The following is a 71,446-nucleotide window of genomic DNA, read 5'->3' as shown; positions in this document are numbered from 1 at the left end:
TCACCTCCTTGTTTTGCATACAAACTCCCCCCGAAGTAGCCGTTAACGGGCGAAGTTGCAGCATACACAAAAATGGCTGTGCTCAGCATGGAGCCTCTCCTGCAGAGAAAGAAAAAAATAAATAACAAAATCAGCCATGGTGAACTGGGCGAAGGCCGCTTCTTCACCACTCTGAACACGCTCTTACTCTGTGTACAGGTCCTCCACCATGGCGACGATGATGACGATGAGGGAGACGGAGAAGATCTGGCAGCCGGAGCCGATGAGCGAGGAGAAGATGAGCGGGTGGCTGGACGGTCGGAAGACGTCCCCGTGCACCTGCTTCCACCCGTATTCGTCCCCCAGGTCTCGGTCCTGTTGGGAGGAAGCCCACAGTTTGATCCACAAAACGCCACCGACGCATCGCTCCAGGTCAAACGCCGGCTTTACTTCATTCAGAACAGACGGGAGGGTGAAAAATTCTGCAGTCTGTGTCATTTGTGAGATTCTGCACTCTGGAGGTTCCATCATAGTAAAAACATCTAACTAGCTTTAAAGAAGTAGACTTTTTTTGTTCTTGCACAATATACACTTAATTAGAACATTTGATTATTGAATATTGTAGAATGGGCAGAATTTAATACGTTTTACTTCTTCCTACCCCCTTTTCAAACATGGTTAATTAAATATAGCCTCCTTGAATATAGACCATTTATTTTGTGTAAATGCATTTTCATAAAATACGTATTTAATTATAGATTAGTATAGAAATATTTTATTTCTTTTGTATCTATCTATATTGTTTATATGTTTGACAATGAATTATATAAATACAGTCTCAAAAAAAAAATTATGTTGATCACAAATCCTTTTTTTATATATATTTATTTATTTGAAAGGTGAGATTACAGGTTGCAGACTCACAGAAGTTAGTCAGAATCCGATTTGCACATGCCAGAAGGAAAACTTAACATACTTTCTAAAGTCTAGAGTGCAGCTGGGAAACTGCGCTTCGCTTTGATTTGGAAGGTTCCAGCTTTTTTTTTTATGTTTGTGAGAGCGGATGTGTTCACCAGTGTTTGGATTCGCTGTAATGCTTCATAAAATCAGAGATCACAGAGCAAGTTTGAAGAGCATCTTAAAACGGAAATGTGGGAAAACCCCAGGGGGGCGGGAAAAAAAAAATTAATATATATATATAGTTGGGAAGCACAGTCATACGGGATGACCCAGATCTTTCATATATTTCTGCAGATAGCAGATATTCAAGTACAAACTTACCATGTCATCCATTTCCTCCTCTTTGCTGTATCTGGCGTAATCCTTCCTGAGCGTCCTCATGAGGATCATGGACACCAGGCCCACCAGGAAGATGACCATCATGAAGGAGTTGAAGATGGAGAACCAGTGAATCTAAAACCAACAATGAGGAAATAGACACCTCTTCAGATAGCGACACTGTAAACACTATGGCAGTGACACACTGGAGGTTAACCCTTTCCCAACACGGGACATTTTGGAGCTGGATCAAATGTTTTACTGACACCGGAGACTCCATTGTAAAAGTCTCTGAGGACGTCCGGCCATAGTGGAGAAAAATCAGTTTTCATTAACAGACTGTCAAACGCCAAAAATCTCAGGAGAAAGAGTGCGGCTGGCTTCCTGCCATAACAGCGGGACGAGTTGGAGCGTCAGCACAGAGTTCTTGATTCGGTTAACGCCGTCACGTTGGGCACAGAGGAAGACTTGTTCCTTCTGAAGAGAGCCGGAGTGCCGCGGCAGCAAGCAACTCATTGTCGTACATGACGACGAGGCGATGAACTCACCCTGTGCTGAAAGAAGGACGGGTCCAGGTACTTGTCAAACCTGTCCTCAAACTTCACGTCTGACTTCTTCCACTTGACCTGCGACGAGAAAGGATCACTTGCACTTGCACCGTCGTTAAAATCGCGCAGGTTGTCAGAAGGAAGTGGCGGATCGATACTCACAGAGTAAGACATTGAGATTCTCGTGTTCGGCACCAGTCTGACTTTCCCTTCGCTGGTGAGATTCACGTCGACGATTCTGTTGCCGTTGAAGCCGATCTCCAGCTTCTTGTACGTCCACAGGTAATGATCCTCGCCGTTCTCGTCGGCCTCGCCAACGATCCCTTCAACACGAGAGCAAGGACGTGCACTTCAGAGGATAAAAGAACTTCACCCGGAGTCAAAGTTCATCCCTGGCGCTTCAGGAAATTGCAAAAGACAGTTACTCAGGAATCCTTCGGATTCAAAACCCTTCCAAACACTCATCCTATAATCTGTGTTTTTGGTTTGGAGAGGTCTGTGGTCGACACCGTCCCAACATGTTGCAGCATCAAACCCCACACTCAAGGTCTGAGGCTTTTACTTATCGAACAAACAGTCTGATGAAACTACAGAGACTCTCTGGAACGTTTATGCCCTCAAGCTTTGCAGCCAGATTGTGTTGACAGCCATCGTCTTCAAAACCCATTCAACTCGGAAGATTGCAAAGTAACAAGTTTTAAATTTAGAAAGTGTTTAACTGTGTCATAGTCTCCGATTCGGTTTCATGTTTTCAGTGCTTTCCGGTAAAAGATTAATAATCCAAGTCTGTTGGTCACAGAATCCCGAATGGAAGCAAACTCCAGTGATTCTAAAACTGCCGGCTGGCCTCCAAAGATACACCAGCACGGCAGCCGTCTATATATAAATCCACTCTTATTTCCCACGTGGTTACACATATTGTGACAATAAAATTACGGGAAAAATATGGTTCACACAAGGGCTCAATACGCTTCCCCGCCACAGGGAGCGTCTCTGCGTCGATTCAGCAACGGTTACGGCAAATTCAAAGATGAGCCTCTAAATAACTTCCCCATGTTAGAACACGATAACTAAATAATGTGAATCTCTCAGGGACCCTGAAATGGATGAAGCGGGCGGGCGGATAGAGATACGACGCACACGCCAGGGTTGAACCGCACGCGATCACAGGGAGCAGGGCTACCGTGAAGGAAATTAATGTTAGAACACTTCTCTCTTCTGCTTGGGTCAAGATTTGAAGAACAAACTCAGTAGCTGAGAAGAAGTGGAACCTCAATAGTGATAAATGACTTTACGCCAGCTACTTTCAAGAACACGGGACTATCAGTAATCTGAATGAATTCCAATCCGGCTCAACCGCCTTAACATGTACCTGATAAGACTGGAACCGTTTGACTGAATTTCTGAGCAAACCGGGGAAACTGATCGTGGTCTGATCACAGTCCACATAAAAGGCACAATGGGTTACTTCCCACAGTGCTGCTCACCATGTGCATCAGAGTATGAATATACGACATAAGTCTGACTCAACTGCCAACACGTGACGTCTCCGTGCATTTTCATTCATGCTCTGCACGGCAGCAGATTCATGGACATACTGGCAAATCAGATGGAGCTCTACTACACTGGATCGACGACACATTGCACCACACCTGGTGCCGACAGGCCGGACTTCTGAAAAATGACTGAAATGCATTTAACTCATGCTGTACCATCCTATTATCCACTCGCGGAGCTTTGTGTCTTTCGTGCAACGTCACCATGCAGCAGTTCAAAACACTTTTTTTTTTTGAAAGAAAACAACCAATTATTCTAAATGACTGCATGTTTGTGAAACAAGTGATAATTATAGTGTCAAATCGGTTTTATTAATCAACCTGGTCAGTCGGTGGTTGTTGACACTGGTGAGACTTCGCAATTCGATTTAACATTGGTGGCAGCCACACACAAACCACTAGCTTTGCTTGAGCTGATGAGTTAGTGCAGTGGTTTTTAAAACCTGGAGGGTTTTGTTTTTTGTTTTTTTTTGTTTTATTTGAGTGGAGCCACAGTGGTGCAGTGGTTACCTCTATATCAACTGACTGCCTTGAGGACACAGTGTCTTAGAATCTTAGAATGCAATATATGATCCTGAGGAATATCTAAATGATCACGGGCACTCCACCTACAACTGATGACATTATCTTACACAGGGATGTTTGAGCAGCTGTGGGAGTGGCACCACTGTGCAAACTGGTAAGTCAGATCACTCTTAAGAATCATTAATGATCCTGAGCCACGACTATCCTTCTCACTGAACATTCAACTTGGAGCAGGAAATGAAAGTCGTACAACGACTGGCTCAACAGTGCAGAAATTAAAACTGGCATGTACATTTTAGAAAGATATGCAAATCAGAAACTTGTTGGGTGCATTTTATCCTCATACAAAACATTTAGTCAGCACTTTACTGTGCAATATGATGACTCTCGGTCAACTTGTAATAGCGGATTAACCAGCACATGGTTGAATTCAATAGACCCGGGACAAAATCTGCTCGACTGAGGTGTACACCGCCGTGCCTTTTACTGTGCCGGCTGACACGCAGTACAGGATATTGATACAAGGCAGGTCAATCGTGGATCCACAGGCTAACTTTTTCAAACACTCAGATAAGACAGCTGGGACAACCTTCGTGATCAGCATAATGGCTGCTAGTATACTTTCTAACGGAGGCAAACCTGAAGACAATGCAGGATGGAAAAATAAATACTACGGTAATGCCACAAGGATCGCACGGCTGCAGAGCAACAGGTTGTTTTTAATAGACAAATGGCTTCACTTACCCCAGATGGGCAGGTCATCTATGTACATTTGGTACCAGTAGTGGTTCTTGATGGCATACACAAAGGCGTCCCTCTTGGCTTTGTCCAAATCAATTTCACAGTATGTCGTCTGCAGGACCTCCTCTGCACGGATCAAAAGCACAGTTTCATTAGAAAGGGAGGAAAAGAAAGAAAAGAAAAAAATAAATAATTATCAGACCTCGGCATTCCGAGTTGCACGACAAGTTAGTACACTACTGTTCATGTTGCTTTGCACAAGTTGAACAGGAGTCAATACAATACCTTTGAACTTTATGTCTAAGCCGCTGAATTCCAGCTCCACTCCCTGCAGAGCTTCTCCGAGGGTTTCATGGTAGTGACTGATGGTCTTCTTGGAGCCCGCGCAGAAGGGCAACGAGAAATACTTGTACGTCTCCTGTCGATTGTGGTAAGGCCCCACCGTGTTCATCCATAAAACCACCTCCTCCTTGTCCGTGTACTGCAGGAAAGAAAGAAACAAACAAAAAAATAAATCAATTATATTGTTCTGAATTCCACGCACTAGCTTGGCAAGTCTGACTGGTTTTATATCGACAGGCTCGGATGAAATGCCGAATCTGGACTGTTGAGCTCTGGGGCACTCTGGAGACATGTCTCCAGTCAACACAGGTCCAGCAGGGGTTCACGTTGACATTAATAGGACTGTTAGGTCGGATTCAAATTGAAATTGCAGTCAAATCCATGCACACAAACGTGTCCCACCAATCACAGGGAATGTGTGGAACCCGACGAAGTCTAATTTGGCCCATCAACGTTTAGTGAAATTAACATTAAGCACCTTCACTCTTCTCATAGTCACAAAGATTATTGCGTTTCGGCAAAACATCCATAACTGCCTATCAGACTGATACAGGAGTTTATAACATAGTGATAGCTACCAGTGCACCTATTGCACGAAAACCCCGGTGCAAAATACTTATTTACCCCAGGAAAACATTAGATGATCACTGTATCCGTGTGGCAAGAGGAGGAAGTTGATGCAGCCATCCTGGATTACGTGGAGGCAGCAGTGTAATTCACCTTATTACTATGCTAACCAACTGTAACCAGAGGGCCACGGAGTGACATTCAAACACACCCGGTGCCCCGGAAAGCTTAAAACCCGTGTTTCCCGAGACTATTTCCCACAGAATGCGTCTGTCGGGAGGCTCTGGAGGCAGCTTGCGGAACTCTCCTGCTGCCAGCTGGCCGCTAACTTGAGAGCAGTTTCCGCCGTGCTAACGAGCTAGCAGCAGCGTTAGCCGTAAGCACTTAGGCCGATAAAGTGGGGACAACTTCGCGGACAAATCCTTCGCGTATCGGTCTGATAACTCGCCGCGTGTCGCCCGCAGAGCCCCGGCGGGCCGAGCCGCCAGCCCCCCCTGTCACGTCCCCCCGACGGGGCTTTCTGGCGTGCGGCGAGCCGCCGCGGCTCCAGTTAGCAGCAGGTTAAGACTGAGCACAAACGTCCATTATTTTTCAAGGCTCCCCCTTTTTTCTCTCGCTCTCTCTCTCTCTCCCCTCAATCGGCCTCTTCCAAACGCAGCCTCACCGTGTGGTCGTGTTCGTCTGCGTCGGCAGGTGAGAAAGAGCTCACTACGGCGAGGAGCGCCACCGCCGCCACCTTCCACCGAGAGGATCCCATGGTTTTCGGAGAAAGTGAAGCAGAGAGACTGGGGCAGTTAGCTTCGGAAGGCTATCCCACCTTCTTCCTGGTTGTATGACAGAGGCAATTTTAGGGATGCTCTCGTTACGCACACGGCGTCGAAACGCTCCGCGAGCGCTCATCGTACGCGCGTCGGATTGGCCGAGGCGCGCCACGTGACCGCGGAGCTCCAGTCGGCGCCGAGTGCGACGTGCGAGGCGGTGAGCTCTGGAACGGCGTCGGCGCGGCGTCCGCAACCTTCGGCCACGTCATCCGAGTTGCCAGGACCTGAAGCTCCGGGTCCCGGAACCGCAGCAGGAAGCAGCAGAATCCCCGGCAGGCTGGCTGTGGGCGTCACGGGAGACCCTCCACCGGGCGCAGTGGCCTCTCAATGGCCCTAAAGCTGCAGGACAATAACACACTTTCATACAGCCGCATGTGTATGAAGTGCGCACTACTTTTGGAGCGTTTCCTCGTGTTGAGACAAGTTGTTAAACTATGTCAAGCTGCGATCAAGCCGTCTATTTTTCCGCCTTACTGAATAGATAGTAGAGAATAGAATCTGTACTGTCATCGTAAAAAGTACAACGAAATTAAAAGAAAAGTTCCAACCCGTCTGTTCATCTTCAAATCAATCAATAAACGCACAAATAAAATCGGTTAAAATATTAAAAACAATACGCATGAAAGCCAATAAAAACTGAGATTTGAACTTCTATTTAATTATGTGTGTTCTATTCTGTGTGGAGCATAAACATTCCCTCTATCTATCTATCTATCCATCCACATTATGTATATCATACATATTCCTCAACAATTTCTTACTGTGACAAAGTAAAACGTCTCTTCTAAATTAGTTTTTGCCGCCACAAAACTAAAAAAAGCCATGTTGTTATCTTGGGCCCTGCTTTTAACCTAACCCCAAATATTTGTAGGTGATTTTGTTACAGCTATCGGTATTTTTACTCTTAAAAAGTTGTTTGATATTATATGCCGGGCATTTCTTTCTGAGAATTCTTTGCTTATGTGACATCCAAATTCATGCAAGTCCCTGTACTTTGGTCAGTATGAAAACAAGATCCCCCAGGGCACCGGTGTGTACAGCCCCCGACTTTAAACTTGAGTTTTTATTGCAATTTTTTCAACTCTTTTTGACATTACTATATGTTTCTGTGGCCTTATATATGTCCAGGTTTATAGTTTCATATCAATCTGGAGCCTGTTGCTCACAGAGCCGGCACCTTGTTAGCCAGATCAGCACTGCACAGGCGTCTGTGTGTTTGCATGTAGCCCCTGTGCAGAACCTTTCTTACAAAAAAACATGTATTTGGGGTAAATTGATGACTCTCATTTGTCCTGTGATAAAAAAAAAAGGTGACATGTCCGGGGAAACTGGTCCAATGTCAGCTGGGACCAGCTCCGGGCCCTCGCAACTCAAAGTTTAATAAATTGACATTAGAACATAAATGTGTAAAGTAGTAGTGAGTGAGTTGCATCATTGTAACTGATTTAGTTTGTACTTTCAGATCTGGCGTTTGAGTTTATTCCACTGGTTCCAAAAGTTAAATTACTTTTTATTGATCCGCTTAAAGAAATTATTCCTCTGCATTTAATCTATCCTGTTCACAGTCCAATCCATTCCATCTTTATTCATAAGGCACTTTTGAAAAATTGCTGGGAGCCAAAGTGCTGTACACAAAAGAAATAACACAATAAAAAAACAAACATAAAAGACAAGTAAATAAAGAAAAGTGGTTACCTTATCTACACAGATAAGAGAAGTGATTGAACAGTGAACTCAACAAGATGTTTGGTCCCACTGAAGGGTTGTAAGTTATGAAGCATACATTTTCTTTCTCTAATCTCTGACATTTAGTGAGATATTAGGTCCTTTGAACATTTCAAGGGACATGCGTTTGTTGGATGAGCATCAGCGTTGAGGATGCGGGTTGCACTCACGAAAAAAAAAAAAAAAAAAGGCCAAATCTTTGCTGAGGCCAAACAGCTTTTGTCTTCTGTCGACGTAAGACATAGTGACGATTCCTCAATTTTTCAATTTAACAAAGAAGAGTGTAGGAAGAGTGTTGAAAAACAAACATACAAGGCCCACACTCTTGAGATAAATCTCAAAACAAGACTCAAATAATGGCAAAGGAACACTGTTTAGTATTTGCAAAGATCTGGCCAATTCTTCACGGGCACCATTCACATACTCAGCTCCGCTGCTCATCCCATAAATGTATGTTCTTCACAAAAAGAGTCATGACATAATCATTACCTCCAGTGATGTAGGTTTTAATACGAAGCAGAAAATATATGGTACCATTAAAGTGAAATGCTCAAGTGCATGTAACTTTGGTTAGTAGATCTAAAACATATTCATAATAATGAAAGGACACGTTTCACAATTTCACTCTAATTTTACTTGGAAAAAAGATGGTTTGAGTTCATCCACGGGCCTTCAGCCATCTTAGGCCAATGAGTGCTGAGGCAATAGTCCTGACAGGAAGCAGCAGGAGACATTGCATCACTCCAATTCATCTTCTCTTCATTGGCTCCCTGTTAAATCTATAAAATAATTTCAAATCCTTCTCCATCATATCTTAAAGAGCAGTGAGTCCCATTTCACTCCAGAAGAACACTTAGTTCTCAGAGTGCTGTTTTACTGGAGGTTCCGAGGTTTTTTAAAAGTAGAATGGGGGAGCTGAGCTTTCAGCTTTCAGGCTCCTCTCATGTGGAACCACCTCCCACTTTCAGTGAAAGAAGCTGACACTGTTTCTACTTTAAAGGTTAAACTTAACACTTTTCTATTCAACAGAGCTTATAGGGGAGTTTCACACCACTCTGGATCATTTTCTCGGAACGCTGCTATAGATTAAACCTGCCGGAGGACCTACACTGAGGTTCTTTGCTATTACATTTCACTAACATTTGTCTTTCTCCTGGAGTTCACGCTCTCTGCCTCCCTGCAGGATGTCTGACAGGAGAAGTGGCAGACCGTGGTCTGATCCTCAGTCCCCATGCTCACCCCCCACCTGAACCAGGGTTCGAATCTCATCCACCTGCTCATGTGGACATTGTTGGGTTTCTCTCCACAAAAGTGACTTGAAATGACGGTGTTGTGTTTGATGCTTCACAAATATAATTGGATAGTTACAAGTACACAATTATGCTGATTATTGCGATGAAAGTTACAAAACAACAGGAGTTTATTTCTCGGCATTCCTCCTGTATCACCAGGAAATGTCCCATCGGCCTCAAGCCTGGGAACAGAAGAACTGGCTGACTGATCAGTATTAAACAGCAAATGACAGTATCACTAGAGGACATCCTCTGTGATACTGTCGTATCATAATTACATTTCCTGTCTTGATTAACAATGATAAAAAACAAAATATGAAAGAGTTGTGACAGGTTAAAGCAGATATTTATCATCTCTGAAAAGTGGTCTTGAAATGAAAACAAAAACACATCAAGTACATTCAAGTTCCGATATACGAGGTTCATTTAAGGAAATCACGTGTGTTTCATTCAATCAAATGAAATGGGTGCTCTCAGGCCGAATGACGACGAGGTCGCTCCGCTTCATTCATCCCTCCAGCGACTGCACAAACTTCCTGTAGAGGAGACGTGCACAATATCGCAATGAAACGCATCCTTCAGCAAACACAGGTCTGGCTGGCTGGCACAAAATACTATCTAGTGTATTATGACTGAAATCTGCTCTCACATTATGATGTCGGGCAGATGGGGGTCTCTGTATAAGCCGTTGTGTAGATATCCCAGAGAGCCGTCAAATGTCACCAGCTTCACTCGCTCTGCATTCTGAGCACTTGCTGCGACTTCATGCATCTGGGAAAGAAATGCAAAGAAACTTTAATAATCCCTGAAAGGAAAAGGCTCCAAGCAGAGGTGCTCAGTTATATCTCTAAATATGTGTATATATATATATATATATATATATATATATATATATATATATAAACAAGGCCTCGGTTACATTAAGAGAATGCTTCGTATTCTCTGAAATTGGGTTTTTGAGCTGCTAAACAATTCAGTAGTTGATAGTTTGTATTTCAGGGGTTTGCACTACAAAAGAAAAATAATGCACTGCTATAGGCCCAGTGCATGGCAAAATGTGTAGAAGCAACTTAAAAAAAACAAACATGTGAAGTAAGTTAGGAACCGTGAGATTTATTGCAAGTGAGACCGAGCCACCATTATGGTAACACAGGGTCTGTTTCTATTCTTTTTTTATTAAAGTGAACTGTGCACAAACAAGGAACCACCAAAAGATAAAGTGCACAGTAATAACGATCTCATTTTAGTTCATCGATTCAGAACCCTGTGTGTTTATTAACTAAACACTCCCTGTCCAGTACAAACCTGTGCCACTTGAGAGTTTCGCTTTAAAGATAACAAACGCCATTGAAAAAAAATAATTGAAAAAAATAAACCCCAGTAACTTTCTCTTTGAAAACACTGCAGTTGTTTTGCTAACACTTTAACTGGAGAGTTTTATTGTGGAGCAAAAAAGGAATTTATGAAAATTACAGAAGGGCTATTCGATAGGAATGGCAGGCATAAAGTGCTGCAGATTTCAAATGGGCCATTTTTCAGCGGATCAAAAAGTAAAATACACATAGTTGCTTCCATGTGGTACAGCTGGTTCCTTCTCCACGCCAACATCCCATTATGGAACGCGATACAAACACCCCCGCACACGTACACTATAGATATTCACACAACCGCATTCCGAAGCCTCACAATTGAATAAGATCATTTTCTCTGTAACAATACCTGCTGGGCAAATGGAATGGGAACCAGGTGATCGTCTTCTGCATGAAGGAAAAGTATTGGACTTCTCATTTTTTTCAAACTGGAAGACAATGAAACATAATGTCATCACACATAACTCGTAAGATGAACAAGTCAGTGTTCGATAGGATGCTTTTGGTAATACGTGACAGTTGTGACTAACTTACTTTTCTTCTGTAGGAAAAACAGCCTTATTTTCTGCCCATGGCTCCTGGAAAATGGATCCGATGCCTGGATATTTCCAGTAAAACTAAAGGAAAAAAGATCAACTGGTTTCATTCAGGTGTGACGGAAGTAGGAGCAGGCACATAAACTAAAGTCAAAATAAATTGGTTTGATGGGTTTACCCAAGCAAAAGGGTGAACAGGAATGTCCTGTCGGGCGGCGTTGAAGGCCCCCTCCAGGATGACGCCGTCAAAAACCAGACCTACGGAGAAAGGTTACCCGTTTCCGTTCTGACATTCTGAATCATAACATGATTGTAATGTTTGCCTGATATCCCTGGAATGAGAACCGACCTTGCGACACCAGTTTGGTTGCAGTGTTCGTTGCCACTCTGAAAGGAGATACAAAGCAACGTCTCAGGTTCAACCAGTTCCTTTCACTCATTCTAAAATGAGCCGGTTTTTTTTAGTAGCTCCGGGCATTCAAACATTTCTGTCCTAGATTATTCACGTCAATCATAACTCTGTGATCGCCTGCATTTTTCATTGCTTCCCGTTTGGAGCAAACTGTATTCTGAAAGCTTTCTATCAGAAGTTACAGCAACTTCTGCAGCAGTTCGACTCTCTTGCGAGTCTCGACTGTCCACGATCTTGTCCTCGGACAACTTTTGAAAGATACTGGCCGCTGCAGACAGGAAACACCCTGAAGAGTTGCAGTGTTGGAGATGCTCTGATCCAGTCATCAAGACTCACTGAAGTAGTCAAGCTTGTCCATTTCTCTGCTTGTCACACACGTTAACTTTGAGGACAAGTATCCCTGACAGGTGCCATGATAATCAGTGTTCTGTTACTTCTTACATAATGTAATGTGTGTGTTTAACTCACAACAGATTCCTTGGTTGAAAATCTTAATAAAAAAATAAAAAATCCTCTTGACAGCAATTTAACATTAAAAACATGCTGCTAGGAATTGGTTTTCTTTATGGGGAGGTGCATGTTCTCCCTGGGCGGGGATGTTTTGTTTTTTTCTTTTTTCCAGGTACTCTGGTTTCCACAAACAGTCTTAAAACATACAGGTTAATTTGGAACTATAAATTGTCTGTGATAGCGATAATTCTAATTGTCTGTGTTTGCTCTGTGATGGACTATTGTCCAGGGTGTACCCTGCACTCGCTCATAGTTATTTGTGATTGATTCCAGCGCCTCGCGACCCCACCCAGGACTAAACGGTTATAGAGAAGATGGATGCCTGGATGGACAGCTCTCCCTCCCTCATGACCACCCGAGTTCAAAATTGTGGCATAGAAGATTAATATGTAGAGAAATATTTCTGCAGCCTATGTAAAATGTGTCATGGAGGTGGTTGTGTTGCAGAGTACAGCTTCAAAATTGAGTACTTTTAACATTAATATCCAAAACAGCTGATGTAACAGTGACGTGAGTCACGCCGTTCTCACTGACCCTGTGCCAAGAGAGTGTCCCCAGATGACGACGAGGCTGCTCCCGCTGCGTGCTTTGACCCAGTTGTACACGTAAAGGGCATCAGTAGTCAGGCCGTCTTCAGTGGGCTCTCCTGTGGAGTCTCCAAAACCTGCCCAGAGAGATCCTCCCATCAGATCAGCCGCTCCAGCTCACTGTCAGCACCGCAGCTCACTGCCACAAGGTGGCAGCCACTCAGAGGAGAACAACAACAAAAAAAAACCCTCCTCTTAAGGACGCTGACCTGAGCCTGAACTGTTGTCTTTGTGACTGCCTTACAACAAACAAGTGATCAAGCACAACTACATTAGTCTGCTGTGATCGCATGGCTGCCAGTGGCATGAAATCAATGTGAGGAGGTTGTGCATTACAATCAATATAGAGGCCAAGAAGCATAGAGAGGAAAAAAAATGTTGAAAAGAGGAGTCATAAATCTTCATTTGCACCAACCTCTGTAGTCGGGCACCAGCACGTGGTAGCCGAGTTCACTCAATATCTGTTGACACATGACGCTTATTTGTCATCAGAACAGCGAGCGAGACTTTCATATCACACCTCAAGAAGATTAATATGTTAGTGCTTGTCATAACTCACTTTAGCCACTCCCACCCGGTGAGGGGCTGACCTGCAGGAAAGATTAACCAACACACACGTCAATAAATTGGTGTTTAGCCAAGAAGGAAGGAATATATCCATCTGGAAGGAACTTTAACTTTTTTTTACAGAAGCAGGAGGCGCTGATAATACAAATGCATTATTTATCATACCTTGTGCCTGTGTTCCCATGAAGATATATGAAAACTGGACCTCCAGCTCCGAGAGAGTTCTGGTACCAAGCCAGGTCCTTCCCTTGTGCTTCTTTCCACTGGCTGGCGGGGACCGTGTGCCTTGGATCGGTTGAAAACAAACTGCGTCTTTTATCCAGAACTTTTTTCTCTCCACCCAAAATAAAACGACGGCTCACACTCACCACACGCCGAGGGAAATCCCTTCCTCTGATGTTAAGTACATGTTGATGGTGTGATTAAGGGAGAACTCGGCAGGTCGGCTGAGGTCAGCAAAGAACGGCACCCTGACTGCGGCACAAGAAAGGGAAGAGGAGACGGTGGGTCTCTTTTATGTCCGCCTGGTTTACAGGTCCTCCAAAGAAAAGACTGAATGCTCACTTACGTCTGTGAGTGTAAACAAAGTGTTGGATTAATTCTGGCAAAACGCTCACAGAGAAAGGAAGCACAATGAAGATAATAAGGAGGGCCAATAAGCCCCTTTTCAGCCACTGGGACGACCTGGAAAAAAAAAAAGCAAAGAGCGAGATGTGAAAACAAAGTGACCACTGGCCAACTGATCATTATTTCACATTTTGTTTGTCAATAAAGGGAACAGACTTATAACTGTGGACATTTAAAAACCCGCCTGGTCTCAGAGCAACTCTGGTATAAGTTGGATTATAACTTTTTTTACGTTATTGTAGACTGAAAAGCCGCGGCAGATTAAATATTTATCACTTACATAGTACACGGAAGCCATTCCTTCACAAGTCAGTATTTATTATAGCTAAACCAAGACGCTCGCATTCAGAAAGTCATCAAAAGCTAAGCAAAAAAAAGAGAGAGAACTGATCAAACTGCAACAAGCAGAAAATAAATGTTAAATGAAAGGGATTCATTGATAAAGCAGACTGGAGGCACACAGTGACTCGACTGGGTGCTGCAGCCGATCCCAGATGAGTACGACTGAACACTTGCAGATGGCAAGGGCAGAAGGGCAACGCCATTGGACTGCGGAAAGAAACCAGAGTAATTAGGAGGAGATTTATATGCAACGCAGAGGGGGGGGGGGCTCGACTCCCTACTTGTCAATACATGGGACAGATAGCAAACCTGCAGCTACACAGCAGTGTCTCTTGCAGAAATCCTTAAAGTGCAATTGAAACTCCAAAAGCACAGCGCATGTACTCTATGTGCATACAAATGTCAGCTTTGGTACACAGTGAGGAGACGGAATCCAGAGGGAGCTCATAGGGGATGAACTGGCTACATAGCAGACGAGAAAGCCAACAAGTACAACAACCCCCCATAACATGCTAAGTAGTCCACTGTCGTCCCAAATGATCCACCATTGATTCAGCCGTACGCGATGGATTTTTGCTGTTGCATTTGGAGACTAACATTAACTGGCACGTTCTTCAATATTGCACAAATAAATGCTCTGTAGTGCACAGACATGCACCAAAAGTTTAAATGTTTATTCAGCCACCTTGTTTAATCTCAAGTACCTTTATTAACAGTAAAAAATAAATAAATAAATAAACATTTCCATTCCACCATTCCTATTCAGTCCCTTTACATCCAACGTCCACTACATTGCAGGAGTGTGATGACTCAGCAGATGTGAGTAGCATCGAGTGAGTGGAGCTAGAGAAGGGGGTGTGGGGAAGCGCGAAGGACTTTGTTCAGTGCTGTAAAAAGAACCATTTGCCACAGTGTGGAGGCGAAGCCAGAAAGGAAAAAAAAAAAAATCCCCCCAAAATCTCCCTTCAGAGAAGCACTGAAGGGTCTCTGAGCCCGGTGCTTCAGATGTACAAGGGAAACAAACGTACAGCGTGTTCAGAAATACTGGCATGGAGCGAGCTGCTCCATACGCGGCGCACCAGTGTGTGGCTGCAGCTTGAATGTGGGAGAAAAGAAGTGTACGATGTAATCAAGCCGGCCGGCTGTCGTTGCAGTCTGTCTCGACTCCCTGAAGTCAAAGGCAGAAAAGAGGACGCTATTCAGACTGTTGCCAATTAATGGACAATACATCGCCGCCTCGTCCATTAACACTCCAATCAGCCACAAGAGCACTTTTACTGCAACACTGATCTCCCTGTGCTGCCCGGGGGAAACTTCTTGCAGGTTATTTATTCCGCAAGCCGTCAGACTGTCGAGAGTTAACTCCTTCACTCGACTATTCACTTTCACATTTTTTGTCAGGAAACATCCAAAAACCTCATCCCACATTTTCAATGCGAATCCAACACTGTACAGAGGAGGCGTCTTCTGCTTGTGCTCAGCCACTTTAACGACGTCACGTGACCGTGACAACAAAATCCCAAAGTGGAAGCTGCTTTTTCCTTGGATGGGTAGACAGATGGATGAGTTTTTTGTTGTTGTTGTTGTTGTTGTTGCACAGCAGGAATTCCTGAATTTGACCAGGTTTGCATGTTCTCCCTGTTCATGAATGCAAATCATCTGGATACTCCGGTTTCCGCCTCATCCCTCGGAAGACAAAGCACGTTACAGTAATCAGTGACTCTGAATTAGCTGTACTCAACACGACTGATAAAACTTGCAAGAGAGGCATATCTGAAGCGTCTTGTCATTTTGACTGACGGCTCTGAGGAAATTCAGTCAGAATGTTTCGGTACAGAGTATGCGGAGAGAAATGTGTTCAAAGTAAAAGCATGAAGACTGGATTCAATCAACAAATTCACTTTGGACATTCAGTTTAAAGTGTGAAGGAAGTTCAGACTAAAAAATAAAAATGATGAATCTGATAGCATATGACAGTGACTTAAACTTATGGACAAAAAGAGGCCAAAATATAATGGGCCATAACAGTGACTGAACATAGCGAAATCTAAAGTTTTCAAGATTTTCATGTGTATTTACAAATCAGAAACTGTTTTAACAAAGAAATATTGCCGGACTGCAGGTGAACTGAACAAAGGGACTCAAACGTTGTGTGTTGCACACAAGAACAAAACTGGAAGAATAATATTAGAATGTTTATCTGGGCCTGATCACAGATAAGAATACCGCAACTTCATATGTAAGTGGGAAAAAAGAGAAATGGATATAGTTATGTGATACAGTAAATGCGATGCACATTGGAAGGAATTTACTTTATCACACCAAAGAATAAAAAAAGATTTTCTGCTATGAGCTCCCTTTAGCGTGCATCTAGGAAATGTAACTCCAGAAAACAAAGATGGATATCTGATCAGAGAGGACTCCGGACTGGGAGGAGCTGACTGGACGTTATCACATTAAGGTGAGACTCACTCTTGCTCTAAAACGAGACGTCAAACCGGATTGGGAAACTTGACAAAAGAACATCTTAAAAAGTAATTCCAGTGACATAAGTTTCTCTGTGTTTGAGCTGTTTAAATGAAAGAACAACAAATATTTGGTGCCTGTCATATCATTATTTTCTAAAGTGGACTGTTTATTTAAGCATAAAACTGCCACAGCAGATGGTAAAAGCAATTTTTCGAAATACTTCGGCAGACCCAACATGCTTTTAAATGCCCACTTCCACCCATTCACACACAAATACCAATAATGACGGCTGCCATGCAATGTGGGGTTGCATGGGATCCATTTCCACATCTGGACAGAGTGAAATGGGTCGGCTGGACCTCCAACCTCTGGATTGGAGAATGACCCACTCTGCAGATTGAGCCACAGCAATTTCCACTGCATGGACATTATCACACTGTAATGTCAGAACTCGTTGTGCTTGTATATGCCGGGTGGTACATTTAATTATTATCACCATGGCCATGATGTAGCATGAAAAAAAAAATCAGCTCGCTAATCTGTTAAAAGACAACGAGCCTGGTAATTGTGTTTGTTGCCGGTTGCATATACTGTTTTCAGTCCCACCATTATACATAGTTACACATTGACCTAAAAAGACAGCCTCCTAATTAAGACTAACCCTTTGACGAACCTTGCAGAGGCAACCTTTGGAGTTTGGTACTCTAATCTGGCCGTTATTCCAGATTAGACATTAACAGAGCAGAGGTTTAAATTGTCTGATAAAATAAATTCTGACACCAATAATGTTTGACAATCTTCCCAAATGAGACCAACCTATATGACTTTTGAAGCTTAATTCTAATCGCCCAAAGGTACCTGAAAAGTTGAACTTCTCCACTGCAGAGATTTGCATGTGTTGAGTTGTATTAAAACAACCAACGCTTGTATGATCTGATAAATGAGCTGGAGAGGTTTTCTTTTTGTAGCTGGAAGAGGTTGATGAGCACAAAACAACCAGCAAACAATGATCTAATTTTTGCAGTATGAAAAAAAAGACAACTTTTCAAAATCACATCGTAATACCACCGGGTACAGCGAAACAGTTTGATGCCCGATGGCAAAAATGACAAGCATCGCCACAAGCAGAGGAACATCTAAATAAGTGCTTTGAATTATAGGACGAGGCTTCAAAATGCTGTGGGGAAAAAAAAAAAAAAACAGGAGGGAAAAAAAACAAACCAGGCAGCTAAACTCACCGCAGAGCAACATAATTGCTAAAATGCTGCTGTTCAGCACAAGTTAGTCTCCGATAATTACCCTCAGGTGTCATCGGTTCCCCCGACATTTTCTGTCCATCACAGTGAATCCATCATTACTCTGTTGATACAGCCATGTGCTGCTTTCCAGGTTAGACAGCCCCAGGCACAATTCAATTTCAGGTCGAGGGGAGCTGGCAACGCTGGGCGAAGGGCAGATACACCATGAGCAGGTCGGCGAGACGGAGAAGCGCAAAGCGCCACGTGATTTAGAATCCCCCCCCCCACCGGACCTCGCAGCCTGGTAGTTTTTTTTTGGGATTGTTAGTGTGACTACCTGCAGAAAAATTCCATGTACAAAGAGACAGGCGAGCTGCACAAAGAAAGCCAGGCAGGGAGCGTTTGCCATCAGGCAAGAAGATAAACACGCCACTGTGTCACCTGCGGTTCACTAGGTCAGTATAAATATTAGGGATGCACCGATACGTCGACACCGAGGTTGTGCAGAGATGGTTTATGGCAAAACATCACCTTCACATCTCATCTGTGCCTGGCGTATATGAATCATCGCTTTATGGCATTCAATAAGTATTTGTATCGGTATTCAGCATATGCAAAAAAGCTAAAGGTTAGTACTCGTACTTGCACTCAACCTTTAAAAAAAGTAATATCGGTGCATCCCTAATGAATATCCTTTCCCGGCTTCATGAGTTTGCCAGTAAGGTGAAGGAGCCAATATAAGCAACATTCACTACATTACCGATGAACAGAAAACAGTGGCTTGGTATTCAACTCATGAGGTGGTTGTAGCTGCATGGCTCGCAACTTACTGGTGTTCATACACCATAGTTATTGAAAGGCTTCGGGGGAGTCCAAATCATGAGCCGTGATACAGCGAGCCAATATAAATCCACCCTGAGCCAAATGACCGTGCACAGTCCCATTAGTGAATCAGGTCGACTGCCAATCAATTCCCACTATGTCAATATATTATTGTCCAATCGATGTTGTAAGTGATCCTACTTTCAAAGATGAGCGTCTATCCTGCCTGCACCTTGGAGAAAAAACAACAAAAACAACAACTTTAAAGCTCATTTCAATCAGAGACGACTTCGGTTTGCAAATAAATTGGTTACGAACTAAAAAGTAGCTTAACGTAAACACAATAATGTTTTATTATTCGTAGATTCTTTTCTTTTTTTTTGTTTATAGAATAAATGTATTTTCAGCTTTAATCAGTAAAAGAGATTGAAGTGGATCGACTGCCGGGTCAAAGTAAACGTGAGATGAGAAGTTAAAGTGACCCCGACCTAAAGGACTGATTTTGCCATCATTTATCAGGCACACTGTTCTTTCACATGTTGAATCGAAGGTCCTAACTGCCAATAAAGACAGAGGTGGTTGGTGGAAAATGAGTCATACTGGAGACCCCTGTCACTACAAATCATAGTGGAGTCACTTCACTGGCTATTATTCTCAAAAAGTAACTCGTTTCTTTGAATCATTCCTTTTTCCTCAGCGTGTTCTTGTGCACACGGTTGTACCACATAGTGTTACTGTGACACATTAGAGCTGTCAGCGCCGTGTGACTCAGTCTACTGACTGATTCACTCATTAAATCCTGCTCAAGTTATATCACTTGGTTGGGAGTCAAATCATAGTGCCCGCATGACAATGAATATGTTTGAGTTAATAAGCAGTTAAAACTATTATGGTCAGATATTCCACTGCACACACTACTATGAGGATCTTCAGCAGTCGAGATCTTCACAAAATATTAGAAGACCATTACTGGAAGTAACTGAACTGAAGGAGAATAAACAAACTGCAATGAGCAGCAATTTATCGTCTCATTAATTGCAGATAATGCAAACAATAGGGATATGCTCACGCATACTAATGTAACGTCACTGTCATGAGTGAAGCCTTCTTAGTTTTCTTTGACTCATTAAAGTCACAATCTACTTGGCATGGTGACAAATGAACCAGTTGTTGTTGCATGTCTTACCACACATGTGGTGTGTTCTGAGGTGGCTCCATGAAGCTTTCACTAAGTTATAGCGAAAGAAACATTTGACCTGATTTCCATCTTATATATGAACGCAAAGTCATTGTCAAAAGGACTTTAAAAAAAGGCCCAACTAAAATGACTAAAAAGGGGAAAACGTACTAAAACCACAATGAATTGGGAGAAATAAACTCTGCTATGCTATAGGTTAAAAAACTAAAAGTTAAATGGGGATTTAAAAATAAATACAGTTTAAAAACAGATAAAATGTCACAGTTGTTTCAAACAGCAAAAAAGAAGGTTGAAACATCTAAAACCAACAGCTTAAAATCTAATGAAATGTCCTAAATTGTAATAGAAACTTCATAAATGAAACATGAGACAGAGTTTATAGTCATACACCAAAACTATGCATGGAACGTTATAAGGTGCTTTCACCTCATTTTGAAAGGTTAAATGTGTTTTTTGCGGCTCCGGGTAAATTTTATTTGGTTTAAAGTGGCAAAATTGGCTCCTTTAATAATAACGGTTGCAGACCTCCGGGGTGATAATGGGTCCTCTGCTCCTTCAAGACTTCTCATTGGCTGCTGCACTATTGCGCAACACTGAATGGTGCGTTCACGGACACTCAAAAACAACTTGCAGGAAATTAGACAGGAAGTGAATTTGATCACACAGAACTTTAAGCATGATTGTTAAAACTTTTGCTCCGAACCAGCCTCTATTGACATGAAGAAGAAGAAGGAGTGAGTAAAAGCTTGAAGGACTGGGTGGAATTTACTCACGTTCCCTTCCTCTGGCTCTGGACTTTCCTCTGGGCATTGTTGGTGGAGGGTGGCTGACCCTGCTTGGGGGCTCTCCTCTTCATCATGTATACATATAACTCGGCACCACACTGATTCTGTCTCTGTGTCCAGTCCACACACACTGTCACGCACAGCTTCTTACCTACTTTATTCAAAAGTGGGTGTAAACACATACGGCGAATGCTCTTAAGGCAGAACCACCAACTCCCAGTTTAAACACAGCCAGCCAAAGTCCACAAACCCCGGTTTCCTCCTTAAATACATCCCGCCACACTGTCACAGCTTTTCCTCAAGTGAACTGGAATGTGGGATTTATTCTTCACAGGAAGAAAACGTGTTGTGTTCTACTTCAACCATTGAAATTAATTACAAGCAAAAGTTCATCTTCCGAAAAGCATTTCTATTCAGACAGGCATTTTAACCTGTAGCTGCTCAATATTACTTTTTTTTTTGTATATGCATGCTTTTCTCACTTGTATTTTTACTGATCGTATCGCTGTTTTGTTTTTCTGTTATTAAAGCTGTAAAGCATCTTGTGACTCATGTCTGTGAAAGGTGCTATAATCTATTGCTATTCTATAATGCTATTCTATAATGCTATTCTATAATGCTATTCTATTCTATTCTATTCTCATTTGGTTCAAATTACCAATATAAAATCTCTCCAAATCAAGCAGATTTCTAAGACATGCAGTAAAGTATATAAAAACTAAACATTTTATTGATGAAATGCTATGCTGCTGACTAGTGTCCCCTCCATATTGTGTTTTTCACCAAAATCACATCCGCTTTGACTGGTCTTTTTTTTTGTGTGTGTGTTCTTTTTTGTTGCTCGAGCAGTTTGCGAAATAGTGAACAAATCACACTACTGAATTTCTCACATGTTTTGATGTGCATTTTCTGTATGTGCTCCCGGTTTTACTAAAATTCCATCTGCTTTTAATGGCAAATTGTTCTCAGTTTTTTGCAGTTGTTTTCTGAATCTTTAATAGAGTCATAATACACTATTCCTGAATTGTCTGCATGTTTTGATATGCTTGTTGTGCATGTAGCCCCAAAAGTGCAGGAATAGTTATCCACCAGAGAAAAAAGACAAAAAACATTTAAATGGGCGCCCAGGATGGCAATCTTTGCCCTTTGGCTGTTAAAGAGGCAGGCACACTGAATTAAACTATAGTAATTTGTTTTGTGTACAAAAATAAGTATAAAGCAGGAATTTTCTCTGATCAAAAATAAAAAGTCATAGGCTACATAGTCATAGTTTGATGTTAATTGAAATAGTGGGCATATGCTGAGGACAAGACACGATGCTTTCAAAAGTCTTCATACCCTTGGACTTTTTTACATATTGTCACATTGCAACCACAAATGTAAATGCATATTATGTGACGGACTAACATGACGTACTGCATAATAGTGAAGTGGAAGGAAAATGATAAACGTTTTTTATTTTTTCATAAATAAAAAACTGAAAAGTGTATGTAGTGAATGGAGTGAGTAAGATCAAAGCGTATTTATGTGTTTGAATGGCCCAAAGTCCAGAACCTAATCCAACTGATAATCTCTGGCATGACTTGAAAACAGTGGTTCACTAAACGAATCAGCTCTTAAGGGAAATTCCATTTTCCTGCATTGACCCATCGGTTGTCAGCGACATTATGGTGCTCTGGGGAATTGGGGGGGGGGGTCGAGGGTCTTGCTCAGGGACACACAGTAGTGACCCGTCAGCTGTGAGGATCAAACCTGGGAACCTCCCAAGTCCACCTCTCCTAACCTCGAGGCCCCCACTGGCCACTGACGGTTTTTATTGAAAATAAATAAATAAATTTAAGACTGAGTATCGTTTTCCTTCCACTTCACAATTACGTGGCACATTGCGTTGGTTACATAAGATCCCAATAAAATACATTTGTGGTTGTAATGTGACGACATGTGGACGTGTTTCACTGACTGGAAGCCAACAGTGATTTCATGCAACCTGCTGCACTCAACTATCCATTGACAGTTCGACTAGTGTCTCTTGAATGTTTGAAAAAAATATGGAGCGTGCAGCAGCATAGCAGATACATGAATGCTAAAGGTACCCTACTATGCAGTTTTTCAACAATTTGACATTGGTGTCAGAAGTCCAACAACATTGTATTCGCAGTCTATTTCCCCAAATCCAGCACTGGTCCTGAATTTCATCCAATCTAAAAGTCCATCTAGTGACTCTTACTGAGAACAGGCTGTTTCTGTGTCTGTACCTTTAAATGCTAATGTCCTGTGTCTGTTTCTCCACTTCTGGAGCCTGGAACACAGGCTATGGCGACACATGTGCCTGCGAGAAAACCATCTTTAAGTGAATTTGGCCTAACACGGGACCATGAACCATACCGCAACACGACTATAGCTTGCTGGTCAAAAACGATTCTGCATCTCTGGGGGTGTTATACAGTAAGTTCATATAACTGTTCAACAAATACAGACCCAAAGCCATTTGACTTTACAGTTAGTTAATCTAAGCATTGTGTTTGGTCAGCATTTTATTTTAAAAACAGAGTTTTGACACTTGTGGTTTGCAAAAATGTCCACAGAGGAAAATCAATAACCACAAATATTTGAGGCCTGTTAAAGTTAAACAAGCATCAAATGTTTTTTTTTTGTTGTTGTTTTTTTCTCCTGTCTCCAGCTCTTCTGTCCAACGGGCAACATAAGTTATTCATTGTTTGGCTGTGAAAACCTTCAGAAAACATTGTTGTCAGATGAAGATAAGTCACTTTATGTTTATCCACAGCCCCCACCCCCCCTAAAAAAAACCCTGATTGGTTTAATGAACACCCAGAAGTACGTGTCACAAACTGACTACTTGTTCACTTATAAACCAGACAGGCAGCCTGCAGAAGAGGCTCATGGTGACTCGTGACGTACGTTCTTGAACACCAGGTGTTTATTTCACGCTGCAAGAAAAAGTATTATGATTGATAGCAGAAGCAGGGAGTTGATCCAGAAGGAATTTGTACGGGAAAGCAGTGAGAAGTGTCCCCTTCAAAATACAGTTTACATTTCTGTGATGGGTGAACTTTGAGCCAGACTTTCAACCGTGAAGTTTCCAGAAATGTTCTGAAGCACAGTCTGGATAGAATTCACATCATCGGGTGTTTTTCCAGTTGTAAACGACTTGAAACGTAGTCGTGTGATTGATTGACGGGCCTCTGAAGAAAGACAACGGGGAAACGGCGTTCAAATCGTCTTCGAAGAATCGAAGACTCATTCAACCTATAAAATTCAGTTGAAATGGAAGAAAGATCTTTGATTATAGCTTCAGAGAATGAATGGGCCATTTATGTGTTCCGTCCACCTCCACTTCTTCAGGTCGATTGAAAGACATTCATTGAAAGAATAGTGCAACAACAGTCTACAACAACAACGACATCTCTGGGTAAATACATTTTAAAGGAGTAACTATTAACCAGTAACCAGATTACCTTTTAAAGGCAACTGTGGCAACACTGGTCCCACTATGAAGGTGTTCTATGAGTCTGTGGTGCCGGAGCGCTATCCTTTGTGTCGGGAAGGTCAAACACATTTTAGTTCAGGGCCCACATGCAGCCCAATTTCATCTTGAGCAGCCGAAGTAAAATAGTGCCATAGTAACCTTTGAAGATAAACTTTGAAGTACTTCTTTGTTGTGGCGCAAAGTTTGAGATGAAAATGTCAATGTCGTCACAAAGAAAAAGACTAAAAATCACTAACAAAAGTGAGTACGATCTCAACATAAAGCCAATTCTGAGAAAACTTTCTGGTGCGAAATACAATGAAATGCCAGAAAAACCAAACTTCTACATCTGTTGCGTCCCAAAATAAAAGCATGCGCTGGGGTCCCTGAGCAAAGACCCTCGGCCTCCCCAGCGCTCCTGGACACCCTTGTAAATGAGATTATTAACCTTTGAGGCCAGTTTGATAGCAACGAGGTGGTCGGCGTTCATGGCAGCGTCACCGATTCCTCAGCTCGGGTCTCGGCGGTTTGTTGGGTCCAGAACTGTCCTTTCAAGGCCCTTTTATAGCTTTTTTTTATGTTAATTTAATTCTCTATTTCTCTACCAGTCATTGCTGAGTCCATATGTTAATATTTAATATTACTTATTTAATGTTTATTCTGTCTTATTGATATTTTAACTTCTATTCTATTTCATCTTTGTGGATCAACACTACAAAGATGTTCCCTGTGGGATGAATAATAAAGTATTTCTATTCTATCCTATTTAATTTGGCTTTATTGGCAGGAGATCATGCAGATAATACAGAAAGTGTGTGGGACTTGATTGTTCCTTCCCTATGATTTATTTTGGGCAACATTCCAAAGCAAAACAAATACCTGTTAGTGATATTACTTGCGGGCAGAAAGAAGGCTGTGACAGGAAAGTCGCTGCAACCTGATTCCCCAACAAACACTAGAATAATCACAATGTGGAGACAGTCTCACACATTTTGGATAAATATGCAAAAATGGGTCGTGAATGACAGTAGGAGAGAAATGTTGAATTTCAAAATCTTACCTTTTTCCTTTACTGTAATGGTCAATTAATGTGGCGATGAGAAATAGTTGGGGTTTTTTGCCCGTATGTTGTGGATTTATTATGTTTTTCTGACAATAATAATAATAATGACAATAGGAATGTGAAAAAACATACTCAAAACGTACTGAAATACTACCCACACTAATTTGTTGTGAAATGGATTCATTTTAATTCCCACTATAAACAAATCATAACATTTGGGGGATGACGACATCCAACTGTTTGTTAAAATGCAGTTTTTAGTACGTTTGTAAATGGGCCATATTTCAAGATGAGTTGACCGCAGTGTTACAGTTAAATATCTGCTATTTACCATTTCCATTAAAAACAGAAGAAGAAGAGAAACACGATCTTGTCTTTGCTTGTTGTTTAAAAGGAGCAAAAATAGGTTTACTTTTGATTTTCGGGAAATAAATCTGTTATCTGTTAAGTCTATTCACTTATTCATTATTTCAGAATAAAATCACGTGGTTCCATTTTAATTACTGACATTGCAATCACAGTTTGCATACACACTTTTATTTGTGACACACAGATTCAGCTTTGCTATTAAAACCAAACAGCACCAAAATGTTTCTACATCACGGCAGTATCTCAGCTGTATAAAGCCGTGGTTGTAAAGTTTGAGGATAAACAATCCATCCATGTATCTTCTATTCCGATTCACTCAATTTTGGGTGAATCGGAATAGAAGATACGTGGATGTTTACTATTGCAACAACACATCATCAGTAGGGTAAAACTAACTTGTCTCACGACGGTCTAAGTTGGAGAAAACTGAATGACGGCATTATTTTTCTTCACTGAATCCTTGTTTACGTGAAAACATTTCAATTTTGTGCTTTTGTTTCAGAAATATTTTGCGTTTTTTTGCAAAAACGCTTTGAAAGTGGCGTTGTCTTCATGATGGCCCACTAGGAGGTGCTGTTAGCTTTTGTAATGAAACCAAACAGATATGCTTATAGAGAACAACGCGCTATAAACATTGACGATGGGATAACGTGGACATTCGTATGGACAGACGACCAAGTCGGATTTCTATTTACGGTGACTCTCAACTCTAAAACGACCCAATCCCAGTGAATTTTGTGATTTCAGTTCAAATCTTTTTAAAACGGGCCCTAAACTTCATCAATTACACCTCAAACACATTTTTCCAATGGAGAGAAAACAGGTGAAAATCCAGACATGCACATGGAGAACCCGCAAACTCCACACAGAAAAGCCTCTCAAGCCACTTTCAACCCGTGAGCCAAGACTGAACACTTAAATAAAGCTGGACACTGTCATTTTGTCAGTGGTAAATCTTTAATCCACAGAATAAAGTCCTGATAATTGACTTCAAGAAGAGAATCTTCACAATTTGGTCAAGCTCTTTACATTTCATTAAAAGAGAATTTACAGGAATTATGAGTGAATCTTGACGATACATTCATGTGGATCCAGTGTGAATATTATATAACATCATTATACCAAACATGGTTTTTAAAGTAAGCGCTTGTCTTTCACATTTTTCCAGGGTTATACCATTAGACATGTTTCAGCCTGCAGATGGCCTCACTGAGCATTTTGACATTGATGTGACTGACATCCATATTAATCATGATGGATTTTTTTACATTTTTTTATTATTATTTTAACTAATCTGCTGACATCTGATAATTATGGAGAATAATTTAAAAACATATGCAGCAATACCATTTGATAATTTTTGTGTGAAAGCATGTTGCTCTGTAACGTCTCATATCTAGACCTATCGCTCTCAGGCCAGACACACTTTCTCTCATCCTGACAAGCAGTCATCCTCTCAAGCCTTAGATATACAAGCCACTGAGCACCCAGTGCGTTTTTTCCATTACGGAGCGATATGATGTATGTCTTCACATTTCTGCAAATGACCTTCTGTGGGAATATCCGACGACATTTCGAATCAAATAACAGCTCAATTCTTGGATAATATTTAAAGAGCGTGACGGGGTCGTCATGAAGCAGCGTAGAAATGGTCACTTAGGGATGAAAGGTGATGGCAGAATAAATACGAGAGGATGTTCCAGGTGGCTCCTTTAAGCGCAGCGCGGTTCAGGCCGGACGGGGCAGCCGACGGAGAGGAGGCCGGACGCCGCGGGCGGAGAGCCTTCGGGGGGCTCGTGGGTCAGGTACACACCGAAAGTCACCTAAAAAAAAAAAAAAAAAACGATGGCTGGAATTATACTGCTCACGCACACGGACACACACTCACGCACACTGACCTTCCCCTTGCGGTGGGCCGTCAGGGAGATCAGCGGCTCTTTTGTTTTGGTCCCCGTCTCCTGGTCGACTCCAACCATATGGCACCGCCCGCACTGACCTGCAACCTTCGGATCGAATCCCACATCGAGCGCGTGACTCCTTGAAAATCGCTCTCTCCACACATCTGTAGATTTCATCATTTCATCCGGAGGCGCCTGCTCACCACGAATCGGGTGCTGCCAATAATCAAGTGTGACCAATTATCCTCCTCGAATGGTTCTTCTCCAGCGACGACTAAATTGGCTCGGAAGCGGCTAATGACGTTCTGTGTGTCAAGGAGCTGATCACCCTCCCGATTGTCCCGCCTGAGAGAGAGAGAGAGACACGAATGTGGAAATTGCATGTTATTTTGCCGCCCGGCGTAAATGGTTCACTGTAATGTAAATGCCACGCGCGTGGAAAGTGGCCCAATCATTTCGCCCGGCGCACTCTGAATACCGTGTGGTGTGCTCAAACCTGCAGCTCATTAGTGTGTGAATGAGCGCCACGCTGGCAGAGTTGATCATGAGATACTGAGCCTCGTTCACCAGGGAGAGGGACGTGGAGGCGGCAGCTAGGGAGGAAAGACGCTATTATTATTATTGCCCCGGTGAAGTTTTGTACCAAATCGGCAAAACATTTTGATTTGCAGGTTGAGCAGACAGCAACCTGAAGAAGAAGGAGAAAAAAAAAAGAGTGGAAACTTATCACAATGTGCAGTTACAGTTTGATGATTATGAGCCGGGGGGAGGAATCTATAGAATCCTTTTCTCATGACTGATGGAACTGTTCCAAGAATGAAAGATTCATCAGATAATTACAAGCAAATACATTTACATCATTTGATGCTCAGTATTTACAAACTTTGACTCAAGCCAAGCTTTTGTCTCTCTTGTTGCTTGAAACGGATAAAGACCCACTAGATCGTTCTCTTAGAACGATTCCACGACTAAACACAGATGTAAAGCTCACGTTGAAGTCCGAGCCCACTGACTGGAACGTATTCCTTTCTCTATTTTACCACCTGATCAAACAGGGTTCATCAAAGCACGTCAATTCATTTAATAACGTTCAGCAAAAGTTCAACCTCTCGTGTTCTTCCAAACACACCCGAGTCAGAGGGCCTTGTCTCTTCGGATGCTGATAAAGCATTTAATAGAATCAAATGGACTTGGAATATTTTGATCTATGTCGAGGGACGCAGGAGGGCTGCCTAATCCTGTTTACTCCTTTTTACTATTTGCTGTCGGCAGCAGCGAGGGAGAACGAAGGAAGATTCTCTATGTGCGGACGAGCGACTACAGTGACCTGCGACCTGACTGTGCTGGATGGTTTTAATAAGTTTTACCCTGACAAGGTCTATAGTCCAAACACAAACCTAAGAAAAGAGCCAAAACATCCTAAAATAAAAAATAAAACATCTTAAAACGCAGAAAAAGAAGGGTAAAACATCTAAAATCAGATACAAAAACAGATGGGAATGTAATGAAACGTTTACCCAGTGAAACGTCAAAAAAACCCACTTTATGTTCATACATCAAAACTATGTTTGAAACTTAAAGAGCTGTGCTTTTGGAGTTTAAACGGGTTTTGTAGCTCGAGTTAAACTTGATTTGGTGAAAAGTGGCAAAAAGTGATCCTGGGTTAAAACAAATCGACTTAAGTATGGTCACTGCAACGAACAGCAGCACTGGCGTGTCAACTGATAAAATTCCTACGTATAAAATCCAAACACGTAAACACACAAAAGATTGAAAACGCACCTTGATTCCTCCCCACTGAGCTGTGATCACGAGTTGTGATTTTTTTTTATTACGGCACACAGCCGTCCAGCTTATTTATGTGCAACGCTGCCAACGGAGGCCCAGCACAGCTCCAGGTCTTAAAGATGGGACTCGAGAGGGTTCCTCTGGTTGTTGCAAGCAGAACTACTCAGCCGGTAAAAAGCATTTGCCTAAAAGTTTCCCGTGGAGCGTCTCAACACCTCCGAGAATACTCCCGGTGAAGTCATCGGGAAGGCATCTCTCGCTCCGAATTTTGGAGACAATCATTCAACAGGGAAAACCTGGATTCAAGCCGATGAAAGCCGTGTAGCGTTCGGCAGGCGGGGAGGATTACAGGAGACGTATCTGTTGCAATACGGGAGCGAAAAGATGTAAGAAATGTTTGAAAGGTTTGTGGAGCTTAACCCACAATGTGGACGCAAAGCTGCCGGGATCATTCAGAAAACTGAAAATAAATAAATAAATACATACATTTTTGATTCATTATTTAAGAAATGGTCCGATTCTGAACAGAAGACGTCCTAATTTGATATGTCTAGTTTTGCACGCCATGCCTGCTAGAATAAAGTTCAGTATTCTTATTTGTCTTCCTGTGATCCTCCCTGGCTGTGAAATACCAGCGACTTTCAGATTCCTAACAACCAGTTTTGTAACAGCAGCTTCACATTAAATATCTGTTGCTCAAGCAACAATTTACACCGTTTTATTCGAACTGATGCAGTGTCTATCAGTATTACAGTGTTTCATGAATTTCCTAAAACACCTGTTATATTTCAATTCTTAATACCGGTATTTATTTTATGTATCCAATTGTTGTTTTTTTCAAGTAAATCTTATTTCTGTGTGGACCATAGACACATTTTAAATTTACAACGCACACAAAAAACGGATTTTTTCACACAACGAACAATGTGTGACTATGGGTTGTTATGCACTACTTAAAAGATGAGATTGAATAGAAACGTCTTACAATGGTGCTGACATCCTTCCCTATTTTCAGTTCCTTGGTTATTTCCCAGTGTATTGTTTTGGATTACATTTAAAAAAAAAAAAAAAAACTTTTCTTAAGATGAGTTTTCTTCCCAAAAATGAAAAGAAAAGAAATAATACCTTGACCTCCTGATTTCCTCCAGCTGAGATCTCTGAAACCACTATGGTAATATGTAAGATTTCAGTTGAAACACGAGTAGGAATTGGAGATTCAAAATGCCGTTTGCATTTATGGGTCAGGCTTGTTCTCAATTTATCAGGCTGAATCATCTGTTGCTACTTCATCTAATACAAATAAAATAGGAAAGATCATTTCTGATTGCCTGTGCATCAGAACATGCATGATTCTCACACCGAGGGCCATCATACCTGTGCATAGATACACATTTGATCCATTCTCAGTTTGGTTCAGGATTGAATAAAACACATTTTGAGTTGCAAGTTTCCTTCTTGGAGACACGGTCGCATCAAAAATGATTTTATTTATGCTGCCACGAATCAAAGAAGCCTTTGAATTAATTGTTGGATCTCTATTATGCAAAACGATATATGCAGGATTTGTTTTTCTCTTAACTACCGGTCTATTTATAAGAAAATCAGTCAGAAAATCCAACTTGATTAAGCATGCCTGCGAAGTTTCTGGCCCTGGTCACACAAGTACAATCTGAAAACTTCCAACTTCCTGCAGTTTGACTTCACTGGTGCAGTAGATATGCATATTTATACATTTTAGAATATTTAATTACACTTTCCAGAAAACTGCAATCTTGCAATCCCAATAACTATAGCAAACCTCTGCAGAATCTCCAGAGGCACACAATTTGTGAAATTTAAATGACTTGAACATAGTGTGGAACATTGTGTTGATCCTGTTATAAAGAGGAGTAGCAGTCGATTCTAATCAATAAAGTAAATGGTAGAATATTGTGGTGGAACATGTTGCAGAGATGTGGTCTCAATCAAAGTATTAATTATATTCATTAATTAGAGAAGTCAGTTGAATTCAGCTGTATGTAACGTCTAGGGCACATTTCTCCCATAAAGTGCAAACTCATGTAAAAATAGCTCAGAAATTAGATTTTCATGTTAAATTAATAAACGTATTGCTTTTTAAAATGCAGATCAAAAGATTTTCGTAATCCTTGTGACTGTGGCCGTATTTTAAAAGGGGTGAAGTGGATTACTTGGTTTATAGAGTAGGAATAAAATGACTCATATGAATACTTCTTTTCTTCTTTCTTATTTCAGAGCCAGACAAGTCACAGCCAGAAATTTGAAGCTGATAAAGGAGAAGAAAAACATTTGCAGAAGACGTTATCTTTATATAACAAAGTAATTTTATTATTATTTTTTTTTTAGAACTTTGGAACCAATTCCTCTTTTTGTTCCCCGAAAAGAATATGAAAGTCCTTTAAAATAAAAGGAATTAATTAATTGGAACTGAGAGATTTGGAATTACTGTAAGTTTTTTTGGGACATTTGAATGATCAGTAAGTAGATTTAACCTTTGGATTATAGACATCTTGCCTTTATTTTACCATTTTAACAATATTGTCTTTTCGAGGATGCACAATTCACTGACGTGAAGAAAGTCTGTCACCTCCCTCACTTGTTTGCTTCATGTTTTATTTAATTTTTTTAGCAAATGTGTGTTCATACAAGCGAATCAGAACTTTCCCCTTCGTGATGTCATGCAGGGATATAACCACTCCCCCTGGTGGTGGATACTCACTTTGGCTCTCTCACAAGTAGATAATAAAAATGTACAAAGACTACTGACATCCTGAATAAAATCAGCATAATATGAAAAACCGGAGCATTTACCCACACAGTTAGCAGGAGCTAGCGTTAGCTTATTGGTAGCAACTGTTACAACACATACGGCCAAACTAAATAACATAATCCTCTACTTCTCAATCAGATTCTGGTTCTAACTAGAGTGTTTCTGTGAGTCGTAGTGACAAATCCACCATTAATATTAGTGCATGGTACCAGTGTTTCAGATGAACTGGTTTCCCTGTTAAATGGTGACTGACTTCCTTCAGTGCCCATCGCTGCTGCGAGAAACGGCAGATCACAAAATCAGACTCACAAAAGGTACGGCGCTTGGGAACTTCATTACAAAAGCTGTTAAACGGTGTTCGTCAGGACGGATACGGATTTCTGTCGGGTTCTTAACATCTGTTATTAGTAGCAACAAGGGATGCTAAAAGATCACCATGAAACAAGGAAACCATTTAATCTGAAACACCGGAAAGCTCTTCTCCCGAGATGGGCCTGGAGTTTATGGAAACATTTTGAGACAGTGTGTTACAGTTTTAAAATCGGTAACTAAAGTGTGATTTACTTCAGCTGTGGCAGCCCACTGCCGTCTCTAAATGAGCCGTGAAAATCTCTGTTCTCCCGATACCAACATAGACAACTTAGCGAGCGACAGTGCAGATCATTCCTCCCTCACATGCGCGCTCATGACCACGCCGTGAATTATTCATCCTTCACAACTCCGACCCAGAGCTGTTGTGAGTTACAGTACGACAGAAGGATGGCTGGCGGTCACAGGCTCAAACCTTTAGCTATCAATAATGTAGTACCTACTAACAGTGGAATATTGGTTATTTGAAATGAGATAACGTCAATACTGCAATGACTTTCCAATAGGAACCCTTTGAACCGATATTGTTTGTTAATGCGACACTGTGACGTTGCATTAAACGTTTTAAAATGTGATAACTGGAGCCAATAATGGAAAAATACATAAATAGGAAGATATTCCTTGGAAATTAAAGATTTATTTCCCTTTTTTGTGCAGTTTGTGTTTGAAAAATGTGTATAATGGAGGAGATAATTGCCATATTAATTCATATAGGGTACAAACTATTCAGCAATCCCTAATGACTATTTTATAACATTATTGGCTTTATTACTTTTCAATAGCCACAATTATTACATTATTGATTGCGGCAGGGATTTTATCGTATAAGACTGGTGATGAAGTCCGACATCAACCGGAATGTGTTATTTAGCTTGAAACCTTTAAAGTGTCCCTGAAATAATTCTATTAAAATACACCAGTATTTAGCATTATTTTCCCCCTTTCGAATGATATATGACACACCAATGACAATCACACCACTATCTTGCTCTTGAGCGCCGAACGTCTAAATATGCCTTTAAATCTCCCGCCCTGTGAATCTGACCTAGTTTTCCCAACTTGCCGTAGTTTTGCGCTGTGACGTATGAGGGGTTATTTACTTCCGCCCACAACAGCTGATCGTAGCGTCTTGTTTACATGTGCTCTGCATTATCGCGTTATTTAGCAGTTTTTTAGAGCCATGCCTAAGCGTTGTGTTGCGGCTGGGTGTTCCCAAATGCCCAGTCCGTCTGTAAGTGTCCATAAATTCCCAAAAGATCAAACTTTGAGGAGATTATGGACAAAACAAGTGCAGCGCACTCGCTCCAACTGGACACCAACAGAGGCCTCCTATCTCTGCAGTCAACATTTCACAGATGACTGTTACGAAACAGCACCCGCAATCCGAGAGTCACTTGGTTTTGCTGTGAAGAGGAAACGTATCCTGAAACCTGGTTCTGTCCCCACCATTTTTAAACGGCTTTTTAACGGATTTTTAAACCCAACCTTCAGTAAGTCTTTTTAAAACCTGCTAAAACTTAAGACAAATAGACCAATAAACTTTGCAAAACACCCACTCTGACACAAGGGTAAATACCCGGTCACGCACAATATGTGCACACGGGTAAATACCCGGTCACGCACAATATGTGCACACGGGTAAATACCCGGTCACGCACAATATGTGCACACGGGTAAATACCCGGTCACGCACAATATGTGCACACGGGTAAATACCCGGTCACGCACAATATGTGCACACGGGTAAATACCCGGTCACGCACAATATGTGCACACGGGTAAATACCCGGTCACGCACAATATGTGCACACGGGTAAATACCCGGTCACGCACAATATGTGCACACGGGTAAATACCCGGTCACACACAATATGTACTCACGGCTCAAACATGTATGGTTGAACGCCTTGATTTTCTTCTAATTCTTCCTCCGATGATTCCTCTCCTTCATCTTCGTCCAAAACCAACGATACGTCACTTAAATCTTCGCTAACATCGCTCCTAGGTGCTTCTGTATCGCCAAACCCCTCCATTCTTCAATCAGCTGATGTTGTTTTGGCTGGGACATATAACCCCTCGTACGTCATATCCGGTCTAGCTCAGGCGGCTCACATTTATGGCCCGCAAATATACCGTCGTCTGCTGCATCATGTAAAGTCAATTAAAAGGGTCGGAATTCGGACTTTTATCTGGGAATGTTATATACCTTTCGAAAGCATATTTATTCTTCTTTCTAAAGATGAAATATGATAAACATTTCAGGGACACTTTAAGTGGGTAGAGTTTTGGAACGATGTGACTTTTTCCTCTCGTTGTGTGCCAATGTTCACCTTTACTTCATTGATTGGATGCGTTTTGTCTGGTCTGACTTGTGAAGTGGCTTTTTAATGAGCAAGACAAGGTTTAAGCCCCACGAGAAGTGAAGATAATTCCGACGAGGAGCAGATCGGGGTTTGTCACATTTTCCCCCATTCCCTGCCTACAAATCGCAGGCTGAACGACGAGCCAGACCGCCCGGGGAACAGCGGAGTGGAACAGGTGGAATGTATGAATAGGTACCTCCGATGGGCTTTTTCCTCATTTCTCGGGTAAAATCGGGCCTTTGTCTTATCAGGCGGCAGGTCTGTCCGAGGAAGTCTGAGAGCCAGGATGCGGCTTCGTCTCCACAGTCGACGGTCTCCACCCTGCGGGGGGAGGAGGAGGAGGAGGTGGAGGAGGAGAAGGAGGAGGTGGAGGAGGTTGGGGGTGGGGGGTTACATTCAGGAGGTCCCTGGGGAAATCTACTGAATTCGGATGCTGCTTATTATTTGTTATGACATCTAAATCCAAGAATCTCGGCATGAATAGCTTTTTCTTTTCTTTTTTTTTTTACCCATGACTCGTCATGTGGGGGATCTGTCAGACCAGATTAATATCACCTCCTGCTCATTGTTTGTTTGTGTTCCATAAAAAAAAAAAAAGTAGGAAGCAGGCAGACTGTCATAAGAAGCGGAGAGGAGGAGGCCTTATAATAGCGACCAGTAAAGGAGGACGGCATAAAAACACCATGCAGACATGAAGCAAACGATACCAGAGGAAAATCTGGGACAAAAGATACGTGTCACAGCGTTTTCCCGCCGCCACTGCCGCCGCTCTTAGATGTGATCACAGATCCAGCTCACCTGTCACCACAAACTCTACTCTGACACACCCGGTAGCCTGGGTGCAATTGAGCGTCGTCTTTCAGAGGAACTGACACGGCATCCGTCCCTGCGGGGGGGCAATGGACACAGACAAGAAGTCAGGAACTCTCGGACAAACTCGCAGCTGAAAGTCCCGACTGATTGAAATTTCTCATCGCCGCCGCGCCGAGCGACTAGACTGTCTGACCTGAGGCCCGCAGGAGCAATTTGTTTGACGAGAGGTGGACTTGCGGGCGAACGAGGCACAGGCGGGGCTCTCTCTTCTGACTCAGACACACGCCGTTCCCGTTCACCACCATCCAGCCTCGGTCATACAGCAAACCTTGCGGTCCCACCGGCCAGTCGTGGACCTGCATGAAGAGCAGGGGATGGAGGGTCGAGCCAAAGCAGGTGGAGCGAGAAAGCAGGACAGAGAGAGAGGAGTAGAGTATATAAGGGAATAACTTTGGGTTGTGCTCAAACCTCACACGCTCCGCAGGACTTGATGGGATAAATGTAGATGGCGGTCAGAGTGTAAGCCCCCCCATGGCTGTTTGAGTCTCTGAATCCAAATCCTTTCAGTGACGCTTCTGTAGGCTTCTCCTCACCTACTTTATACACTTCTCCATTAGTCTGTTTCATTGAAGGATGCTCGCCGGAGCCTTCTGGGGCCGCTGGGGCTGCTTTTAGCTTCCGCAGCCTGGCGTGGTCCACCGTGACCGGCTTCTCCACGAAGCACTCGGCAACAAACTTCAGGAACTTCTGACAGTCTTCAAACGTTGACATGTAGCCAAAGGACACGCGGACAGATCCGGTCGGCTGGCCGTCCACCTGGTCGACGCCGTCTCCGCAGACGTGGCCGGCCTGAAAGAGAGAAGAAAGACAACATTTTGCATTTTACCCCCCCACATGCCCCCCAAAAGATTCTGACTGATTTTTTTTTTTTTTTTTTTTTTCAAGCCTCCGTCTCTCACCTGCAGATTTCTCCTCATCTGCTGGCCATCGATCCCGAGGAACAGCTGACAGGCCCCGGTGTTGCAGAAGCAGCCTGTCCGCACATGAATATTGTACAGATTGGCCATTCGGTCTACCTGAGGACAGCAGAGGGTTTGCTATTAAAACAAAAAACACACACAAACCCACACTGAACATAAACATGCCCCAATTAAACTGTTATGACTTTGATCTAAATCATATTTATCGCACGCACCTGTGAATACCCAATTATCTGTCCATCAGAGTCCATGAGGTTGAAGTTAACGATGGCGCCCTGTGTGACTGAACTCTCAAACTGCCCCTCGGTGTATACGTGAGCCGCCGGTTTCCCGTTGCCATGGCAAAGACTTGACAGGAGCATGTAAGTGTAGCGCGCCAGGCCGAACGTGTGCTGCTGGATGTTGTGCATGTTCCCTGAAGGTACAGAGAAAAAAAGGAAAGGGATAAATATAGTGTTGCCCCGAAGCAGATCACCATTGTTAAGACCGTGCATATGGATTAGCGGACTGCTACTCGACGAAGAGGTGTTAATATTCTGGTGTGAACCGAGACACTCTTGTCACTGCACCTGTGATCCGGTGAAGCGACTCAAACCCGTGATTTATGGCGATGACGTCCAGGAAAGACACGGTGCCATCTTCGAATCTTTACCAGGCAGAGAGAGAGAAAGCATTACGCCGGCGAACGGAGGCAGCGGGGGGTAATAAAGCGACTGTGAATTGACGGGCTTGTTCGGCACTCTACCTGTCAGTGACGTTTGCAGCCTGCACGTAGTAATCTTCTCCGGGGAGGTACGCCGCCGCCGTGCCTCCACCGAAGTACGACTTCCTGAGTACGCTCGCCGCGTCATTGCGCACGAGAAGGGCCCCCAGACCGGTGGGGAAGCCAAACATCTTGTAGAAAGAGATGGGGATGAAATCGGCGGGGCAGTCTCGGAGGTCCAGCGGGGAGCAAGCGACGTAGGAGGCCGCGTCGAGCAGCACGAACCAGCGGCCCCGGTGGTCGCACGCCGGGTAGAGGCGTCTCGCCCGCACGCCTCTCACGTGGCCGAGCGGATACTTTCGTCCGGAGAAGTTGCTCTGTGCTGGGTAGCAGAAGAGGTGGGCTGTCTGGCAAACCGCATCTTCGCCTGGAGCCTCGGCGGCCTTCGCCCTGCCCTCCACATCCCGCGGCAGGACGGGCAGTGCAACGGCCCCCTGGCTGGAGGTCAGTCCTCTCATGCCCACGACCGAGGTGTGGTTATCAGTGAGGTAGCAGAAGAGACTGGCCGCCTGACTCTCTGCCTGCCGCCTCCAGGGGAAGCTCTCCGCCACTAATTTGAGTGCGGCAGTAGAACCAGATGTGAATATCACAGAGTATTCCTCAGGGGTGGTGTTAAAATGCTGCAAGACCCTGTAAGAAAATGTGCAGGTTTTTTTTTTCTTTCTTCTTCTTCTTTTAATCATTACATTGAAAGGACTCATTATGAGAGTTTATTCTGAAGGTCTTCACCTGAATCTCACCCGCTCCATGGTGTCATGTGTCAGTGTGCTGCTGGGACTGTGGCTGTGAGGGTTTCCTGCAAGGGGGGGGGTTTCAGGTCAGCACTTAGTCGCTTCGGATTTTATAGGAGCCGAAAGACACATAAAAATAAACACTTCACAAGATTTTTTTATGTGACTTGTCTGACCGTAAACATCCCCTGTAATGTCCTGGCAGTAGTCCCTGACCAGAGACTCTGGGTACAGCGTGGCTGCAGCATGATCCAGATATGTTATTCCTGTTTACAACAGAGGAGCAGCCATGTATTGGAAAAAAACCCAAAAAAACCAAAACAAGTCAGCCAGCCGGGGGAAAGACTATCCCGTCACTGAGCACGATCGTTACCTTTAATCCGGGTGAACTCCTGCTCGATCACGTCTGGGAAGTTTTCTCCATAGCCGTAGTGACTCCAGAGCTGCTGGAAAGTTTCAAAAGTGCAAAGTTGTTGGAAATCCATCGATCGCTGTGGGCCTGAGTGGGGGGAGCTGAGCTGAGAGGGGGAGCGCGGTCACAGTGCGCGCCGCCGCCGTGCGTCTTTTTACGCACAGTGGCGCACGCGGCTCTTCGATACCAGCGGGTGAAAGTCCGTCTGCTGACACTGTTTTCTCTCTGAAGTCTGTCAAAGTGTCCCCGCGGAGAACTGCTGTGTATAAACAACAACTTACTAACTAACTACAGTATAACTAGCTAACACAGTTGCCGTTTACCTATGACCCGCTGAGATGTTTGAGGAAACGATAAAGTTTGTAAATATTGAAAAAAACTAAACAAAAAAAAGCCCTACTGTTACGACTGTTTTCCTGTCACGTGACATCTTTAGACTCCACCCATAATTTTTTTTTCTCAGATTTTTATTTTTTTTTTAATCGATGTTTTTATTTATATATTTTGGAAATGTTGCGCAAAGAAAAAGCAGTTTTGGTTTGTGTTCAGTTGTGGTTGAAGGGAGGAAAAAGACATGCTTTTAATGTCACCTAAACCTTTGTTCACTGTCACGATTCTGAGGAGGAGGTTTGGGTTTTTACAGGACGTAAACAATAGATTTACTATGTATCTCCCCTTTGTTTATAATCAATTTTCACAAATGTCAATACCTATAATAATTTCAGCTATCATGTGAATTATTGTTAAACATGCACAGTCACACACATAATACTTGTAAATTGGATAGAATATTGTAAACTGCACACACTTCTTATAGTATTCTTTACCAGTATCAACAAGGCCTCTGTCAAAATCTGTTTCCATTAGGTTTTTGGAAAGAATAAAAAGAAAATGTAACAGATACAAATCCTGTGTAATTGAAGGTGAGGGTCTCTCTCTCTCTCTCTCTCTCTCTCTCTCTCTCTCTCTCTCTCTCTCTCTCTCTCTCTCTCAATTAACACACACAAGTACTCATCATCATCATTATAATATTTATTATGAATATTAATATTTCTATATTACTCAACTAAATTTTACAATGTATTTAATCAACGACACCAAATCTCAACATACAGGCACAATCTGACTGGAAACAACCAGTTTAAAGATAAAATTCAAAATCTGTCCCTGTGCCAACATGGAAAATATACATCTTTTGAATTCAGGCAGGGCTGTCAACTCTGTGTGTGTATGTGTGTGTGTGTGTGTGTGTGGGGGGGGGGGGGGGGGGCAACAGAAAACAAGGCAGCGTAGTGCACTCGGGATTACTTTACACAATAGAAAAATGACAAATAATTGACAATATTCATGTATATATTCATGTTATGTTTTTTTTACTTTTCATGTTTGGCTGTGACTTTCTATGCTGCTACTGTCAGCTTTCCAACAGAACTTCATGGGATTTAATATCCTGCACATTGACAATAAAGGCATTGTAATATTAATCTTAAATGAAACTTTCAATGAAACAAACTGCTGTTGTTGTTTTGATTCAGTGTAAACATCCAAACACCAGAGAACTCTCGAGGGTCAACAAAAATATATATTACAGAAAATAGCTCAATGGATGTCACAGAACTTAGAAAACAAACAGTAACTATCATTGTGCTTTACTGTATGTGTGCATTGGTGAAAACATGAATGATAAAGGCTGAAGAAGTTACGTCTGAGAGATACAAGAGGGATTGTTTCACACTTTGATGAAGGAAAACTTCAGAGTTGTTGGTATTTATTTCTATGTAACGACGTTGTCACTTCCCCCAGTGGAAATCAATTTGGGCTCCATGTGACTCCTGAACTAAATGAGTTTGACAACCCTGCTTTCGGGAATCACGTGAGAATGCTCGACTGCCGTCAACTATAAAATGGGCACATTGCATTGCTCTGCGTTAATCGAGTTGATCAGATCAACATTGCCGATACCTAAAACCTAAGTAATAAAACTGTTCTTAAAACTGAAGCCTCATCAACCTGAACAGTTCTAATTGTTAATTTGCTGACCAATAAACAACCCAAATGAATGTCATCATTTGGGTTGTTTCAGACAACATATTTGAATTCAATACAGCTTGAAGTAACTGTAACTTGGTAACTCCTCCAACTCCGAGTAATCAGGTCAGTGATCTCGTTACATACAATCTGTCTCTCTTCTTCACTGATGAGTAAAGAGAGTTGAGGGAAGCACTGACCACAGCTGACCTGCTCTCAGTACGCTAAGAAGAATATTGATCAGTTCACACTAATCTTGTCTAATGATTTTTCTTTTACCCGAGCAGCCCTCAAAACAGCAATTACAGATACTAATGAAAGACCCGTGTGTATATCTCTTCAGCCAGTTTTCTTGCTCTTCCAGAATTATTTTCAACTGTCTTCAAAAGTTTATGAGCGCCTTCTTAAGAACGCTTGAAATATACCCCGATAGCGACAACTATAACTGATCACACCAACAAGTCTGAGCAATCACTTCAGAGTAATCCAATTACACCCAGTCCTTAATCTCATTGCCACACAAGGTAGAAAGAGGAGAGGAAATTAGTCACAAGTGATTGGCATAAAACGCCAGATCATCTCACAGTCTCGACACGGATAAAGGAACCGCCACTCAGTCTGTCACATGGCCCCGTTCTTGCCAGTTTTTAACGACACGGCTGCGGTTCTGATTCTGTTTGGCACGTGAAAAACAAACGGTCTCGTCCAAATTTCTGAACTCTACTTGACCCTCCTCTTCCTGTGACCCCCAAACACATGTCACGATAACCGCGCTTTGGACGATCATCTTTCATCTTCCTGTTCTCGTGTGAACATTTTTTACGAAAGAAATACAACTTGGAAGTTGCTCTTTAAGAGGGAAAAAAACAAAAACAAAAACAAAAAAAACCCCGGTTGAGAAGTGAATGGAGCACGTTGCACTCAGATATCTGATCGACAGCCATGAGGCTCACAGCAGTCATCATTGTCTCCGTGCAACACACTGAATCGTAATTAAATATGCCACTTATGCTTGACTGATTCATTTCCTTCACCATTTCGGAGCGCAGCTGAATACATTTTTCTGTGCAGAAGGGCGGTATTGTATCCAGTATGGCCTCATTACGAGGGACGAGGGGCTTGGTGTGGGGGAGGGCAGAGGCCGTGAGGGGAGGGGGGGGGGGGGGGGTCAGGGGTGGGGTGGGGGGGCACCCCATGAAGACATTGTGTTTAACATCGCTAAATACCTCAAACGGCACATTGTCCTTCCCAAGCCTCAATTAGTCGGGTTCCTTGTACAAAGCGATGATTTCATACAGGGAGATTTATTTTTAGAGAAAATCCGGCCCTGTGCAGGCAGGAAGCGCTCTGAAAATCTAATGAAGAACACAGCAGTCATGCAGAGTTGTTAGTCACAAAGCCACATCGCTTAACAAAGCTCCTCTTCACCGTCTCTCTCTGGGTTTTTGAAGGGCTGCAAAAAGGCAGCACCTTCCCGGGTTCTTTCCCCCCTTCCTTTTCTTTTTTTAGGGGTTGTGGTGCTGTAACTGTAGCTCGCTCTATCGGTGCTGGACGGCGTCCAGCCGCAGAGGCTCTTCGCTCTGCCCTCGGGCCTCTTCATGTTCGTGGATCTCCGTGCGGAGGAACGCCTCTTTGGTGGCTGTGACAGGGAGAATTAGGCAAGAGATGCGGGTTCACTTGCCCTGCGTAGGGGCTTATCTTGGGCTAAGCTGAGGGACTAATAGCAAAGCCAGCCTCCGCTCCAGCCGGTCTGAGGGCACAGGGAGCCATCTGTCCACTCTGTGGATAACTGACAACAAAGGGGGCAAACACTGAACACGGACAACCAACTCAAAGGCCGTTCCTTTGGAAGTTATCGGAAATAAAGAAGAGGAGCAAGTATCTTGTGTATCAGGTCAGTATTATCACTAATCATTGCGTTAATTACAGGTCTCCAGCTAAGTTGTAAGTTGTATGACTATGTTATGTTATTCACTGTAAGGTCGTTGTGGACGAGGTTCGCGGTGAGATTTACCAGCAAAGAAAGTTGAAGTTGTTGGATGCTACACTTTTAATGGAAGCTAAAAAATGCGAGGCTGGGTTTTAATGCACCACTCCTGACTCCCATTAGGCTGAGATAATTTGAGTTGCTTGTTTTTCTGCACTCTGCTGTGCTGTAAATGCATTTTGTTGTGCTGTTCTCTTCAGACACAGACTGGGCTGGAATTAATTAACATATTAAACCAGACATGTGATGAATCTCCAATAATGTAACCTTTGTGTTGAGGGAGGAACGCCACGCTGTCAGGCCTCACGCACATCGTCTGATATGTGGTGGCTCACAAAGAGCTAAAAATAGACTTATTTAAGCAGTGATCTCTGTTGGATCACTGAAAACCTTTTTACTGTGGTGAAAATTAGTAATTTGACATGTGTTTAAATATAAAAAGTATATTGTATATTTACAATAATTTATTCTAAACTTCATCACAAATGTATTTAATAATCCTATAAAATTGGACCATTTTTACATTTTCCGTGTTAGTATATCCTTTGTTTTGGCCTCAAATTTTGAATACACTTGAAATCTTTCAAGTAATCCCCTTAGACATTGTTTTCTATTTCCACCAAGGATTAATGCCCTGGTTTTATTTTATTCTTCTAAATGATTATTATTATTTGAAACACACTTCTGCCTGTCGGTATTATGGGAGATGAGTTCCTGTAGATTCTCTTGTTTTATCATGTACACTCTGTGGGTGCTGCTTTTCACGAGCATTTTGTTAGCAAGTCTTGAGTGGGCGCTGACGTGCTAGAGGTGACAGAAATAGGTCAAAAGGGTCTTAGCATTAACCAAACAAATCCCAGCCTATAGGATTAGTCAGAGATGTTGCTGTTTATTTGATGTATTCACTGTAACTTTATGATGATACACAGCGGGGAGAATAGCCGAGTCTCTCGTTAGAGGAAACATACCCTCCACTTATTATATGATGATATTGTTTGGATTAAGTCTTTTAGCTCGATGGAGCACGCGGGAACAAAAACCCTATTATTCACTCGTCTCAGCTGCTAGAAAACCCCGTTTGAATTGCTTGCCATCGCAAATCTAGTGCCACTTCTTATCACTGGCAGCACGTTTGAGTCAATCGCACGCTCATGTTTGGTCTTTGTTTTTTAGGTGTGGGATGGCGACAGAGGGTTCAGTATTTATTGGCTTGTATGAGTATCTAAGCTGGGGTTCGTGGGAAGGTCAGAGATCACGGATGAAAGAAAGGGTTGGGGAAATGTTCGCTTTGTTGCAGCATTATTTGAAAGAGCTGCAGCTTGTTGTCTTAGCTTAGCGTCGCACAAAGATTGGAAGCAGTGTGAAGCAGCTAGCATGGCTCCGTTCAAAGGTCACAAATCTTTAGCTGGGAGCAAGAACAACCCCTGGAGGGCCTGTGTGTTACCTGGAAACTCAGTTAAGGAATAAGACTACAATGTGGGTCGTCCCCCCACTTCTTTATGCGGGATAAATAAAGCAATACTTATGTGTTATGTGTCATGTTTTTTCTATAAAGCTAAGCTAATGTGGCTACCGGGTCCAAAACATATGAAGGTCCAAGCAAAGTTTTCATCAAACGATTGATCAGAATGCAAAAACTTCCCCCACAGATAGCCATGGAGCATTTTTCCTTTAAATCAATTCCTAAAATCTATTAGGACAAAAAACCATTTAGACCCTTTTTCATACCGCAACTTCCTCGTGCAAGAGTACATGCAGTATTTTGACTGGTAAGGATGTTAGGCGTATGTTGATTGGCCACAGGAACTGTCAATCATGGATAGCGCTAGCATAGCGGTCCTTTGTTCACATGAAAAATCCAATTAAAAAATGATGGTGGAGCTGTCTACAAACATCCACGCCGGAGAGCATTGCAGATTTAAAATGAAATATGGCGGTCATTAATAAATAACACGGGGTTCAATGTTTATACTAGTCCTGTTAGCGGCTAATGCTAGAGCGTGTGCTAGCCTCCCGTACTTTCAGGGTCTCAGACACAACATTACGTTACACATGCAGCAAGACTTAACGGTTGACCTGTAATCGTGTCCCTGACAGTGGGATTCTTTTCAAACGCTGGTTGATGATCACTTGGTATTGAACTAAATTAGTGAACAACAACATTTGGCACAATCAAAATCTTGTGGGTGATTCTGGGTTGAACAACAAGCCCAAACAACTGCAAAAATCTCAGTCACATTCAAACTCCAGACTTTTGAGGCCAGTTTCTGAGATACAACATCAATATACGTGTTTTAACAAGGAAAAACGAGTTTTCCCGGCGAGTACTCCTTTGAAACTCTGGAGGAGTTTTGAAATAAACCTTGAATTAACAGTGAATACTCCATCTGTATTTACATCATACGGGTTGTTGCCTTTGTGAATGGGCATTTAGACAAATGGGCTGGGTTACAGAAAGCACAAAAATGTTCCCTTATTTCCGGCTGCTACTCGGTTGTGGATATGCGTAGTTTGTACCTCTTAGCTAAAAAGAGCATTTTATATACTGACAGCATCATTCTGACTTGCACAAAGATGATGCTCTTGCTCTTTATGTGCTCAGAGGTTGTTATGACGGATTTCTCAGCTATCAATGAGTGGGCAGAGTGGAAGATATCTGTAAGTGGATTTGCGGCTCATTGTCAGGCTGCAAATATCTGTCAGCAAGTGTCATAAAGTCTCGCCATTTGTGTTAGTCAGAAAGTATGCTGTGAATATCTGATATAATATTTTCTCCAGCTACAATAGAATTGAATTATGGACATCTGAAGTGCACATTCCGTTTGACCATTAAATGTTAAAATGACTTGCCAGGGTGAATCTATCATCTGCATTAAGGTGTAAGGTGAAGTTTCACGTTTGTCCAAAAACTGAAGTGGTCTCTTTTTAAATTACCTTTTTTTCCCCCCATTTAGATAATACTGTTTGTTAGTGCCAGATTCTCCATCTTATCAGAGCAGCTGTTAAAAATAAATGGAAAAAATCACTTCACGGCACCGAGATGATCTAATAAACACTGTGACCTTCGTTCCTTATAGACTTAAATTCCTCTATCTGTCTGTTATGGAGCAATAAGCTTCTCGTCCTTCACTGCATCGAGACATTCTTTATTTGTTCTGCAAATACAGAGAATTGGACACGCTTCTGCAACAGAGCCGACATTGTGCAGTGTCAGTTTAATATTAAGTGACGACTCTCCCCCTCTGTCTCTCTCTGCTTTGGACACACGCATGCGAGCCACTTCAATCTAATGTCTATCTTTAGTCAAACTTGAACGATCACAGCTAACTGTTTAAAACAAGAACAAACCTGACCGTACACTGGGCCCCTCCTGGAACATTTCTGAAGCATTTCGGTTTCCAACTGGACATGAAATTGCACCCTGCAAGGACAGTGAAACCCCCACACACACACACACACACAATCACACCACTTACTCCTGAGGCCTCTGCAGCACAAGTGGCTTCCTTTATATCTTATCTTTTCTTTGAGAGTCACACAGGTTGTGTTCAGCTGGAACTAAAGACATGGTCCCATGTGAAGATTGCACCCAGTGATAGGCTTATCGTCGCCCCGCACAACAACACGATCAGAAGACAAACAACAGTCTCTTCAGAGACCATCGGTTCCCTTATGATGTTTCGGAACAAGGGGGGAATGGGGCTCTTTCATAAAAGTGGCTGTTGAAACTGTTGGAAGAATTCCTCCTCTCTTCCCCATCCAGCCCCGGTAAAGTAACGATCCATGTCATTCTCAAATAGGGATGAATTTAACCCTCACTGCAGATGGATTTAACAATGGGGGATGCAGTTTTATACCCACTTCAGCAAAGCTTTCACATTTGCTATGTCTGGTAACTCTTTACCAGGAAAACCTCTCTGAGAGCAGGAAATGATGCTGTTCATATTTCCTGCAGCTGCACTCGTCTGACTGGAATACACAGAATAACAGAAGTGTAGTCAAGCCCAAGCAATTGCCGCTATTGTTTATGAATAATTGGAGAAATATCAAAATAGAAATTCCGTCAAAATGTATAATACAACTGACTCCCATTGAAGGCATAATTTAACTCTGTATCATACTGAGCTGTGGCCGGCTACAAACAGAATTAGTGAAAGAGTTTCCAAAACATCCCACAACGTTTATAAGGGTTTGCTATTTCCTCAGATAAATTTTGAACCTGTTTAAAAAATATATAAATCTGGCGACCGTTTCTTGTAAAATAGTTAATAAGTCAGTCGATGCGGATGTCTCAAATCCATCTCAGTTTAATTTACATCGATGAGGAGGAGCCAGAAATGATCCCATTTGCATGTCGGTCAGGAAGGATGGGGTTCCATTTTGCTTTAAGTCTGGTCCCAAAAAAAGAATCCTGGACTTGGAAAGGGACCCCTTGTATGGTCATTAAATCTTGCTACAAAACGAGTGTTGTTCAAGGGTTCTGTAAGAACAACAATAGTTCATTATTTATTCAGTGAATGTTGTGCAAATCTCTAGCGTGTATCATATGACATGCCTTCATGCATTATGACATTTTTTTGTGAACACCATTGCGATTGCTGTTTACAATCCTTGCCGATTTGTGTATTTTCTTGCTTTTTTTCATGCTCACAGACCAATTTTACAGGAGATTTTGTTATGTGTTGCTATATTATCTACAAAATTCAGCGAGTTAAACATTTAGGCCCACTGTTTTTAATCTTGCAATGCAAGTTTCCACCACCAGATGGTGTATTGAATGACTAAAAAGAAGCAGCAGGAGAAATACTGTGGATCACACAGAAAGGACTGAAGCTTTCGGCTACAACACGGCGGTGTCGTCTCCATGAGAAGCAGATATGCTCCCTTCACCCAGTGGACCCAGTCTGAGCTGCTGCTGCTACCAAATAAAAAGAAGAGCTTGAGAGTCAAAAGGCTAAAAGCCAGTTGGAGGACAACGTGACTTAACACCACCATCAAATGCACAAAGCCAGAACTTAGAATAGTCACTTGGATGCTGTGTGTTACTTCTTCAATTTTACAAATCATTTCCCGAATCATTCTGAAGCACCAAAACACTTGTCACACTCCGGCTATTTCTTTCCTTTTGCAGAGTGTTTACTTGGAACCCCGGAAATACACAGAGATGTCTGACAACGAGGAAATGGTTTCAGACGGGAGTCTGAATGTTACACTGACACTCAGGCTGCTGATGCATGGAAAGGTATTTTTCTTTTGCTGTTAATAGCTGGCCGCCGTAATGCCTCTGGTAGTGGCATTTAATGGCATCCCGCGCCAATTGCGAAAATCTGTGGGTTGCCATTTACTCAGACGCTGTTATCTTTTTCATTCACAGGAAGTTGGCAGCATAATTGGGAAGGTAGACGACGTATTTTATAAAGCATCAGCATTCATTGAGTCTCCTTTCCTCTGTGATTGTCTTGTTACGTTCCCTTGATAAACCTAATCAAAGCGACTTCTTTCCCAATTGTTTTCAGAAAGGAGAGACGGTGAAGAAAATGAGGGAGGAGGTGAGTGTTTGCCTTTTAGTTTTTTTTTTTAAACTTGAAAACGCACATCAGACATCGCTCCAAATTGAGTGTCATGCAATTGTGGTGTTTGTGTTTCTAGAGTGGCGCGCGCATCAACATCTCAGAGGGATCGTCTCCGGAGAGAATAGTCACCATCACAGGACCCACTGAGGGCATCTTCAGAGCTTTCTCCATGATTGCGCAGAAGTTTGAGGAGGTAAAAAAAAAAAAAACATGACTGAGACATCATTTTGTCATTTTAATGCACAAAATTTAACAATTTATCTGAAAGTATCACTGCCTGAAAGCTACTGAATGCACCCATTCGTCAGTCTTGCAAAACAGCAAAAAAAAAAAAAAGTTTTCAGATAAAGTTGGTGTTGTATACGGTGGGAACAACATATTTTTGAATCCTCCCTCAGGATATTACTGCGGCGATGATAAACAGCAACGTGACAAGCAAGCCACCAGTGACACTCCGGCTGGTTTTCCCTGGGAGCCAGTGCGGCTCGCTGATTGGCAAAGGAGGCTCAAAGATCAAAGAGATCAGAGAGGTACAGGAGTCTTTGACTTTTTGTTTTTTTTCCAGCAGAAAGTTGTTCTCTCGCAACCAAACAAGGACAGAAAACTTGGTCCCTGCTGCTCTGACACCTTGAGTATCAAATACTGAAGTCAAACTTTTCTTGTTTGTTAAAAGAAGAAGAAGAAGAAGAAGAAACAAATATATATATAAATAAATGGGAGTTTTTTGGGGAGCTGCTGATAAAAAATCCCTCTGATTATGCTGGTAAAGATCAGCGGAGGCTGCACACTCATTCTGAATGGACAATATTTGTGTGCGCCTCTTCAAATATTGGAGCACACATTGCTATTTGGCTTGCAGCTGCTCACTGCATGTCAAAATGTGTTCGGGGTAATTTGTGGGTGCTTGAAACAGCATTTCAATTTGTGCTATCCCCCCCCCCCCCCCCCCAGCAATAAATAGTCTTTGTTTCCTCTGTTGTCTGGTGATGTAAAGACCACAGGCGCTCAGGTTCAGGTGGCAGGAGACATGCTGCCGGACTCTACGGAGAGGGCTGTCACAATCTCTGGCACTCCACAGGCCATCACTCAGTGCGTACGACACATCTGCTCCGTGATGCTGGAGGTAAGCGCTGTCGGCCAAAGATGATTTTCATGTTCAACCGCTCTGTTTAACCATCAAGTGTGTCAGATTTATTCAGGATGTGGAGGCACAGCCGAGGCTGGACCTCGACCACCACATCTTAGTAACCGTTCCAAATGACACAATCAAGATTTATATCCGCAGTTTCTTCCCCAATGAGGTTTCATTTGTTTCGTTGAACTCGGGGGGGGGGGGGGGGGGGGGGGGGTTGCATGTTGAATGCTGTCAGTCCAGTTGAACATTTCTATTCAGCTCTCATTCAGTATCGCAGGAATTGGGTAAGAGGGATCATCATCGCTCGCTCAATAAGCCCTCATCCCAGGCACGCATACATACTGACTCATGTTTTATATGAAGTAATATATATATTTCATCTCTGTATCACATGTTGGGAATTGCAAAGAGCCAAAATATCTCCATTAGGTGTGATGGAAGAAAACATGCATTCTTTAAATGCCTGTACTACTTCCTTGTGGCCATTGACATGATGACAAATGAGCAGTTGTCATGCTTTTTAGATAAACTGAGTGAAGAAAATTACTCAGCTAAAAATAGTAAAACACCATAATTGAGGCTTTGAAAAAAAAGGTTTATGTTTATAGCATTTAAGTAATGATACATAATTTTATAGGGAAAGAATAATAATAACATCAATGAGGAAAATATTGATGGGGGTGTAATAGAGTATCGCAGTGTTAATGGCATTTAATTATCTAGTTCAGTGGCTAAATAAAATACAGTTTTCCATCATTCAGGCTTAATATGTATGAGATAGTGTTTGTTTTTTGTTTGTTTTTAAAAAACAATCTGTAAGGATTTTGTTGTTTCATCTCCATCCATCCAAACAATCACACACACACACACACACACACACACACACACACACACACACACACACACACACACACACACACACACACCTCGGGCCAATTTAGCGTCACCTGGAGGAAACCCACACACGGGGAGATCATGCAAACTCCACACTCCACCCTGGGAGAGCGAACCACAGCGTCACCGTCTTATCTTCGACTTCTATATTGTGCTTCTGTCATAATTACTGCAGCCACTAGAGGTCAGCGCAAGCCTGGACAGCAGGCTTCAACAAGCTGTTAAAATATAACAATGACTCTTCAATTGAAAGTGGAGGAGTCGACTAATAACTTCCACTCCATTTTCCCTCGATGCAATGCAAAGTGAAGTGAAATCAGTATTTAGAGCAATAATACTTTGAAGATTGTATTAAAAAAAACCCTTTCAGAACTCAGATGTTCTGACTCAAACCCTTCTGACTCGTCCAGAAATTCTCATTGATGTTGACATTAGGGACCTGAGGGGGTCGTACCATTAGATCGAGGAATCCAAACTTGTCTTGGCACCCCTATTGGTTCACTATATGAGGATTATTGTGCTTTGCTACAGAGTGAACCTGGATATCAGATATTGTTCTTGCGTGACGAAATTGTAGCATTTCTATTTGTGCAGTCACACTGGTGTTCTAAATTTCCTTCAGTCTGGTCTGCCTTGATTTTACAACCAGTTCGAAAAGCTTTTTTTTTTTTTTTTTTTTTTTTTTTTAGCTTTCACTTGGATTCATTTAACAATTTTTATCAGACATTGCCAGGCGCAGCAGCACACGGTCGTGGCATGTTCAAGCTGCCTCTAGCAGCAACACATGTTTGCATTTGACTTTACAGCATCTGCTTGACCTCCTTTTATCCCGTTCAAAAACTTGCCAGTTCCGTATTTTCAGCTCAGCTCGCACTGGTTTTCGTTCTTTTCTCACCTGCAGCAATGTTTCTCTCTTTTTTGGACTGTGTTTGTAGTCTCCACCAAAAGGAGCGACTATTCCCTACCGTCCCAAGGTCATACATGTTGGAGCTCACGCTGTACTAGCACCACAACACTCCGCGCAGGTAAGAGCCCAGACGAGTGGATTTCTGCTTTTCATGGATTAAACAACAACAACAACGACAGGCTTCTTATTTTGTGAGGTCTCAGAGATCATTAAGCAGAATCTCACCACTAGAGGGAAACATCTGTATAATTATACAGCAATAAGCTCCTCACGTTGTAAATATCCAGCATTTACATTAATAATACCCCTACGGTGTGATACCTGGGAGACGTCGTGGCGAGAGCTTGTGTTTTTGTCCACAAGCCGACGAGCTGCCATTCTGCATTTGGTACAGTCTGCTTTGACCTATCCGACATCTGTTTATGTTATTGGATTTTTTTAGTCATGCTCAAGGAAGTGTAAAAACAACACCAACAATAACTAAACAGCAGATGACATTTAGATGGAACTCAATAAGATCTATATGCATCAGAGGTATGGAAACGAGGACAGGATTGGATTTTTCACCGCTCTGTGCTCACTCTTCATGCTATGTGACAAATTCATATTCCAACTGACATGTAACAGCATGTCTGCGCCGCCCAGTTATATAACCGCAACTCATCTGTCGTTCTTCCAGGCCTTTGCAATTCCAGGGCAGTATGCTTTTGCACATCAGGACGTAAGTATTTGACTCATTTGAGTGACTGACGTCTGTCCTAATGACCTACACCCTACCCACCCCCTACAAGCCACCAACACGCCCTCTTTGTGCCCTGTACTCAGAGAAGATGAAACTTCAGTAACCCCGATCTGTTGACATTACTAACACTAACCCACAGTAGCAGCATGCTTAGATTGAAATGGAAATCGAGACCTTTAAGATTTGCTGATCAGTTGTCGCTCCGCAGCCGACGATGTGACTACATATTCAGACGACTGCCATGAGAAGCCAGCACGCTTCCTGAAGGAAACCAATCTCTGTGATGTTTGTGAACTTCAGACTGGCTCTGTATTGTAGCTGTCAGCTCCTCTGAAATAATCCAGTTTGATTGGTTAGCTCTAACTTCCTTCCTACCCTGCAGTTGACCAAGCTTCACCAGTTGGCTATGCAGCATATCCCCCTCCCTTCCCTTGGGCAGAGCAACCCTACCTTCCCTGGTACGTACCCACGGCTCCCCGGGGAAGTCCATCTATCCCTCTGTCTTCACTCCTCTTCGAATCACACCATCAAACACCCCTGTCACTTCAGCGAGGATCAAGGATGTCTTCATTCTCAGAGTTTGCAGACTCTCACAGGTTTTTTGTTTTTTTTTAGCAGAAGGTGGCTTGCTCGAGATGCATATATCACCAAAAAAATATACCTAAAAAAAAAAAAAAAAACGCAAAAAAGAAAGAAAGAAAATGTTCTGCATTTGTGTCTATGTGTGCCGGAAAAATAACATTAAAAACAAATGAATTGTGAAAAGGACAGTGAAGTTTTGAGGTTAAGCCGCCACACTTTTTTTTTTTCTATTTATTACCAACAATCTTCAAAGTTATTCCCTGAAATATTTATAATCCAAAAGAACGCGTGACAGACTGAAGCCGGCACCATGAAATGCTAAAGAGCAACAGACAGGAGGCTTTCTCTGAGAGGGAAATGTGAAAAAATGACAGAAATATTTACACTTTCGTAAATATTGAACCATTTCTCACCATTTCTCACACCCTCCTAAAAATATTCAGCTCCATTTGCCCGATTTCCCCCTCTCCACAAAACAAATCCTAATCTCTCGACCCCCCCCCTCCCCCCCCTCCTCCTCCTCCACCTCAACAACGTTTCTCCTCTGAACCTAACACTGTCTGGGCCAGACCACTCCCGACCTCAACCCCACGTACTCATGTAATCTGCCACAACTAACGCAATGCAACACCTCGCAATGGTTCCATTGTCCTCAAAGTGTCGGGGGTCTCCTCTAGGGGGGGCGCCAGAGAGCTTCGGGGTGGGTTCAGCCTCAGGGGAGATGTGGGGTTATTTATCCGCCTTTTTAAAATAATTTTGAGAAGGAATTATAATGAATGCAGATAAAACAGACGTTTTAATACGTTACATGAAACTGCCGAATTGTATGTAATGACACGCCAGATTTCACAATGAAAGCTTCTCGCTGGCAGGATAATTGTTCTCTTTTTTAATCACCTGTGGATCCCAGCTGTTAACATCTTATAACGAGGAAAAGATGAAGAAGTCTGGCATCAAACTAAAAAACAACTTGGGAGACAATCTTCCCACACTTTGAGAACCTTTGTAAGACAGGCAGGAATCGATGTGACACTGACAGTCACGACGTAGCTTTTCGGATCACAGCAGCATAAATTCTGTGCAAAGACTTTGTCCTGAATGTGAACACACTGTATTAGTCTATTTAGAAAGTTGGTTTGGGTTTTTTTTGCCTGTATACTATTTTTAATGTTCTCACTTTAGCAGTGTAACAGTGATAACCTAGACAAAGTAGGGCAACTTGTCATGCCATGAAAGTGGAAGCCATTAGCGCCATACTGTTACTAGCACTCCTTGTCCTACTTTGCAGGATTGGATGCATCTGCCCCCACAAGTTCACAAGAGCTGGCAGTACCTAATGATGTAAGTGCCACATTGTTTGTGTTCTTCCAGCGCTGAAAACCTACACAGATAATCCTTGAGCTTCTGACTTCATTAAAACTTTCTAGGAGGACATCTGTAATGAGGATTTTTTGTTTTTGGATAGGGGGGTGGTGGGGGGGGGGGGGGGGGGGGGGTGGAGGGGTTGGGTTGCATAAGCGTTTCACCTTTTTCACTGCAGAATAATTGTTTTTTTTTGTTGTTTTTTTTTTGCTGACATAGTTGATTGCGCGTATTCACACATTCAGACATTAGTATAATGCCAGTGTTAGCAGTATTATTGAATATTGCATAAAATGAAGAGAATTCTGGCTGGTACACCAATCGAAGGCTGTTTTTACGGGCTCCGCAGCTAATCTGCTTTGGGCAATACAGGTTTTATCTGTACTGAATCAGGTCAGAATTACATATAGCGCTACAGCAGATATCCTGGAGAAAGATTCATATATTTCAACAGACGTACATGAAATACAATTGAACTTTTTGCTTGAATATTAAGAGGGTTGTTTTGGAGGGATGCACGTATCGCCTCGTCCAGGCCGGGAAGCCTGAACAGGGTCACTTTTCACACTTTTTAACACTTTTCCTCATGCGTGATTGCAGGAAAATAACAGGTTCTGTCATTTTTGTGGGGTTCGACTGTTTCTCAGGTCAGAGCGGTGTCTTCCTGGAGTCTTGCTGTTACTAGGCAACCGGTGGAGACTCTTGGAAGTCTCTGTGAATCCATGAAATGGTCGAGCACGCAGCCCATATTTCAAATCCACAATTACACAGCTTATAATGTGCAAAGGAATATACAAGCCGGATATGGCTTGGTAATTAGTGATTTATGAAGACACTGGTATGTGGATTTTGTTTAGTTCTAAGGTTTTTGTTTCTCTCAAAGGCTTCCTTCACCTCTTCAACTATTATACAGTATTTCATAAAGTCAAAGGCAAAATTGACTTTATAATGGCTTTCTAATAGTAATATGTGTTCCTGCAGCCTGTGTATGAGTGAAGAAAGTCTGTCATCTGCCCCCCCTTGCTTTTACTCCACTTTTCAAATAGGCCAATCTGAGATTTTCCTTTCATGATGTCAACAGGGGAAATAACCACACCCACAGGTGGCGGATACTCACTTTGACTCTCCCTTAGCTCTGTCCTCTAAAATTACCAGCAGACGCCATTTTTCCTCCACGCAAATACGAGCAGAAAACTGACAGGGAATCGGTGTGGGCAGACACAACTCATTGTATAGACACAGAAACAGCCTGTTCTCTGTAGCGCTCACTAGAGGGACTTTTAGACTGGCTAAAATTCAGGACCAGGGCTGGAATTTGTGAAATAAATCTTGAGTACAATGTTATTGGACCTCTGACAACAATGTGAAACTGTTGAAAAAACGTTTAATATTGGTTCAGCTTCAGCAATTTGGATGCTTCTCATTACCATTTAAAATTGTTTTTGCCAGTTATTGCAATACTCATAATATGTGAACTGTGGAGCTTTGAAGAATTTCATTAAGCGGGAATAAATATTTCCGGCATGTGTCCAGTTGTGGGAGTTTGGGAGTGGAGTTTGCATGTTCTTACTGTGCGTCTGTACGTACGTATGTATGTATCTGCATATGTATGGATGAATGTGGGGGGGAAAATGATCTCTTAAATATAATCTTTATTGCAGGATGCTGTATATTTTATGAAATGATTTGAAATAGTTCAGTTTCCTGTGCAAGAGGTCTTAAAAAATATATAGAATTATTCATCAGGATGTTCCCTGTACAGTAGGAAAATATTGTGCTTTTGAGAATCAGATGTGTTTTACTGGTGTAATGCAGTTTCCTCCAGATGCAGTATTACAGCTGAGAATGTAGCTTTCCTGGATTTCTTCGGTTTTGCTATCAGTAGAAAAAAAAAGAAAAAGAAAGAAAAGAAAAAAAGCACACAAACATGAGCTCTGTAGGCATTTACATGTTCCCCTCCCTTTCCTAGTTTATTGGCTGCATAATTGGACGACAAGGCAGCAAGATCAATGAGATTCGCCAGGTCTCTGGAGCACACATCAAAATTGCCAGCGCCACTGATGGCTCCGCCATGCGCCAAGTCACGATCACGGGCTCGCCGGCCAGCATCAGCGTGGCCCAGTACCTCATCAACGCCAGGTAAGACATTGCACAGGTCATCCACGTCCAGCAGGAGCTTCACGTCACACCCTGATCATGAAACAGCCAGACATCATGCTTTGCTTTTTTTTTTTTTTTTTCTTTTACGAGGGCAGAGTTATTGTGCTCAGGGTGAGGCTGGATTTGTTCCACCCTACTGCTCCGTTCTTTTGACTGCATTAAAATCCTTTATTGTCTCTGCTTTCTAACACATTCCTTCTTTGATTCTTATGTTTTCTCCTCTCTCTCACCTCCCTTCCTTTTTTTTTTTTTTTTTTTTACATCTCACCCCCCCCCCCCCCCCTCCTCTCCCTCCCCCCTTTTCATTTTTCACTCTCTTCTCTTTAACTCTCCACCAACTACCTCCACTTCAACCCCCCCCCCCCCCCCCCCCCCCCCCCTCCTCCACCTCCACCTCCACCACGACCTGCAGCTTAGAGATGGCTAAATACACCATGCAGGCCGCTTCCTCCGCGGCCCCAGTTGACCTCAACATGAGCTTCTCTCAGTCCACTGCCACTCCCTCCACAGCTGCTACCTCTATGGCCGTCCTGGCGGCCGCCACCCAAGCCCCCAACACCATTAACGTCCACTCTCCCTCCGGCCTACCAGCCATGCAAAACCCGCACTACGCCGTCCCCGTTTCCAGCCTGCTTGGCATGAAAACTCTCCCCGTGCTGGCCGTCCACGCGGCAGCCGCTTCCGGGCTAGCGCAGGGTTTATCCCCTTACACGGCAAAAATACCGAATTCCGGCATCAAGAAATCCGACCGGCAGAAGTTTGCTCCTTACTGACGCCTCTTTTCCACTTTGACTGCCACGTGACGGCAAGTCATTTCATATCGAACCCATAGGCTTAAAAATAACTTACACCTACATGCTGTCGGAATGGCATTTGTTTTCCATAAATCAGACGGATATGAGACACAGACTGAGGGGAATATGGAAACATGTCCTCGCTAATTAAGAGGCGGTGGAGGCGCATATTAACTCAGTATTATCTTATGGACATGCATAACAATTAATGTGGTAACTCAGGCTTGTATTAATATCCAATGGAGAGATTTTTTTTTTTTGAATGGATTCACGTTGCAGAGCTTTATGTGAAGACTTACTCAAGGAGATGTGTTTACCATGATGCAATGCTGACTTAGTTTTCTACCTGTGTAGCTAGTTTTTTTTGTTGTTTTTTTTTAGAAAATGCAAACTAGCATCATGAGATGTGGTGCTTCGTTGGCAGCAGGCTGTTAAAATGTTTTTTTTTTGTACAATAGAAGTCAGTGTGTTCAGTTTCTTTTTTCTTTTTCATTTAACGAGGATTGCTGCACTCTTCTGTCATATTCCCCCCCCCCCCCTTTCTTTCACTTTAGGCTCTCATCAGTGCTAACAGGCTTGGGTGTTCTCTAGTAGCGTTGCACTGTTGCGGTTCTGATGGGATTATCTTAAAGCCACATTGGATTCTAGTGGATTTCACTCTACATGGTAATCCTGTAGAGCGGGACTGGCCAAACTAACTCATTTACTGGTTCTGTACACACTGGCTTGGTTTTTGTTTATTTTCCTACCGCAACATGAGGAAAGCTTCAAATGCCATCATATTTTGATAAATGTTTTATTCATGTGTTTTTGGGTGTGAGTCTGCGCCCCCCCCCCCCCCCCCCCCCCCCCCCCTTCACACCCCCCCCCCCCCCCCAAACAATGCAGATCTGTAATATTTGTTGATGAATGATTTTGAAATAAATGAGACTTTTTATGAATACACACTGTTTCGTTGCGTTATTTTATTTTTATTGTATGTGCCAATAGAGAGTCTATTAGTATATTTTTGCTGATTTTTCTGACACCCAAATGTAAACACCAACTCCGAGGAACCATCCCTTGTTTGGCTCTTAGCTCTGAGCTTTAATTGTAAACACCATTGGTTTCCACTCCACTGAACCTATGGGCGATGTCATTGAACATTTAAGCGTCAGTGTTTCAAAGAAAGAAAAATGACACGGATATTGGTTTTAAGAGACTTCCTATATATGCAGAAGATAAAGCATTTGAAGTTATTGTGTGATGTCTGTCCCATTTCCACATTTCGTCGATGCAAATCAACAAACTGGCATTTTAAAGACAATTTTTCCCCCCTCTGATCTATAAAAACCAAAGGCCAGACATTGTGCGGAGTTACCAGACAAGCAAGCACGCGCTTGTACCCCCGATGTTATTCTCCAAACAGCCCGATGTGCCTCCACAGGCTGCATATGCAAAACATTAAACAGCAGTGATACTGAAATATAGAAAGCAGCAGAGCTCAGTAACAGCAGCCATTAGCAGAAGGCAATATATGAAGGTTTTTGGCAGCTGTACAAAGACTCATCTGCGCCATTATGGATGCAGTTTGTTGATGGCGAAGGGCACAGAGTTCCTCGCCCAAACAAACTTTGCAACCTGCACTCTGCTGGAAACACGCAGGGACGAACCTGATCTAACCTCACAGTAAATATGCAACACATGCTGTGGCAAAACTCTCATGGGCCCGGAAAAGAACAAGTCAACCTCCAGTTGTTCGCTCAAGCGTACCGCGAATGGGCAGGTGGGGTGGGGTGGGGGGGGGGGGGGGGGGGGTTCAGGCCACTTGCTATTTGTTTTTGTTGGGTTTTTTTTACATACGCACTGACCTCTCCCTCCTCACCCCCTTTTGCCCCTCCGGTAGTCTGACTCCCCCCCCCCCCCCCCCTTTTCAAACCACGGTGGGCCTTTTTGTTCCGCCTGATCCGTGGAGTATGGGTAGTGAGGCGTGCGGGCCATTTCCACAGAAGGGCTCAAAATGCTGAAGTGGAAATAATCAATAGTTAATGGGGGCAGAAATGTAATGACAGTGAAGGATGACATTTCAACCTCGGGGAAGGTGTAGCAGTAGTGAATAGTGCTGCATGTATGCTGATGTGTGCCCAGGGCAGTTATGAGTTCACAGCCAGCTCCTAATGCTATATTAATGATTTCCTTTCTCAACCTGACACGGGCAGGAGTGAGGGCCCCATTTTTGGAACCTGCTGCCATCATGCAGTTTAATAAAAAAAACTATTTAGGGACATATCAGTAAATAAATATACATATATACATATAAATATCCTTTTTTTTCTGTATAGTGTATAACCAATAGAAGTTTGCATAATTGGTAAACAACTCTGTCACTCTTTACCTGATGAAAAATCATTGCAATACTCTTTCGGGCTTACTGTGAGTAAGTATTTATTTATATTTTTTATTTACTTCCATTAAAAGTTTTGCGCCGGGTGCATGTGGCCTAGTGATATATCAGAAAGCCTTATACTATAATAACCTTGTTTTTCACACTCTATGCAGTAAATAAAAGGTATTTTCATCTTTTGTGATATTCTAAAACTCTGGAGAACGTCAATATCTAATAATGCATTTTCGGTCTTTTAATTAATTCTAGGATTGTTTCACCACCAATATCAGTGATCTTATTAGGCAGTCATCAGGTTGGAGGTGGTTTATGCAAATGTGAAAACTGACCAGGGTAAGATCGGGTCCAAGTTCTAGCAATGGTTGAAGTAAAAACAATTACCACATCGCTGTATAAAATAGCCTGAGGCCAAAGACAGATATGCCATTCCACTGTTAGGGGATGTAATGAAAATAAAACAAACGCAAGTCCTGTGAGGAACAACAAAGGTGCAACCGAACATACTGCTGCATTTAATGTACTGAGACAATGTTCATATATACAATATGCAGCGGATGATTGCTAAGAAAATAATTTGAGTTTTACCAGAATAAATATCTTGGAATGGCAATGATAATTGTTGTGTTTACTATTTCATAACGTATTAGTGTTCCCATCTATAAATGATGGAGGAGTTTGGAATGAGAACCAAATATGTATTATAAACAAACCCAGGGGCACAGCTCCAGGGGGGCTCCGGGTAAGAAGCTGCTCTCGGCTCCAGGTTTGGCTCTCACATCCATCATTGACCTTGTTTATAACCGTACATCTTGAGTGTGGCGACTTAGAAAGTGCTGCGCGGAGGTGAAGTAGTCTGGTCTGACCGGGTTCAACAACTGTTGAACCGCCGTCCAAAGGCATGCATTGGTGGTTAAATAGTGAATCCTAAATTGGCGGCAGAAATGAATGTGAGTATGTGTGATTTAGTTTTTTTTCTGCGTGCCCCACCGGTTGCGAGCTGGGATCGGCTGCAGCGCACACCGACCCCGAACTGGACAAAACAGGCGTAGCAGATGGGTGGATGGAATTAGCATGAGGCTTGATTACTGTACGTTACACAAGCAAGTGGTTCCAAACCTTGTTCTTGAGGAAACCAAATATTTACCAACGTTAACTTCGGTGACCTCGTCTCTACCACACCCTGTCCAATCAAAAAAAAAGTAGCAGGAGTTTGTTTTCTCTGGGGATAAACTCTTTGGGTTTACACTCGGGGGGGGGGGGTGTTCGATGGTCTGTTCTTCACCTCGGACATTTTCAAACTTTCATTCCACAGTTGTTCACTAGATGCATTCAGCTCTAATTTTATCCTTTGCTGCTATGAAACCATCTTCTTTGAATCTCTCTTGGTATCCGTTCTTTTCCTTTCTGACCGATTCATCTTCCTCTTCCAGCCTGAAGCGCTGCCATTTTTCCCCACTGCTTAAACTGTTAATATATAACAGCTTAAACTGAGTTATTTTGTTCTATGAAGAAATTAATGCAGGCTAACTTATTTTTAAGATGTAAAAAATTGGAAGCCATTTACAATTTGGAGGACATTATGACCCCCCCCATGAATCTTTAAATCTGACAAATGCACATAAAACAATCCAAATATCAAGTGAGCCGTTGTATTTTCAATCATGCAGCCCTGCCCTAATGTGATTAGCCATGTGACTAATCTGAAAATTCTGAAATGATCAATGACTGTGAAATAACTCTCTGTTTTACCTATAGGCTTTATAGACTTTATGATTGGTCTGTATTTGCTCCTTCAGTGAAGCTTTGCAGCAGTTAAAGGCAAATAATTATTGCACCAAACTAAGAAATGTGATTTTTCTTTTCTCATTGTATCCCCGAACAATAACTACAGAAAGTCTACACCTCTGAGCCTGATTTTGCAGGTTTCTTACTGTCAACAGAGGAGTTTTTCCTTTCCACTGTCTCCTCTGGTTGCTCTTGTGGTTGGTTGTTTGTCTACAAAAGTGCCTTGAAATGACGGTGTTGTATTTGGCACTACATAAATAAAATTGACTTGAATGAAACTAAATGCTTTAAAAACTCAACACAGTTTGAAGAATAATGGCCTGAGGATATGTAGACCTCCATGTCGGCTTGAAATGACATCCCCCGCCCCCCAAAAAACAAAAAACAATAACAAAAACAAACAAACTTTTATTTAGTGAAGGTCAAGGATGTGCGTAAAGGTGGTCATGTGATGGTATTTGAACCAAACACCTGAGCACTTCAGAGAAACCAACCTGCTGCTATGTTCATCCTGTCAGATCAATATTTACTCCCAAAACACGAAAGGTGAATGGAAATGTGAGTATAGACATATACAAAGAAAAAGCATGAAAAGGGGCCTTCGAGGTGAAGGTGTTTTGAGGTTTTGCAGAGTTGGGATGGGGGGGTCTTTTATGATTTTCTCGGTCCGACATTAATCTACATGTTCATTTCCCTCCTTCAGTCTCTCCTATTCGTCACCACATTAGACAGTGACCAGGAAAACGACTCCTTAATTTCGAGATAATGAGGTTAAGTCGTTAATCACAGCGGTGTGTTGAACCTTGTGAACCGACCGGTGAGCCATCCATCGGGCTCCTTAATTGACTTCCTGTGGTCGCTCGAGCCGCTTCACTGCGCCATCCAGCGGCCGCGCGGCTCCGCGTGACGTCGGAGTGCCGCTCTGCCCTCTCTCCCTTCTCTGTATATATTAAATTATTATTATTTATTTTTTTTCTGTCACCGTGAGAAACAAAGTGGCAGTGTGGAGCAGTGGGGAAGGGGAGGGGAGGGGAGGGGAAGGGGAGGGGAGGGGAGGGGGGTGGGCATCAGGAGCTCTTTCAAAGCGCGGAGGATCGCCGCAGACGGAAGCGCGCTCACTCCGCGGCGCGCGCGCGGCGGTTTTTAAAGTTGAGCGCGACACGCGGAATGACCCGCGAGCATCCTCCGGGGAAACTGTGCATTTGACTGGCTTAACAAGCGTCAGTTTCCATCTCTTCACCGCAGATCATTTGTTGCTGCTTTTGCTCCGACGCTGTCCGGCAGTCCGAAGGCTGCGTTTCATCCCTGCGCGCGCGGACGGAAAGGACGCACGGACGGACGGACGCGGACACGCTCCGAGGATCACAGGTGAATTATTGCAATGTTACTCTATGCGCATGCATCTTCTTTAAAAAAAAAAAAAATCATTATTATTATTTTTATTTGTGGCTCAAATTACGGTGATGCTCAAGGTTTGGCATCAACTTCAGTGATGTTGTGAGACTCCTTAAAAAAAAAACCAAAAAAAAAAAAACCCCGCTTGCTTGAATCTCCAGATATCGTGCAAATGATCCCGATGGAGGAGAAAACTACTGCAGGTTGTTCAAACCTCCTCAAAAAAATGCTGTTGCACCTGTGGAGGCTGCATAGGTTGCAGTGTGTCTCATCGTGCTGGAGATTGGGCTCGAGGGTTGATCTAAAGAGAGGTTTCAGTGGCCGCACAAAGACTCCTGCCATCAGCACGCAGACTTCTGGATGCAACATCCAGTCCACACAGCCTGGAACAGCAGAGCGGCAGCACACAATGCATTCACCATTGAATACGTTCACAATGCACTGTAAAGTATGTGGCTGAATGCTGCTGGGATGTCTCAGATGGCAGTTTGTGAGGAAAATCAAAGCTGTTTTCTTTCTTCTTTTTATTTTAGGGTGTTGAATGAATGGTGTTTTCAAGGTGACGGTACATTAAATTTGATTTTCATTGCAAGTCAGATCAGCTGTTGCCCATTACAGTCACATCATCATCACCATCATAATCTCCACTTGTCCTTTCGCAGAGGAGAAAAAAGGAATCCTGCTGATTTACACTCTTCATTGTCTGCCTCAGACTTTTCCTGCCGGGGCTGTGTGCACGAGCAAACGCTCACCTTGTTCCACCGCACACAATCTTAAGATTATACGACAGTTTTGCAAGGGCTGTTGGTTTTGCATTGCGTGTTTATGCAAACTTTCTTTTGATTTGGGTCACTCGTGAGATTTACAGTCAGAGGATAAAATTCAATTAGACAGCCCTGCAGCAATCTTTACTCACTGGCAGATGGCTTAATACTCTTGGATGCTGCCTTAGTGTCCCTTATTGCTCTAATTGGATTTCATCATTTCACACTGTTTATCTGTGTAAAAATGAGTTTCAAAAAAGAAGAAGAAAAATGGGGCATCATTAATTCAATGCTTTCCCAGCCCTGTCAGATCCAGGCCCACTAGCCACCACTGTCTAAACATTTCACATCTCTGCCCTGTGATACGCTTTGTCATAAATTGAAGTAGACCTCAAAGTAAATTGTTGCATTTCCCCGTGTGCCTTCGATGGCGTGTTGGCTTGTTGGAACAGTGTGAGTGTGAGAATCTGTGATGTGCAATAAATGAAGTGCACACAGTGGCGAGGCCATATTGTCTGTCTGAGTTAATTCCAGCCCTGAGGAGATGGTTTTCCTCTCAATGACATCCACTTGGATTGTACGGAGGGACAGTGGCCATTCATTCTCCAAAGACAATGGGAATATGATGTCCGCTTGTGCCGCAGGATCATCGTCGGGCCAACGGTGTTACAAATACCAGCCCGGCCTTAAAGAGACATTGAAAACGAGGAGCCCGGTGCCTCCACCACCTTCTGTTGTTTCCTGTCACCGTCAACTTCTCAGTCGGATCAAATGTGCAAATTGGCCTACTTCTTTCCATCTTAAGCACTACTTCTTTTAATTAAGACCAAAGGGTGATTACCGCAGGAATAAACAGACAGATAGACCTCAGCTTGGGTGTGGAAAATTCCTGGAGATGAGAGCACTGCCTCGGTACATTTGGCCCTATTTATAGCATTATTGTGTGAGTGAAACAGCCGTCAACCTCCCTGCAAGAAACCTTTCTGAGTGACATCAAAGAGGGAGGAGAGACATCCACAGGTCAGCCTTTACCCAGTGGACAACGTTTGTGTTACTGAAGCCTCGCCAATCCAATTCATAAGAAAAATAGCAGCAAATTAGTGAAGTTGGAACTGAAATCACATCTCGGGCTGTCGCGTCAGGACTTATCGTTCATATCCCCGCTGCTGTGTAATGAAAACCACAATAATTTACGAGCTGGAAATCAATACGCTGGAGAGCATCGTGGCAGCGTGAACTAATGGCCAGGTTGAATTCCCGCCTGATTAATCATTGTTGCTGCACCTCAGCGGTCAGTCTGGCTGCGCTCGGTATCCCGGGATGTAAACACAACTTTGGCCTTTGACTGAGGGATTTCTAACTATAGTGACGGTAATGACCGAGCTGCTCCAGCTGCCAAACACCGAGGCTAATGTCGAGTTCATTCACTTTAGTGCAACATTTAAATGTCAGCGAAAAGCCGAATCACCGTCAGTCCTCTTAACTGAGCACAGCAGCGACCGGCAGCGTTTAAACGTGCGGCGTTAACGTTGCTGCAGAATAACAAAATGCAACTTTATTAGAGGCAGAGACTGTTACAGTGTCCTGCAGCTGCGTAGTCGCAGATCCATGGTCACGCTGGCAGTGTGTCTGAAAATTGGTGTTAATTGTGTGCAGGGGATTAGGAATCGGAGCCAGAACAGGTGATGTTTGCATTTTAATACGTGGCACAGTTGAGGTACCGCGCTTTAAATAGTCCGGGGATGGTTTTGTGGGCTCACATTAAGTATCTGTAAATGCGACTTCGTTTATCCACAGATGTTGGATCTATTTTGTGTTTTTCCCCTCGTGAATTAATTAGCATATAAAATAAAAACGTGTGTGTTTGGCTCATGGAGGGTAGAGTAAGAACACATGGTGGCGTTTAATCGTGGGCTTGACGGCTGTGGACTGGGAGAGCGCAACGCATTAGGACTGCATTTACTTGTAATAACATTTGCAGTCCTGAACCATGTGTTTTCCTTGACATTGGCTGTTTGTCGTCCTCACTTGGTGGTGAATTGGCCTGTTTTTTCTCTCCTTTTCAATGTTTTTAATGAACCTATTAAAAAACCAGACGAAGGTGGAAACCTTTGCCACAAAGAAGCTATGCACATTTAATGAAAGTGACAAAAGGCAGAAATGTCCTCACACAGTGTTGATAAGGAAACATCACACTTAATACACTTTAAGGGCAATCTGGAGAGAAATAATCACATTGTTTGCCTGATAATGTTTTACAGATACTGCTTTTAAAGTGTGGGGCAGCAACACAGAGATTCATGTACGATTCATGGGGGTCAGACGGAAGCTTTTCTCCAGGGTGACTTTCATTTTAATATTAGTAAATCATGAATAAATGATTAATTATTGCAATAAAACACACATTTTTAGACCATTATTTATTGTAAGTGTAATAGTGATGAATTCTATCTTAATAATAAATGCCCCCACATTATGCAAAATTCACTTTATAATGGTTTTCTAACAGTAATGTGTGTTTATAAGGCCGCAGAAGTGAGTAACATCTGTCATCGCATCACTTGCTCTCTCCACTTTGTCGCAAATGTGTGCTCATACAGGCCAATCAGAGATTTTCCCTTCATGACATCATGTGGGGAAATAACCACTCCCTCTGGTAGTGGGTAGCCAATTTGACCCTCCTGCAGGTAGATTGAAAACTTACAGAGAATACTGATATACTGAAGAAATTCTGTATATCATGAAAAAAATGTAACAGTCACAGTTAGCAGGAGCTAGCGTTAGCACATATGACTAAAATCCAAATATTTTTACCTAACCATTCTGAAATGTCCGGCTGCAGCAGCCCAGTCTGAACATCTTCAGGAGCCTCTTCTTTTCGGTCAGATTTTGGTTCAAACCGGTATGGTTGAAGAATGGTTTCTGCGAGCCATGGCGATAAATCCATTGTAAACATTAACGTATGGTACCAGAAAGTTGCGCCTTCCCGCCTGAGAGTGTTGTGGATTGACTGCTACTGGCGAGCTAGCTCGCTCTGTTTTAAACAATTCATTCATGCTCCTACATCAGTTGTGGGACATGATCTCAACCTCAGGGACGGTGGAAAATTGATCAAAATGCTGTACAGAATGGGACACATCTTTTTGGAGAAGCGGGCTACAGACAAGTTAATGTATGGTTTCATGGCCTCCGTGAAACTGGTGCCTCAGATTTTCAAAATCATCTGGCGGGTCAGATATTATTGCTGGCGGGCCAGTTTTGGCTGCAGGCCGCCAGTTAGTGACCGCTGTTGTACAGACACAGAAACAGCCTGTTCTCAGCAGAGCTGAGTAGAGGGACTTTTAGACTCAAATTCAGGACCAAGGCTGGATCTGGGAAAATGCACTTTATACAATGTTGATGGACCTAACAGACTTATTAAAGTCAGATGATATGATATGATGTAAGGTAGGGCAGGACAGGACAGGACAAGATCACAGTAGCATAGTGGACAGCCACTTAAATTCCTACAATCAAGTAATATAGGTAACGAAGCAGTATGATATTGAAAATATCATAGAAGTTAAACTCAAAACATGACTGCTTGGAGTAAGACAACAGTTGTGTAGCATATGTTTGGGTGTATAATGTGGTTCAAAGGGATCGTCCCCCCCATCATGCCTTGGAGGTTTAATTTGTCATTAAACTGCTTATGATCCAGCAAAGCCAAGCGCACTTATATGGGATTATGAAGGCTTGGTGCCGTGTAAGAAATAAGAAAATGCTGTCAACAGAAGTCAGTTATAGATTTTGGTTGTATAAATACGTGTTTTACAAATGTGATCTCGAAGACTTCAAATACGTAGTATGACGGGCTGCTGTCAAAATCAGGTTTTTAAACTGGGTTTGTAAAATAAAAGTAAAAACAAAAAAAAAAAAGATCTCATGTATGTTTCAGAGGCAGAAGAGACGCAGAACAAGTTGATGTGTACATATGCAACCGGAAGCGAGCTCATTTGTAATTCCAACACTGAAAGCTTATTCGTTTTCCTCAGACACACGTTGCATTAAAAGGAAACATGCCTTCCCTGCTGCTGACTCTCTTACAGAAGCCTCCCTGCTGTCCTCCATGTCAGCTCTAAGGTCTGCTGAGAGCTTCCACATCCCCAGCCCGACTGTCCGCTGGCCCCGAGCTGGAAAAATCCCCAAATATATTCTTCAAATCGCACGCGATTCAGTCATTAAACTTTAATGATATAATCAGAGAGGCTTTAGCAACATGTGTATTTGTGACATTATGGCATGCTGCTCCATGGAGGGTGAAGCTAGTTTACACAAACTGTGCTTGTATCATTATTTATTAATGAAAAGGGAATTTCCTGTGGAGAGAAATACGGATGTAGGGTGTTACTATTCCGCTTGCTTCTTAAAACTGACCGTAATTCAAATTTAAAGACGTCATAATGTATTTCTTTTAAGACCAACCTGCCATTTCATGATATCTTGATCGTGTCTTGGACCATTTTTTAGATTCCTTTTGGAAACACTTTGCTGTGGATAATGTGAAATTGTAGACAATATTTGTTCTTTAAGAGAACATTTTTTTTTACATATACAGCTTATGTACTCAAGTTAATGAGTGTTTGTTTTCCAGAGATAATTATTTGGAGCTGACAAGTGCTAATTGGCGAGTCTGTTTTTCCATTACTTAGCTTTTTTTTTTTTTTTTTTTTGTGCTCTATAGTGGATGTTCAAATGTGTTGCGAGTGTGAATGAACTCAGTGATGTTCGCTTATATAAAGTCTAGCGTTGCTGCAGACTGATGCCCGCAACCAGTTGTTAGCGTACGGCCTGGCTGCGCGAGGGTTCTTTGAGGAGCTTGTGACTGACTGCCGCGAGTCTTCCCCTCACTGCGCCGCTAATAACGGAGCTGCTCTGATTTTTAAATGAGACAGCAAAAAAAAAAAAAAAAAAGCGTGATTGCAGTGTATCACTTCATGTGTTCACCCCACTCAAATTAATACCTAGAGTGTGTGTGTTTGTGTGTGTTTGTCCATGACGCAAGCTTGTACACAACAGTTCTGCAGAGACATGAAGACAGACACTATTTGGTGTCTTTGTCACTTCATTGCTGTTGGTTCTTTTTTTTTCTTTTCCCCTCACTGCCAGAACGTCTTTGCAGCCACTGAAGATAAAGCAGTGAAGCCAGAAAAATAAATAAATAAATAAATGTAGTTGCAAAGCTGCAGGGCAAAGATAAATCTATGACCTTTCACCAAATGGCTTATATGCAACGTTATCAATACAGGAAAGTTTCGCTATCACTTGAACCTGAAGAGGGATGACACACACAAACGCACCCATATACACACACACATATACACACACAAAACATTGGGATAGTTGAAAAGTGTTGCACAATACAGGGGAATAAAATTTTTTTTTTTAGAGTAGTGCTGTCAATCGATAAAAAAAAAAAAATGAATTGCACAATTTTCTGGAATCATTTGTGATTATTCGCATTTTCTACTGAAGTATGTAATGGATATTTATTCAGGGAAAACCACAGAATTAATGTGGACTCAACACACAGAGACTATATTTAAATTCAGCGACTATTTTTGTAACGTCCTTTTAGCTTTGCGTGCTAAGGAAAATTTCACCATCACTTGAACCTGAAGAGGGATGACACACACACACACACACACACACACACACACACACACACACGCACACACACACGCACGCACGCACGCACGCACGCACGCACGCACACACACGCACGCACACAAAACATCCTGATAGTTGAAAAGTGTTGCGCAACACAGGGGATTAAAAAAAAGAGTCACAGAACGCATCTGTGTTTTCATTGAGCCTAAGAATTCATGACATTTAGAGCACATTATGTTATGTGATGGTGAATTAATTAGACATTTGGAAAAGATGGCATCTCTATTGAAATGGCACAGTGACATTCGGGTGTCATGAATGGAGCAAACTATGTAATTTGTAGTGGTTTTAGAGACTGAGTCTAAATAGTAAATGTTAAAAGGATACAAATGGCACGAAAAGCCCCAATCTAACATAACCTCTTTATTTGTTTGAACTGTATGACTCTGTCTGTGTAAAGTGAGTCACTGATTCTTGCTGCTATCTTAATTCTTCAAAAAAGAAGTTGTTATCCTTGTTTCTATCAAAAGTTTATTTGGTCTTATCTTTTTCTTTTTTGTAGCTATTTTAGCAATTATAAAGTTTGTTATCACAGGGGGCAAACGGCTGGTTGGTAACATTGTCACTGTGTTGTTAGTTGGTGTTGTCGTGGTTTGTTGCTGTTTTATGTTCTTGGTCTCCATGAGTAGTTTTGTCTTTTCTCTCACACCAGTTTGTGCTTTTTAGCGATGCAACGATACCACTTTTTAAAGGAGGAGTTCTGATACGACGACGAACCTTTATCCACTTGTCGATACTTAATCATGTGTAGCATGTAGTGTCGCAGGTGTGTGAGCCCCGGAACTCTTTAGCATGTAGCATATAGCATGGCTAATCAACTCAAACTAATTAGCGACTTCAGACTAAGGGGCCGTTCACTTTGGGATAGTCTGGGACCCGGTTCACTTGGGGAGGAATGGAGCCGAGAATTTTCACACACTTTCATTTGCTTCGGGTGGCGTTCACGTTCACTTTTGAGACCGGACCAAAACCGCCGGGAAAAGGTCATGCAATTACTGCAGCTGCCGGTTTGGGGGCGCTGTCGCCCACAACAAACACTGAGCAGAGAGGAAGTAAAGAAGAAACACGGCTCATTGATTGGTCCGGACTGAAACCCCAAGTCCTGCTGCTTTAGCCCCTGGTGGCTAGGCTAGTTAGCTTGTGGCTATTGGGTAGTAATAAACAACCAGGATATATAGTCTTGAGACCAGATAACAATGAGTCTTCATCACTACTCCATGTTTGCCCACCATATATTTTCCAACTTTTTCTTCTGATTTGTGTGGTTAGCTTTGTTTGTTTACTACCCAAAATACATTGCGCCACGAGAAAGATCGTTTGTAAACGAACTGGGACCTCGCATTTCAAGTTACCAGAGATCACTTGTTTGCCCCGGTTCAGAGTTCCTGGTCGTGTTCACGTCGCCCAAACGAAGAAGAGCGCCGGCGCAGATCAAACACGCCCTTCATCTGCTGGTTTAAATGTTTGGTGGTGATTAAGTTGCTGTATCGTGGTAATACTGTATCTGTATGTAGTGCCAGATGCCCTCTCCGGCTGCACCAAAATCTACCTTCAGGTACGAATAAAGTCACCTCTGACCTTTGACCTTTGTTGCACAAACTATCTTTTGCCTCTTGATATTTCGTCAGAACACAATTTACACTTTGTCTTGCTTTTGTCAGTCTCATTGATCTTAAAGAATCTCCAAACCGCGGACATCGCTCATGCTCTCAGTCGTACCTGCGGCCGACGTTGCTGACGCATGACATCACGTAGTACTCGCCGGGTTGTATCGGGGATCTTTTACGAGTACGAGCGCTCCGTGCAGTATCGGACCCGATGTCGGTATCGGCACATCCCTGGTGGTTTGATCATGTCTTATAGTTTATGGTTCTGTTCTTATGAGGCCTGTTTGATGTCAGGTTATTTGGCTTCGTGTTGTAGCTGGCTGCTCTCCTCTCTCTCTCTCTCTCTCTCTCTCTCTGCCCTCTTGTGGCCTCTCAGTTTGATTTACTCCCTCAGTGTTATCAGCTGTGTCTCATCACTCCCCCCCTCAGTGTGAGTGTGTATGTGCCGTCCTCAGTCTAGCCAGCAGCCGAATGTTTGGACCGTCTTAAGCCTTTTACATTCATCACATTTTTGACCGCATTTGGGATTATCTCTGTTTGTACCTCTGCCTGCTGGACTGACTTCCTCCGTGCTTGCCGAGTGTTTACCAACAATAAACTGCCAACGGCCAAGTCTTCGTTCCCCCTCTCCGTTCAGTCCACGAAAACGTATGTGGTTTGAATGCTTTGTGTGTTCCAGTGTCGAAAAAGCAGAAAATCTCATTTTCACAGCGAGCTGGTCGTTGGGTGTAATTCCCAACAGTGACAAACTGACTCACAGACATCTTGATATGAATTTGTAAGCTAAACCACCTACAATACCTCGTCATTAACAAAGTTTCACAAACACCCACAGCTGTTATACTGCTAGAAAGAGAGGACCCGCGAGATGCTACAGCACTTTTTCATTTTACTATTATTCCATAAACACCCCATCAAATGGATTAAAATTCACTGAAAACATGAAAAACTGAATTATTTTCTCTCAGATGTGTGATT

The 71,446-nt window shown here is 42.6% G+C and overlaps 4 protein-coding genes across 5 annotated transcripts in view; 1 reads left to right on the top strand and 3 right to left on the bottom strand.

Annotated features, from left to right (window-relative positions):
• tm9sf3 (transmembrane 9 superfamily member 3) overlaps positions 1-6,361 on the bottom strand; it is a 14,019-nt gene extending 7,658 nt beyond the window's left edge. Inside the window, exons 1-8 of one of the 2 annotated variants that reach the window (XM_080508101.1) lie at positions 6,201-6,361; positions 4,913-5,108; positions 4,631-4,753; positions 1,968-2,128; positions 1,806-1,883; positions 1,261-1,392; positions 188-354; positions 5-99 (exon numbers count right to left, since the gene is read on the bottom strand). In XM_080508101.1, coding sequence (XP_080364227.1) covers positions 5-99; positions 188-354; positions 1,261-1,392; positions 1,806-1,883; positions 1,968-2,128; positions 4,631-4,753; positions 4,913-5,108; positions 6,201-6,293 — 1,045 coding nt within the window. In that variant the 5' untranslated portion in view covers positions 6,294-6,361. Of the gene's footprint in view, positions 1-4; positions 100-187; positions 355-1,260; positions 1,393-1,805; positions 1,884-1,967; positions 2,129-4,630; positions 4,754-4,912; positions 5,109-5,593; positions 5,729-6,200 lie in introns of those variants that run through there. The other variant, XM_080508100.1, reaches the window with a different exon arrangement.
• A 2,329-nt stretch (positions 6,362-8,690) lies between these two features.
• LOC308138130 (lysophosphatidylserine lipase ABHD12) lies at positions 8,691-20,953 on the bottom strand. Its single transcript, XM_080507112.1, has 13 exons — positions 20,826-20,953; positions 13,925-14,040; positions 13,725-13,830; positions 13,522-13,641; positions 13,349-13,379; positions 13,205-13,250; positions 12,737-12,866; positions 11,630-11,667; positions 11,459-11,538; positions 11,279-11,361; positions 11,094-11,172; positions 10,024-10,145; positions 8,691-9,910 (listed from the first exon to the last, which is right to left on the bottom strand). The coding sequence occupies exons 1-13, from the start codon at positions 20,909-20,911 to the stop codon at positions 9,883-9,885; spliced, it is 1,065 nt and encodes a 354-aa protein (XP_080363238.1). The 5' UTR covers positions 20,912-20,953; the 3' UTR covers positions 8,691-9,882.
• Positions 20,954-26,738: 5,785 nt separating this feature from the next.
• Positions 26,739-38,894, bottom strand: mocos (molybdenum cofactor sulfurase). Its single transcript, XM_080508173.1, has 15 exons — positions 38,623-38,894; positions 38,426-38,515; positions 38,248-38,314; positions 37,501-38,148; positions 37,325-37,401; positions 36,971-37,170; positions 36,735-36,851; positions 36,244-36,624; positions 35,969-36,131; positions 35,761-35,848; positions 35,159-35,283; positions 28,151-28,247; positions 27,858-27,999; positions 27,655-27,759; positions 26,739-27,579 (listed from the first exon to the last, which is right to left on the bottom strand). Exons 1-15 carry the CDS (start codon positions 38,732-38,734, stop codon positions 27,469-27,471), a joined length of 2,523 nt encoding a protein of 840 aa, XP_080364299.1. The 5' UTR covers positions 38,735-38,894; the 3' UTR covers positions 26,739-27,468.
• A 3,597-nt stretch (positions 38,895-42,491) lies between these two features.
• On the top strand, positions 42,492-56,968 carry LOC308138866 (poly(rC)-binding protein 3). The gene is made up of 13 exons (XM_080508150.1): positions 42,492-42,583; positions 47,808-47,918; positions 48,051-48,074; positions 48,193-48,225; positions 48,326-48,442; positions 48,648-48,779; positions 49,244-49,372; positions 51,214-51,303; positions 51,865-51,906; positions 52,310-52,385; positions 53,798-53,850; positions 55,841-56,010; positions 56,444-56,968. Exons 2-13 carry the CDS (start codon positions 47,841-47,843, stop codon positions 56,802-56,804), a joined length of 1,305 nt encoding a protein of 434 aa, XP_080364276.1. The 5' UTR covers positions 42,492-42,583; positions 47,808-47,840; the 3' UTR covers positions 56,805-56,968.
• The last annotated feature ends 14,478 nt before the right edge of the window (positions 56,969-71,446 follow it).

Source organism: Blennius ocellaris, assembly GCF_963422515.1.
Source record: "Blennius ocellaris genome assembly, chromosome: 13".
In the NCBI taxonomy this organism is placed as follows: Eukaryota; Metazoa; Chordata; class Actinopteri; order Blenniiformes; family Blenniidae; genus Blennius; species Blennius ocellaris.
The sequence above is the reverse complement of the archived record's forward strand: the minus strand, read 5'-3'. Positions and strand labels throughout refer to the sequence as shown.

Bases quoted from the DNA above. Each gene is read 5' to 3' on its own strand.
- LOC308138130 (XM_080507112.1), bottom strand. From the start codon at position 20,911: ATGATGAAGAGGAGAGCCCCCAAGCAGGGTCAGCCACCCTCCACCAAC. The intron at 12,867-13,204 runs GTTGGTGCAAAT...CTCTCTGGGCAG, and splicing joins GCTGGTGCCCGACTACAGAG to GTTTTGGAGACTCCACAGGA. The intron at 11,173-11,278 runs GTAAGTTAGTCA...ATTGTCTTCCAG, and splicing joins GTTTTTCCTACAGAAGAAAA to TTTGAAAAAAATGAGAAGTC.
- mocos (XM_080508173.1), bottom strand. From the start codon at position 38,734: ATGGATTTCCAACAACTTTGCACTTTTGAAACTTTCCAGCAGCTCTGG. The intron at 37,171-37,324 runs GTGCAGTGACAA...CTGTACCTTCAG, and splicing joins GTCGCTTCACCGGATCACAG to GGAACATGCACAACATCCAG. The intron at 27,580-27,654 runs GTCAGTGTGCGT...TTTTTTTTTTAG, and splicing joins CGGCCCACCGCAAGGGGAAG to GTGACTTTCGGTGTGTACCT.
- LOC308138866 (XM_080508150.1), top strand. From the start codon at position 47,841: ATGTCTGACAACGAGGAAATGGTTTCAGACGGGAGTCTGAATGTTACA. The intron at 48,443-48,647 runs GTAAAAAAAAAA...ATCCTCCCTCAG, and splicing joins TTGCGCAGAAGTTTGAGGAG to GATATTACTGCGGCGATGAT. The intron at 53,851-55,840 runs GTAAGTGCCACA...TCCCTTTCCTAG, and splicing joins AGCTGGCAGTACCTAATGAT to TTTATTGGCTGCATAATTGG.